Source organism: Hevea brasiliensis, chromosome 16, assembly GCF_030052815.1.
Source record: "Hevea brasiliensis isolate MT/VB/25A 57/8 chromosome 16, ASM3005281v1, whole genome shotgun sequence".
In the NCBI taxonomy this organism is placed as follows: Eukaryota; Viridiplantae; Streptophyta; class Magnoliopsida; order Malpighiales; family Euphorbiaceae; genus Hevea; species Hevea brasiliensis.
Window position 1 is genome coordinate 2,758,777 of NC_079508.1, and position 72,089 is coordinate 2,830,865.

Below are 72,089 nucleotides of genomic sequence, written 5' to 3' on the forward strand. Positions count from 1 at the left end.
ATTCATCATTTTCACACATAAACTTTGGAAATGTTCCCCTTAAGGGACCTCTTTTTCTTAGTCAAAGCATTTTGACTTTAACTATATCCTATTAATCACACCATCTTTTTTTCTTTGTGAACATTTGGTCTACCCCTTGTGAAATACTCAAGAGGATCATTAATTACCCCAGTAGACTTTCATTAAGTTTCTCAAATTAGTGTGATTAATTGTGTGACTTCACACTTTTTCCATTACATAATTTATGCAACATAAGTTAATTAATTGTAGAGACGATCTAACTTTTGGTCTTATTCTTCCAACATTTTTCATTTTCATATTTACAACTATTTCTTTTAGGGGACTCCACATTCCCTTCATATAATTATTCAGTTACATCTTATGCATCCAAAATTTATCATGCCCTTCCATATCATTATAAAGGGAACAACTCACTACAGAAGCATCTAAACAACCTATTGGCAAGCACATTTTTATGATTTCATCATACGTTAGACATATATTTATAACTACATTCATCAAAAGCCAAACTTTACCAAATTAAAAACTTCTCAAATTTTCATAAATTAAAATTATCCAACCTAAATCTTACAATCATGCTCGCAACCCCCCTAAAAGATGGAAAAGAAAAAAAGAATTATCTCTTTTCCCTTGAACTTGAATGTCAGAGAAAAGATAAACAAAAACTTCAATTTCACTCTTGATCTTAATAAGAACCCTTTCTCGCCTTTGCATATACAGAAAACTAAAGAGAAAGAGAGAAATTGACTTGGTCTTTGTGAAAAACAAACAAAGCAAGCTATATAAGTCAAAGGGACTTTTGGCTGTTAGAATCCATTCTGTCCAAAAAGACATTTGAATAGTTAAAAGGGATTCAGCCGTCGAAAGTCCAACCTTCAACTACTAAAGTTCCTTTTGCTCACGAGGATACCTTGACTTGTTTTCTTAACAAAACACACATATAACCTGGACTCTTAATACATTAAATTCATAACACACACACACACACACACATATATAGTTCATTATCACCACTTCCTTGTCCGTGAAAATCTTGATTTCACAAGGATTTCCCATCAACGATAGGAATTCCAACATCGAAAAATGGTAGGTGTTATACTGATAGTGATGGATTGTTGGCCAGAGAAAAAACGATGAGGAATAGTTGACGAGATAGGGAAATAAAGATTGTGGTGGGGAGCGAGGTTTTGTGCATGTTTTGGATTTTTTGCCTAATCTCTGCACACACATATACACACCGCCAAAGTTACCTTTTCCTTCATCATCATTTTATCATATATATATATATATATATATATATATATATATATATATATTGGCAGATGCATTCTAGAAAATGGGGGGTCATTTGACCTCTAATTTTCTTGAGAATTCTTTTGTGTAAATAAATATTTATAGATGTTAACCCCTCATAAATTTAGTTGTTAAGCCCTCTTTTTTAGAAAATTTAAAATAAGCAAAAAAAAAAAAAGCATGTTATGTATTTAAAAGTTTATATATTTGTAAAATTTCACAATAATTTTTTTAATAATAAACTTTAACAAAATAAATGTACATGTAATAAATTGATAAATGATTTTAACTTAAAATATCTCTATTAAATTTTTATAAAATAATATACTTCATGGCAATTTATTCTTTTAACAGATGATGATGATGATAACTTAATTAGGAGAAGACGATGATTAAATAAACTTCTAAAATAATATACAAATAAAAATATTGTAAAATTATAAATTAATTAGATAATATTAAAATTTATCAAAATCTATATTTTTAAATTTTAAAAATTTAGGTTATTATAATCTTCTCCCCTTAAAAAAATTTGTCCTCGAGTTTTTACACAAACAAAGAATATTGAAAAGTATGTGATTAGAACAAATGTGAGCACTTGTTCCTCAAATTATACTTGACCCCAACTTTAGTGCCTACTCCTCTTTCATTATGCACTGATGTGTGTTCTTGTGACTCCCATCCTCATTCATCTATCTTATAAATTTCTACTCTCCAAAGACATGAATACTTGACCCCAACTTTAGTGCCTACTCCTCTTTCATTATGCACTGATGTGTGTTCTTGTGACTCCCATCCTCATTCATCTATCTTATAAATTTCTACTCTCCAAAGACATGACTTACCTTTCTTGCCGTGTAGTGTCTTATGAGATGCTTTCCTAAAGCATCTGTTATAGGCATTTCATTGAAAGATCATTATTTATCTTGTGGCCATAGAAGCCTTAGTAAGACTCTCTCCTTGCTCAATACCTCCACATTTTTAATTCCATTATACTGTAAGCTCCAAACTACTTGATGTCACTATTGAGGTCCCTATACCAACACCTATCCATAATAGGTAATCAGTTGTGTAAAGCTCCATCCAAGTGCCAAATGTCCCACATACCATCTATCAACATAGGAAAAGTAAACTAGGTCTCCTTTTTAACATGATAAGGATTTTATATTCCCCAACAACCTAGTTAACATGAATGATTCATTTGTCACTCCTTATCTAGAATTGGGGTTTCTTAACTTCTATTTGAAGCATCTTGCTATCCAACATACCTTTCTGACACATTGGCACTTAGATTGAGACTCCACTATGCCTTGTGTTTTACGATATCACCATAACTTGTCTTAAACATTCTCTGGTGTGCCCTTAGCATACTCATTCTTTCGCTTTCTCATTCTTATAACCAACTCTTCTCGAGCTTCTCCTTTGTCCTTTACGTCTTATTTGCTCCCTCTTTCATGTTTCTACTACTGTTGACACATTCCTTGGCCTTGTGCTTCCATTTTAACCTTATCTCAAGTTTAGAGCTTATCTTACCAATAGTGCTTAGCTATTCATCTTGTCTGTCCTCAACCTTGTCCTTTCTCACCCTTATTCCTTCTCCTACGAAGATATCCATCCCATTATCATCAACTTTAACCTTTTTTTTGTTTCTTATTCCTAGTTTGATTGCTCACTCTGTTACTTGTGGAATTCCAACTCCAACTCTATGATTAGCTTCTACTAGCACATTCTTCATATTATATAATACTATGGCACTAATCTACTTTCATATTATGCAACACCTGCAATTCACCATGAAAGATTCTTCCTGTACCTCCTTTACTAACTTGACCATTAGAATATTATCATTCCCTACTACCCTTTGTAGGAAATTACTCATCATGGTTAAATAGGTGCCCTTGAACCTATAAGTTCCACTTGAACTATCATGGCAGTAGTAAATGTGTGTTGTGCCACAATCCCAGACAAGATACTTCACGTGTTCATTCTCCTTGATATAGCCACGTCTACTGCTCATTACTTTCCAAACTTTAGCCTTAAATTTACCATCTCTTGATCTTTCTCTTCAAATTTCATGTTCTCTTTGCCACTATTGTGCTTTTTCTATAAGATATTAGCTGTGCCAACCCTCTGTTGTACCACTATCCCGCTTGACATATCATTTTATAATTTATTACCTCTACTTACACTTCATTTATCTTCCATACCTGCAGCATTACTCTGATCCTTGTACTTTTTAGTGCTTTATGATTACCATTTATGCCTACCTTTTTTGGTTTTGTTCCATACAGTCATTCTATCCGCACTAGTGACTTTGTTGGTCACGCTCATGATATCCACCTGATTCTCATAACAGACCCCAGGCTTTCATATCACTATTTCAGTAGTCTAACCTAAAGCCTTTGTACCATTATCCATCATTCTTTTCTTTCATCATGCTTATTTGAACCATTACATTAACCTCAAACAAATTACTATTTACTAGTTCCATTCCTCAGCTTGATAATTTAGGACAATATTGTGCATCCTCTAATTACTGCTCACTCTGGTTGCATTCCTCGCCTAACTTTTCTTATATTATCAATAAGTTAAAGGGATCTTGTCCCATTGCTACCTACACCACCTTGGGAATGGGGAATTAACAAAGTCTAATTCCAATCATGTAACTCTGAGTTCCACATTTTGGCTCCTAACACTGCCTGAATAATAACTAGCTTTAACTTGCTCTAATTATTGCACTTTTAGTTTCTATATTTTGACAATTGTTCTCACTAAGGTGGTCTTATTCTAGGCCTATTAAACTTGCTTTTTAATTTATCTTGTTTACTTTGCCCAGAGCAAAACCTTGCCTACTTCATATCTCGACTTTGTTCTTCTTTTTTAACTTGACAACTACTTTAGAAATTTGTACCTCTTCTTGCTATCTCTGCTACATCATTTATGCTTCTGTGTTACTTAGAATTGGTCCTCTGACTACTCTAACTAGCACTTCCATTGGCACTTGGGCTATCTCTTCTGTTGCATCTGAACTCCTAACTATCTTACCCTCATTTCTGCACTTCTTCTATTTACTTATATCCCTTATCTTCTGCCCTCGCTGCCAACTATAGATTACCCTTTATTACCTCGAAGAGGGGATTTACAAGATTTTATTTTTCCACTACACTTAGTCAAAACTTAAGGTACTAGGTACCAGATTCGCATCACTAAACCCAATGGCTCAGCATCCATCATGATCTGATCATTTATGATTCTTATAGCAAAAATTGTGACCTCCCTAGGGTACTTGCACTCTTTATCACACTATTGTCCCGTTTGGGATCCATTCCGTAGGTCACTACACTAGTAGTAACCTTTTGTCCTATTTAAATAACAGAGTTATGTTCTGCACTTTACTACCACTAAAAAGCAGTATTATCTTTAATAAACTTTAGGCAAAATGAACATCATAATGCCAGACTATCCAAGATCCTAGACTGAAGATCAAATGGTCTCAATTAGTAGATGCCATCATTACACTACAACCATACTAAAACTCTAATCCCATGACTACTCATGCTATATTTCTAGCTCATGTTAAGGTAACCAAGTTATTGTCTCTAATTACCGCCCAATTGTAACCTCTTATACATAATCTCAAGGGTTTTAAACTTTAACTAGGAGTTTTCAACCCCTTTACAGAAATAGAATCCTATTCTGGCACAACTACACTAAAATAAAAGTTGTCTACAAGCATTTTCACGAAACACCATGGGATGCATGTAGCTGTACCTAATAATTCCATGTCAGTATTGTAATATGCAATTTACAATACAAATAACAAAAATATTGCATAGGTTACTATAGTACATCTCAACAAACTATATTTCTTAACCTCTTTTCTCTCTAAACCACTGATACCATTATCTTTCCTTGACAGGCAATCCACTGGCAATCTACTAATGATGGTACTCTTCCCCTTACTAGGGTAGCTATATAGCCATAATTTATCTCAATGTACTCATGCCTTGTACTAACTAGACACACCACACGACCCCACACTGGTTGATCACATCATATCTTGGGGTACATATTCTTAGGACAAACCTTAACGCGTCTACAAACTCAAATCTATATCAATTTGTACCTACAAGACCAAAACACTAGACAAACACCAAAACATGCTACCTAAGGAATAACGCTAATACTAGAAGCAAGGAATTACAGAATAGATGAAACAGGATCCTACACTCTGCATGTGACCAACCCAAGACCACATTTCCCATCAATCTAGAGCCTAAGCTCTGATACCAACTTTGTCATAACCCAACTCCATGGGTCAAACTGGTACTAGAACTTGGGTCAACATAAAGCCCCCGAAGCTTGTAGTAAGTCTTATGGTACACTAAACCGATAAACAAGCCCAAAAATAAGGTCGAAACACAAGCAATAAATAAAATAAAATAATTTAATTTATTTAAATTATATGGAGTCTAACTAAGTCCAAAAGCCAGCATATATACACAACTAGGGGAGCCCAAAACCCTAATATCTAACATGAATAATCCATATAAAAACCATTAATTTTAATTAATTAATACAATATACTTATAAAATAGTATCACAACAGAGTTCTAAAAATAAAATAAATAATTAAATAACTAATAAATTAATAAAAATTTCCAATTAACAATATTGTATCCTGCAGGAAAAAGTGCAAGTTAGACTCTAAAAAAAAAATATTCCTCCTACAACCTAGGAAAAAATTATTGAACAGGAGTGAGCATTTGACTTAGTGAGTTTACATGTTGATTACAAATACAATTTTTACAACTACGTAAAACTAATGCAATTCTACCATGAAATATACATCCAATAAATATAACAAACAATTCACCCAATATTTGTATGAGCAGATAATTTGAAACTACTCACACACCCAGTGTATCACATCAATACATAAATATAAGAGTTGATCCCCTATATAGCTCTCTCAAGCTAAATCCCGCTAGTGAGATACCTCTTAAGCCGGACTTTCGCTTAAAGTCCAAGTGCAGGGGCTAGTGAGATGCCTCTCAAAGTCATGCCTCATCCTGACTTTACCATATCCACAAGGACTGGGTTCTAGAGAGACTAGCTCAAGCTACATCTTCCCATCCAATCCATATCCATCATATATCATATATATATATATATATATATATATATATATATATATATATATATATATATATATATATATATATATATATATATATATAATGCATGAGCATGCTAAGAATATAAATAATATTAAAATTACAAAAGTAATCAGCATCTAACTTACAGACTAGTTGACTCGACTGTAGCTGGTACAACTGGAAGGAGAAGATAGACAACCCAATCACCTATACAGACACACTAACCCTATTAATTAACTGATAGAATTAACCAATTAATTTAATATACAGAAACAAGAATAAATCCTAAGGTCTTATCAAATTTTTGACAGAGTTTCCCTTATAACTAAACCTAACCCCTGTAAGCAAACTTAAAAAAAATGCGCAACAAATATCATATGTCCATCTTGGGCCTACAAGAACCTATCTAAGTCCAAATCTCCAATCTTTAACTTGGGTCCTTAACTCTTCTACAATCTAAATAATTATCTTAAGTGCTCCAAAAATTATGAAAATATTCCTAGAGGTCCTCTATATCATCCTTGTATTAATTAAATTAATTTTACTTAATTCCACTCAGCCAGGATATATTACAGATTATTTAGTTAGCTTAAAACTAGGTAAAAACCACACGAATTGATTTTAAGTTTACCATTGCCAATACTGCTACTTGAAATGCATCTGAAACATCTAAAAACTTTGGGATTGACTGTAAACACGACCACTTTTTGGGACAATCCATCAGGCATTCAAACCAGGCCGAAAACTCAGTCCCAAGTGTCATGAGCTATCATCGATCCAAACGCACCTAAAGGAAGCTCATAAATTGTTCATAATTATCATATAATTATCTTTAATTTACGGGAATCAAAGAGGTTTGAAAATCTTACTCATCGATCTAGGCCATTCGATGATTGTCTTTTTCAAATGGTGTCCGATCAGAGTAGAGTTGGTCCCATCTCGAAGCTTTCAACGGGTTGAGCTAAATGTTGGTCTTGGATCCTTGATCTGAAGGTTGGATTGCCTTAAATCTCATGAAAAAGTGGCAAAAAAACCCAATTTCTCTCTCTTGCTAGTGCCCAAAACGGCCACCATGGTCTTAAAACCATCAGCTACCACTATGAAAGCCACCATTGTCCACCTTCTGCATGTCGCCGAAGCTGCTTGGTGGTCACTGGCAGTGATGGGCTGTTGGCTTGAGCAAAAACAGAAGGGAGGGAGAGTTGACAAGAGAGAGAAAGAGAGATTTTGGGGGGGAAGGGGGAGGTCTATGCATGTTTTGGATTTCAAAATTCTTTTTTTTTTAATTATTTGCCTAATCTCTACACACTATCCAAAGTTACCTTTTTCATTCATCATCATTTTATCATACATATATATATATATATATATATATATATATATATATATATATATATATAATAACTTAATTAGGAGAAGGCAATGATTAAATAAACATTTGAAATAATATACAAATAAAAATATTGTGAAATTGTAAATTAATTAAACAGTATCAAAATACTATTAAAATTTATCAAAATCTATATTTTAAAAATTTAGGTTAATACACAATGTTATAGATGACTTTATGTTTGGAAAAGATGAAGTTAGTATTATTTTAGCTATATAATTCTTACCAAATGTAGCTAAATAGCTAAGTGATCTGCTACCATTTTATTTTATTTTATTTTTTTGTAATTGTTGTATCACTAGCATAGTCATCTTTTGCTACAGTGAAGTTTGATTTTAAAGTTGTATTACATGACTTCAAAAGTTCTTATAGTAAGAGCTACTTATTATTTTTGAAGAATGCTCAAACAAGAGCATGGATGAGAGCGAATTTGGGAGAATTGAGGTGAAATTATGTGCCACTATGTGCCACAACATGACACTCACTTAGGCTGTTTTCGTAAAAACCATCAACTAGGTCAAGAATTGGGCATGGGGCATGCTAGGTGCATAGAAGAGAGTAAAGTGGGCTGGAATTATGATAAAAATTTAAGCCTATTTAGAGTTAGGAGAATAAGGCCTAAAAAGGGTCCAAGTTGGAGGCATGTGTTGGGTTAGCTTTGAGGACCCAAAAGGAAGACAAATAGGCCCAAAGAAGCTTCTTGGATGATTTGGAAGATTCCTAGAAGAGATTAGAGTTATTTTTATCCTTTGCTAAAAATTAGGCTTAATTTAGGAAAATACCTAAATTTTAGGCTTAATTGGTGGAAGGCCTATTTTTATCCACCTTAAACCTATTTAATTACACCTAAATCCTACCCAAACAATGAAGAAGATTCCAAGCATTCTACCCTAATCCAAAGTGACGTCTTTGCATTCTTAAAGAGAGTTATTTAGCTGTTTTGGTTAGTTTTCCTACTTTTTAGGCACAAGTCAAAGAGATACCTAACCACTCTCTCAAAAATCCTATTCTAGATGGATGAAGGAGTACAACTCTATCCTTATCCATATGTGGGATCTACAATATTATTAGCTACCAAGAAAACGCTTTCCTACTTCTACTTAGTTTCCTAGTTACTTTATGTTCCTAGTTTACTTATGTTTCTAGTTTTCCTAGTTTAATTTGGTTTATGTATTGACTTTTCCTAGTAGCATTGGGTTTTATTGTAAAGGCTATAAATAAGCTAAACTGTTTCATTATTTCAGTTTTGTGATTTATTATTCTAAGATTATTAAAGCATTCAGCTTTGTTGTTTTACAGTTATCTCTTCCTAAGAGTGGCATGTGCATAGTCTTATCAACATTGTTGGTGTGGCGACAACCTTTGTGTGTTCCTCTTTGTAGTGCTTTGCTTATTAAAGATTAGCATACAAGATCCTTATTGATTCCTGGGTGGTGTGCAACTTATCCAAGAGATCTACAAGTTATTTTTTCTATTCTTCATTCCACCTTTCTTTAAACATCAATTGCAACCTTTAACTTGGAGATTTGATTTGCTGGAGTTTCAATCAAGTTTATTCAAGTTGTTCAAGCATTAAATTGGTGTGCAAATTGAAGGAGAATTTAGGTATGGATTTATGCATCTTGGTGCAACAAAGTTCTTAGTTTGGCATGAACTTTATTCAAGTTGTTTTTAGTTCTGATTGTTTTATTGTTTTTAAGTTGTTTAATCCTATTTTAAGTATTTAATTATTCATAGTTCATTTAAACTTTGTTGTTTGTTTACTACCAAAATGATCTGTCATCTTTAGTGTCTTTTAGGCACATAATGAAATCTCTATCTTATTTAACTATTTTTTAAGAGTAATTATTCCCTTACAAAAAGTAGAATTTGATAAAACAAAAAAAAATTAAATCTTACAAGAACTTTAATACTCTTTCTATTTTAACAATTTTTGTCCCTCCCCGACCTCCCTTTCCCTGCCATTAAATTCTCTTTCCCTCCCCTCCTTATTTTATATCCATACATGTAGTATAAGTAGGGGCAAAACTACTAAGGAGTCGAGGGGCTGTAGCCTCCCAAAACTTTTTGAAATTAAATTTTCACCTATAAACTCTTATGCATTTTTGACAAAAAATTACTCTTTGCCTCCCCAAAATTTTTAATATTAAAATTTTATCTATAAATTTTAGTTTTTTTTTTTAAATTACATTCATCCCTTAAATATTGTCATATTTTTTCCAATCTTTACACTTTTATGAAATTTTATTTATAATTTTTATATTATTTAATTTTAATCTCTTAATATTTTATACTTTTACTTTAGCCTCTATTGATTTAACTTCTTTTCAATATTTATTCCCCCCCCCCCCCCCCAAAACATAAATTTATAGTTCTGCCTCTAAATATAAGTAGGAATGTTTAAAAGTGTGAGGCAACACAATAAGTGAATTGGTTGGTACTTATTATAGAAATTAGGCAGAAGATGTATGATCTTGGTTAGGGAGGACTCTAGATGGCATGATGACTTGGACATACATGTGTGGGAAACAAGTACTTCAGACAATTTTTGTGTGGTTTAGCTATTAATGATATTGACGAAACATTAGTTAAGCTTTACTACTCTCCGGTCAATTTTAGGGGCGGACCCACGTTGTGGGTGAGGGAGCCTTGGCCCCCAAAAAAAAAATTTGTCCTTTTCTTTTTCTTTTTTTAAGGCCAATTGGATAAAAAAATGTCAAATGTTTATGTCAATTCACATTTATATCTATAACTTTTAATTTTATGCGAAATAGCCGCACCTTTAAGATATGTCACACTTGTATCCAATGGAGTGAAATTGAATTTGAAAAGTTAATGGTAAATTACAATATAGTACATAAAGTTTTATTTAATTAACAAATAAAAGTTTAGAATATAATCTTGATTTAATATAAATGTTTGGCATTTTTTGTCCATTGATTAAACTTTATGTTTAAATATAATTGTATTTTATATTTATTTTTAATTGAAACTTTATACTAAAAAATATTTTATTAATTTCAATTAACCTAATTATCTTTTGAATCAAGTCAGACAAATCTATATATCCGAATATAAAATGTAGATTCTTACTTTTTTACAAAACAATTTTGAAAAGAATATATAATTGAAAAGAATATATCCCACATAAATTGTAGTATCTATTAAATAAAATGTGTATTTTATATATAGTTTACTTTAGTTTGTATGTGTATTTAATATAATGGATGCTACAATTTATGGTAAATCAGTTTTAAACATAAATTTTTTGCATTTTTTTCTTTTTCATTCTTTTTCCTTGTGATAAGAAGTATAGAATTATGAATATTATTGCATTGAGTTTTTTCCCTTTAAATTAGAGTTCGAATTCGCTGGTGAGTTTTTCAAAGAATTAGTGAGTAATAATTCAATATATATATATATATAGAAAATTTATCATATGGATCAAAAAATATGATATAGAATATTAATTTCATATAATTTATATAAGTTCTTCACATTATGGTATAGAATATTCGGATACATAGATTTATTTGACTTGATTTAAAAAATAATTATGTTAATTAAAATTAATAAAAATATTTTTTAGTATAAAGTTTCACTTAAAAATAAATATAAAATAAATTTTATTTTTAAATATAAAGTTTAATCAATTGACTAAAAATGACAAACGTTTATGTTAAATAATGATTATATCTAAAACTTTTATTTGTTAATTAAATAAAACTTTAGGTACTATATTATAATTTACTATTAACTTTTAAATTCAATTTAACTCCATTGGATATAATTAAGACAAATTTTAAAGGTGTAGCTATTTCATATAAAATTAAAAATTATAGATATAAATGTAAATTAACGTAAACGTTTGACATTTTTTTATCCAATTGCCCTTTTTTTTAAATATTAGATATACAATTTTAGTAATTTTTTTTATATATTTAAGTTTTAAAAAATTTTAATTTTAATGAATAATTTTATTAATTTACCTCTAAAATTTTTTTTTCAAATTTAAAAATAATAACTTATCAAATTTAATATTTAGAATTATTAACTATACCACCAATTATGAAAATAAATTAAACATTAAAGAAAAAAAAATCTTTTTTTAGCATAAAAATTTATATTGTGAAAATTTTTATTAGTTACTATTTTATTATAATAATTATAAAATATTATTTTAAACATTAATTACCTTAAATATATTTTTACACACACCTGAACTCTTAAAATTTAATTTAGTTTTTCCACGATACTTTAATTTTTCACATCAAACTCTGAAGAAAAGTCTTTAAAAATTAATCTTCTAATTGCCGAGTAAAAAAGAAAATACTACAATAAATGTTGACATGATTTATGAGTTTTTTTATTAAATTTTCATAATTATTTAAATTTAATAAAATATATAATTTATAAAAAAAATAATGAATGTTGATTATTATTTGATAAAAGTGTAATTTGTAAATTTTTATTAATTATAATAATTAGATGACTATTTACATTTTAGCCCCTTGATTTTTTATCCTGCGTCTGCCCTGGTCAGTTTCAAGCGTCTGTTCATGAACAAACATTGTATCCCTATACATAAATGTCAGGAACAAAATCATCTCTTACTTCTCACTTTAATATATTACAATTGAGCGCATAAAAATTATTTATGAAAAAAAGACTAAGAGAGAATAAAAAAAAATAAATTTATTAACATTTCCTTATTGAAGAAATTAAATAAAATAAAAAAGAAAAAGATGAAGGAGAAGGAAAGGAATAAAAGAAAGAAGCAAAAGATAATATGAAGTCGTAACAAATGTTGGAAAACCAGAAACAGGCACCCAGTCCCCAAAAGACTGTGAAAAACTTGATTTACCATTTTGCTTGACAATAAACACTTGTCAAAACTTAGAAGCATGCAACACAATCTTCAAAATTTCAATATGATCACCATAAGATTCAACAATTTGCAGCAATTGTCACAACATACCAGTTATTACAAATTCAGGTGCAGCATATCCATAAGTACCCATCACCCATGTTGACACGTGTCTGGTCTCCCATTGGTCCATCTTTTGCAAGTCCAGAATCTGAAAGCTTTGCATTGAAATCCTGCATATTGTTACCATTATTCAGCAAAGAAACAAAAGGAACCAACAAAAACTTCAATACTTCATGAAGGGAAGGCACTAACTTCAAGAGAACTTAAATTTGTTAACCAAATATAATCAAATTATATTACTTGTTGCTGGAAAAAACTTCAACAAGTTCACAATGTATAGGATTTTTCCATTTCTTTTCACTGGGCATTGATTCAACAGTTTGACGCTTCAAGTGGACAGTAGAATAAAAAGAACTATGGAATTCTAATTAGGAAATCCCATGGTCAAATCTGATAGGTATGCATATGGGGGAAAGGACTAAAAGGATGAGGTAAGGCAACTCTCTATCGTGTAACCTAAGGTCTAGTGGGCCTTCAATGCACTACCAAACAAAAAACCCAAGCAAAAGGACAAAGAAATTGTTGTTATAAGTGAAATAAGTTTTCAACAAGCTCATGGTAATTTCATAAGATATTTCACAAACTGGACACAGCCCCTACAGATGTATTTTTACTTGATGAATAAACTAGAAAGACAATGACAACTAACCTGATAACCATATGCAAGATAGCTAACTGCAGGTCACGAACAACAAAGCAAGGGCAACTAACCCAATCCAGTAGGATGTTGGATGTCTTGAAATCACGGTATATGAGAGATCTTTCTGCACCATGAAGAAAAGCAAGTCCTCTTGCTGCATGTGAAGCAATCTTCATTCTTTTTTACCAAGTCAAAGTGCAACCCACTCCTAACATCCACAGACAAATTAAAATAATAAAAACTCGTTTTCTTCCTTAAGGCTTAATTTTATAAGACATCTATGCATTCCACAAAATACTTTTCTTCAGGAAAATATGCTCCAAGTTCACCAAACACTAAAATACCAAGGAGATGACAACCCTAAATTGGTCACAGCAATCGATCAGAGCCACTGGGAGGTTTAGCTAAATTATTAAATTACAGTTACAGCTACATAGATGGTATTGCATGTAAATAGGCAACAGAACTTGAAAGGGAAATAATTATAAAAGTATATTGACAAACTATAGCTTAAAATGGGAAAGCCAATAAAACTTGAGGAAATCAGTTGCATGTAAAAATGGACTCCTTTGTGAATTAGCTAAGCCCGAGGACATCAAGTTGATGAAATTGGGTGGAGGATTTTGAAAATTAAGAAGGGTGTTCCTCTTTATCAATTTAGATGCAGAGCATAGTTAAAATCTGTCAAAGTGTCTTTCTTTCAGAGTTGATCTTTTAAAGTTGGACTTCCAGAGTCTTCACTATGAGCAAAATGGGAGCTATTTATTTGCTGTAAGATACACCAAAAAGGAGGTGGATGTAAGAAACTGAGGCATAGTTAAAATATGTGACCCTTGCATATGAAGGAATATCTAGTAACATACGTAACTACTATATCTGCAATAGTCACTCTTTAAATGTGAGTCAGACAGAACAAAATTGGAACAGAAATATTTCAATGTTATGGTATTCTGGCTGCTAATATAGTTTCCTCTGTTCTGTTTGGCATGGTGAATCAATGTCATACTTGAAACCAGAGATGAGTAACTGGTGGAACTTTAATGGGCTAATTCAGATCAAATAGAGTGACCTTTGGATAACACTTAATGGGGAAAGTTCATGAGATTGACCAATAGACATAGATAGTTCATGAGGCACAAGAGCTAAGAGTCCAAATACCAAACCCTGAGAGTCGCCTATCTTGATCAAATTTAGTGAGATAACATTGAGAAAATAGTCCAGTGGTTTTGGTGCAGAGGGGTCTGGTCAATTAAGATATAAGAGATTGCCATGCCCATCTCGCCCAAATAACTGTAAAAAAAAAATAGGATTATATTGGACTAAAAATTTTAGAAATCCATGATGGATCAGAAAGAGTTTAAAGGACCTTGCTGGCTTTTGAGATTAAGGCAGCATATGATCAAACCCAAGAGACACTTTGGGACCAAGACAATTAAAATAGCCTCCTAGATGTTTTTCAAGTGAAAAGGGCACAATTATAAGCTGGGTGAAAAATAAATGGTCCACCACAGCCAATAATGCTTTGGAATCAATACAATACATTAAGCGAATACCTTGCAATTTGTCACAACAGCAAAATTACAACAAATAAGGGTCCTATTTATAGGAATTTTTCCATAATAATAATACGTTAAATTCGCACATCCCTTGGTAAAATAATCCAGCCAGAAAAGTTGAAATAGATTATTAAAAGGGTGTTTGGTTTTGCTTCTTACTCTTAACTTTGACTTAAATGTAATTATAAGTAGTTGAGTATTTGGTAAAATTACTTAAAAGTTACTATAATTTAAGTGTATGATTAATATGTACTCAAAAGTAATTTAATCTGTCAAAATGACAAAAAAAGGTATGTGATTTTTTTTAAGTAGTTGAGAGTTTATTAAAATGAGGCTAGTATTGGTATTTTAAAAAATTATCAGGACAACAGTCTTTTACTTGCTCAATGAGTAATTTTAAAATAGATAAATAATCAGAATTAAAAGGCAGTTTACTTATGACTTATAACTTATAACTTATTTTAGATAGTTTAAACTAATCCAAATATTATTCTACTTATAACAATCTACTTATAAGTAAGTTTGACTAACTTATAAACCTTACCAAACACTCCCTAAACTACATAACTATAATAGGACCTCACCTTTGCATAATACTATGGAAAATATTACACTTCGTCTTCTTAATAGTAAATAGATAATTCTTTTCTTAGTTATATCAAAGTTGCACTAGCCACTTACTACGAAAAAGATGTTTCTCAAAACTCCCACTCGCCATGTATTCATAAACCAATGGCCTGTGCTCATCTTCACAGCAATAACCAATAAGCTTCACAAGATTTGGGTGACTAAGTTTACCTAAATAGTTGACTTCAGCCTACCAAGAAGATAGTGAATCATAAATGCAGGCAACCCTTCTATAAGCAAATAGTTTAAAAGAGAAAACAAGCTCCTTTGGTAAGTGGCCAACAATTATGTTCATACACCTATCGAGAATCGAAATTTTCATTTTGTGAATTGAGGATCAATCAAATCATAAGATTCGATAAAAATTCTTAAAATTACTTAAAAATTATATATGTTCTAAAAAATGAATAAATAATATCACAATAATAAATTTCGATAAATATAGAATTATTATTTAACTAATTAGAAGTATGTTTTATAATAAAACAAGATATTCTTATTATGTTTTGTAGTTTTATGTTACAAATTATGAATTTTTGAATTGTAGACTATGATTATCATTGTGCATTTGTTGAAAGATCATTTAAATTTGATCGAATAATTGAATTATAAAAAGGGATTATAGGTTAAATTAAAAGGTTAAGATATATTAATATAAAATGTCATAATTTGACAACGATAATTAGAAGAGTAAATTAACAAAAAAAAGGAAAAAAAAAAAAGAAAGGGAAAGGAAAAAAGAATGGCTGGTGGAAAAAAAAATAATTAGGGGAAGGTTTTATGTGGACTTCTCATAATAAAAATGAAGTGAAATCTTAAATTTTTAAGTTATTAGGTCTAACAACCCTTTAGAAAAAGAATCAACCAACATATAGATTCACTCGATTCACTATCGAATCATAAGATTCAGTCACGATTCAAGTATATTTGTGATTCAGCCCTTAGATTCAAATTGCTGGGATGGAAAATCAAATTAAATTGAACGGATCAAATTAAGAATAGTAAGATTCTAACAACAGTGCTCATACATAAAATGGAAAGAAAAACCATCCCTTCATTGTTAGATGCTATATTTCTTTCCAATCTAATGGCAAATGAGTTTTCATCTGTAACTTGTTAAATACATTTCCAAATGAGAATGAGACACCAACATTCATTTTGACATTTTCTTTATAATAGACTCCCACCATAAGGATGTTAAAGTGGTCTTTATTTAAATCTTAATTATTAGTCATAAGCTTCCTTTAGTAAAGATATCATTACTCTGGTTCAGCAAATATGGTAAATTCTTATGTTTCAAACTGCAAAAACTAAAAGGAGTATATCCACTGCAACTTTAGCAATTGATGCAGTGCGTATATACGTGGTTCGTCCAAGAGTTTGTAAATCTCATATGAGGTCAAGTGGAGGACTATTGACAACTCGTGGAAGTCTAGCAAACTTTTAAAAGTTGATTTCCAATTCTATTTTAATTAAAACTCTTTTTTTATTTTAGCATTTTAAGTTCTTTTAATTTAGAATCTATCCCATATTAACTTAGAACTCTAGAATTTATTTTTTATTAAAATTGGTTTTGTAAGTTCTACTTAGATTAGGACTTTTAAATATATTCCTACTTAGTTTAGGATTTATAGCTCTATAAATACCCATATACTCTTGTATTTTATAGATTTTTAACAGACTTTGATAATTTTCTCTTCAATAAAGCTATGTTTGCTTCACTTATCCTTAAATTTTGGATTGAATTTTATTTATTTTAAGGTCTTGGATTAGATCGTGTTTATTTTTCAAGGGTTTGATTGTGTATTAATCCTTTTTTGAATTATAAGTTGCGTCGGATGGTCTCAAAGCAGAGATTTCACCCTCATGAAGATGGCCAATACTGGTGGTAATTGTGGCAATTAACGTCATGACGGTGATCAGAGGTTGCACACTATTTGTCTAGCAATCGAAGAGTAGATGAACACTATAAAGCAATTAAGAATGGATATAAGGCATCAACTTCAAGGGATTAGCCTCTTATTAGGAGTTCGTGGTGTTGAGAAGAGAAACCATAAATTAAATCAAATCAGAGGAGTTAACCTCAGTAAAGTCAATTATGATTTTGTTCTCTTTAATTCTAGAAGAACACTTGTTACTAATGATGAATATAAAAGAAATAGTATTCAAGAATTGTGTACTTCAATAGCAACAATGAATATAAAGGTGGAAGTAAAGTTTGTTAAGACATCAAAGGGCATTAAAAATTTGGAGCAAAAACAAAGAGATAAACTTAAAGAAAAGAAATTTGAGTTTGAAGAGTTTATAATGCCTTTTGCTATAATTGATGATGATGATGATAATGATGATGAACTTGAATTGGAATTTCTTGATCATACTATTATAAAGGAGGAAGTTAAAATTCACGAGAAAGAGCAAAGAGAGTTGAATATGTCAATGGAACTTAAAGAATAATCAACCATGGATGAATCAATGGAGATTAAAAATTTATCTGACCATTTAACTCCTATTATCTTGGTTGATTTTACATGTCTAGGTGTTCCTATGGATTCAAAGAACAATATGAAGTTTCTCAATACAATCTTGCTCCATTCAAAGCTAATGTTGATGTCCTCAGTCAAGAAGGAAATATGGTGTTCTATGCTCATCCTAATTCATTTCTTGATTTATTACACTTTAAAATTCGTGGTCAAATTTTTTCAAAAATTTGGGTGGTGCGTATATATGTGCTTCGTCCAAGATTTGTCAATTTCATATGAGGTCAAGTGGAGGACTATAGGCAACTCGTGGAAATCTAGCAAACTTTCAAAAATTGATTTTCCAACTCTATTTTAATTAGAACTCTTATTTTTATTTTAGTATTTTAATTTCTTTTAATTTAGAATCTATCCCATATTAACTTAAAACTCTAGAATTTATTTTATATTAAAATTTGTTTTGCAAGTTCTACTTAGATTAGGACTTTTAAATTAATTCCTACTTAGTTTAGGATTTATAGCTCTATAAATACCCATATACTCTTGTATTTTATAAAATTTTAATAGACTTTGATAATTTTCTCTTCAATAAAGCTATGTTTGCTCATTTATCCTTAGATTTTGGATTGAATCTTATTTATTTAAGATCTTGAATTAAATCTTGTTTATTTTTCAAGGGTTTGATTATATTTCAATCCTTTTTTCATGCTAACGCTACCTCCACAATGCACAAGAAAAACTACATCAAGAAGAACCGAATTGCCTAAAGATGTGCCAAACAGATCATTTTTGTAATATGGTGTCCATATTAAAATAAGGGACTATTGACGAATGGATAATAGGCATATAACTGTTATAAAAAGTCAATCAAACTTTGTATATCCTATATATGGTAGGATTCCCATTTAGGATGGATTCCTAAATTGTAGAAATGTAGTTATAGGGATTGTTAAAGTTCTCTTTGAAATTAACGAGAATAGATTAACTCTCTCTACAATAACCAAAAGTAACATGGTTAGAAAGGAGAAAGCAGAATTCAAGTGTCAAGCGAATACAAATTCCCTATTAAGCAAAAGGATATTCCACAATATCTGGCGCAGCATATAGTGTGGAAAAAGATTGACACACGATCAAACCCTTGAAATAAACAAAATTTAAACCAAATTTTCTAGAAAATAACAAAATTTAATCCAAAATCCAAGAGATAAATAAAGCAAACATAGCTTTATTGAAAGAAAATACCTAATAAAGTTTAACAAAAATTAGTAAAATATATATAAAGATATATGGCTATTTATAGAGTTTGTAACTCCTAATCCAAGTAGGAAATAGTTTAAAAGACCTAAACTAAATAGAAATAAACTTTAAATACCTAAATTTAGGAAATTAAAAATAAAACTGTTTTGGAAAATAAAGAAGTGTACTAAAACTAGAAATCCTTCACAAAATAGGAAAAATGAGTGTGCAGGTCTTGGTCCATTGGTCACACGGCCAAGACATGTGATTTGGCCGAGTCACATGGCGAGGCCATGTGGTTCTCTAAACTATGCAATCCTCAGTGCCTTGCAAAAATTGATGCTTTGGATCTTTGGAAAAAAAAAATCCCAATGCCCTCATCAATATCAAAATTAGATCACCTATGCCTATGGAAATGAAATCTAAGTAGCTCTAGAAAGCATATTCGTAATTAAGCATCACTAAGATGAGAATTCTAAGATGGATGTGTGGAAATCCATTTATGGACTAAAAAGGAAATGACTAAATTTTGTACAAGGTGCAAGGCTAGAGGCAACACCAATCAATGATAAATTAAGGAAATGACAATGATGTTAACATGCCTCAACAACATCAACAACAACCTTAGCAAGTCTGCCAATTTTTCACTCATGGTTGAAAGAAAAGGGTACTGATTGACCAAGTTCAAGAATGATCTGTCAGTTGATCCTTAGTAAAGCCAATTGGTGCTTAGTGGATTTTATTCGTAGTGCTTAGTAGATTTCATTTATTAACATGTTACATATTATAGAAGAAAGTCTAAGAAGAAGGTAAGGGATAATGTGTAAACAGTAGTGAGAAAATTCAAATCAAATAGTTAGTGAATAGAGGGAAACTCGGTTAGAATTTATTAGGGATTTGTTTCTAAAAGCAGTTACCTATTAGCGAGAACTACAGTATATAAGAGATGAGATAGCTCCTGTACCATTCATTCAAGAATCTAAATCAATAATACAATTTGTTCTCTTCTTCTCTCTTCCTAAGTTTCTCTTTCTTCTCTTCTCTGTTCTATTATTCTTATCAATCTCTGTTAGGGTTTCTACCGTAACACTTGGTATCAAATCCTTGTTTTGTGTGGGCAATACCTCTTAAGTGTTTCTTTAGGGTGGCAAGGATAACAAGATCTGCTATTGTGAGTCATGAAGGTATAAAGCTGACAAAATTAGAGGAGTAGTTGAGATCTATTCAACTGGATTCTCAAGATATAAGGGAAGAAATAGAAGTATTAAAGACTAATTTCAAGAGCTTGCACACTAGGCTCAAATCTAAGATGGAGATGGTGAAAACTTCAGTTAATTTGGTGGAAGATTTGAAAACCCTAACTCAGGGACTAAGGAAGGATCTTGGAAAGAAAAGTTGTTTTGGTTCTTAAGAAAACACTAAGGCAGTTATTAAAGGGATTTTGTCAAATCCTCTAATGACAAATCTGCCTAATTTGGGTAAGGACCAAGCCAGCTCAAAATCTTTTCGGCATTCAGGTAATCTTGACAAGATTTCACCTAAAATTGAACTTAGTACTTTTGATGGTGTTAATCTGAGGGTGTGGATTAGGAAATGTCTCAAATATTTTGAGGTGTATGGGATGCCTATGGAAAAAATGGTAGGAATTGCAAGCCTTTATATGTATGGGATGGTAGATTTTGGGTTTAATAATTAGGTTAAGAGTAATAAGGATAGTTCTTAGGAGGTTATTGAGAAAGAACTGTGTAAGAGATTTGGGGATCATGTATTGGAGGATATTATAGAGGAATTCATGAAATTGCAGTAGGAGGGTTGTGTAGATGAATATCAAGACAAATTTGAAGATCTTAAAGTAAGGATGGAAAGGGTTTTACCTACTTTGGGGGAATCCAATTTTCTATCAGGATTTATTGGTGGATTGAGGGATGAGATTAGACCTATGGTAAGAATATTGAGGCCTACCAACCTTATTCATGCATTTGAAGTAGCTAAACTTTAAGAACTACTCATCTTAAACATTGGGAAATCTAATTACCACTTCAAAAATGCTTCAAGTCAATTCAAATATATCACTTCAACCTATGGCACTTCCATAACCTGTTAAACATCACCATCGCATCAAAATTTCCCTTATGTGACCAAACCCCCAAATGACTCAACCCAAAGTACTAAACTAGTCATTGCAGCCAGTAAAACTCCTGCAACCACCACTACTACCCAAAATTGATTTGTTAATTGAAACCCATCCCAGTCTAAGCCTATGCAACAAACCAATTTCAATAGAACTCCAAAACCTATTTCAAATGTGGTGAGAGATATTTTCCAGGCCATCAGTGCAAGCAAAAATTTGTGATGAGCATGCATACTGATGAGGCAGAGAATGAAGAGCTAGGGCAGGACTTGTATGTTCCTGAGGAAGGGGAGATTGCACCATCAGTTCATGCCATACAAGGAAGGCGGGGCATTGATACCATAAGAATAATTGGCAGTAACAAGGATATGCAATTGATGATTTTGGTAAACAGTGGGAGTATTGATAGTTTTATTAATGAGAAAGTGACTAAAGGCTTAAATTACCATTGGTTCATATTCCAATGTCAATAATTACAGTCGCAAATAGAAGGAAGATACCATGCTCTACTATATGTTCCAAATTCCAATGGAAATGGAGAAGCATGTAACACCCCTATATGCATAGCCTGGTATATTTCATTGTTCAGGTGATCAGTGTCGGTCCGGACAATTAAGAGGATTAGAACCATGTTAAGACACCTAGAAAAGCCTTGAACGAAAATAAATAGTGCTGACTAGAAGGTTAAGTATAAAGAAGAAAAACAAAGCATAAAAAGTTAAATGAGCCGGGAGTCACAGCGATGGGTGACCTTCCCTGAAAATGACTGCGAGGTCAATCGTAACCCGAATTCTGAACCAGAAAATATGACACCGCGGCCCTTAGGACTATTGCGAACACAGTGGAAAAGAGAAAATCACGAACAAGAATTTTTAAGTAGGTCAAATAATTAGGTCAGTGATCCGGAAGAAATATCGAATTATTTGCAAACCGGATCGGACTGGCAAGGGGCAAATTGGTCAATTCACCCCTAGAGGTGACTCACGACCTAACTGTCCAATAAAATTGGAAAAATGAAAAGTTTGGAATATAGAATTAAATTAAAGGAGAATAGAAAAATAAAGAAAAAAGAAAAGAAAAGAGAATAAAGGATTAATGACATCATCATGATGACACCAAAATGAGGTCATAATTGATTATACTTTAATTAATTAAATTGACTAAGTCAATATTGGGATAAATATATACAAAAATAACAAATTAAAAGAAAAAAATTAATTTTTGCCTTCTCCTCCAATATGTGCTGCCTCTCTCTCTCTTCTCTCTCTCATCTCTTCCATTTTTCCACCATGAAAGCTTATTTTAAAGCTTTCTAAACCAAAAATTCAGCCATAGATTTTAATGTTTCCTTAGTTAAAACTTATCCTTGGGTCTTGATTTGAAGATTAAAAGTGAAAAAGAAAGGAAAATTGGAGAGTTTGAGAAGATAGAACAAGCTTCATTTGAGGTAAGTAAACCAAAGTTTTATTATTGAATAATTGAGTGATTTGAGGTTGAAGTGAATGAAATTATATGAAGAACTTAAAAACAATTTCATGATTAGGAAGAAGGGAATTTTGGCAGCCATTGAGGTTTATGGAATTGTTATGTTTTAATCTAATTAAATGTGTAATTATGCTTAAGGGACTAAGGATAAGTGATTGGTATGTTTAGATTTCATGAAATGTGGTAAATGCAAAATTAGGGTTCTTGACTTAGGGTTTAGGAGAAAATTTGTAGAAAATGGTCAATGGATGCAAATGATCTTAATGAGAGTTAGAAATGGTCAATTGAGACCATTTGTGGTGTGTGTGAATTGATAGAACCAAGTTTCAATTCGGATTGGTTAGGGTTAGTATACTGATAGCTTGACCTAGGTCCCTTTCAGGGATCAAAACTGAAAATTTACCAACCCAATTGGTGTGAGGCTAATTGGGAATGAAACTAGACACAAAATGGACCATTTTTCATAGGGGAACCATGCCCAGAAAATGACATTAGGATAGTGAACAATTAGGCCAAATCCGGATTTGGGCACACTGCCCTGTACAAAATTATCAAATGAACAGTAGTTACTTAAATGACCATAACTTGATCTAGGAAGGTCCAAATGACCTGAATCTTATACCGATGGAGAGATGAGACATAGCCCTACAACTTTCATGAGAAAATAAACCCAAATTCTGACCATAACCTATCAAAAAAGTCACTTGCATTCAGCACACCAAAACTATCAATATCTATAAAATGCCTAGAATTTTGAGTAACACCAAATCCTACCAGCCTTAGAAAAATAAGCATAACTTGGGGTAAAAAAACTCCAAATGGAGTGATTCAAAAAGGGAATTAAAGCTAAGACAATAAGGAACAACTTTGATGAAGGACACTTAGCCAAATTCTCACAGCAACCATACCAATGAAATAGTAGAACACAGGGGACCAAAACTGAAAAAATTGTAATTTCTCTTAGGAGACTTAGAAATTGAATTGGCAATCAATGCCAACAAAATTAACACCCAAAATGTGGTATATGAGTTCAATTAGAACTAATAAACCTATTAAGTATAGAAAAGTTAATTTTTGACTTGAATAGTGTCATGAATAGTACCACCATACACAAAAATGTGAAAGACCCGAAATTTATAAACCGTAATAGGTGGGATAAGTCTGCAAAGAAATTGTTGGAATTTAAGTATTAGAAATGGATATTGAAGTACTTTAAATTTATGTGTTTCAGTTGGAAATGGATCTTCGAAGAAGAAATGAAAATTTGAGTAAATCGAGTCAACAAAAGAGGTTTGTGCACAACTAGTTTTAAATTGCTAATGTTTTGCATATCTAATTAGAGTAAATGATTTTATGTTATTTATTTATTATATTTACCAATTATTAAATTTATTTCAATGATTATTGAAATGTGTTATAGTATAAATGAGTTTAGTTGTGGAAAAATGATTAAGTTATGATTTTATTTTAGATATGAATTGAATGAGTTCGGTTTTGGAAATTTATTAATGAAATGGGATTTGCATGCAAAAATACAAATTTATGTTTTGAATTGTGATGAGCATAAAAATTATTGGATATTGGAATTGACTTTGAATTGAATTGTGTTGTGATTTATGCTCCCAAAAAAGACAAAGAAATTCATGATATTATTTTATATCTCACTATAGATGCTTGACTAGGTTATTACCTGTCTCTCTCATTTGTTGAGGAGACAATGAAGTTAGCTTTGTTTTGTTTTGAATACCATGGTATGTGCACAGGCTTATATTCTCCTCTTATTAAAGGTTAGATCTAAGTTTTTCGTTGGCCCTTTCGGAAGTTTCATTATTGTGTTGTGTACTGTGCACGATGATTCGATCTCCCCGACCATAGGGAGTTAGAATCGCCCCAAAGATGGTCCTTTCGGATTAGTCTTGTAGAGTTAGTGAGATAAAGAATGAGTTTTGAATAGTAAAAATTGTGATTTCAAATGGGATTTATGCATAATTGATTTTATTGAAATTAATATTTATTTCTACAAATTACTGGAATTACTTTAAATGTTCAGTTATGATTTGATAAATTGAAATTCTTGAGCAGAGTCATTTTAATAAATGATTTATTTTATTGGCAAAGAATATTTTGATTTTTGGAATTTTGATTGAATTTCAAGATTTCCAAATTCTTTGCTAAAATTTTGGTAAGGTATTGTATATCACGTTTTAAATATGATTGTGCACCACTGAGTTCACCACTCAACGATAGCTTTGTATGCTGTCGCAGATGAAAGTAAAGATAGAGCAGCTGAGTGAGATTGCAGGTAGCTGCGCCTTGAAGACTCATTGAGATTAACTTCGGGTATATTAGAGTATACCCTTGTACATTAGATGTTGATGTATGCATATAATTATATGTATGTAAATTGTTTGAGCAGTTGTACAAAAACTTTTGTATTATTATTTTGGTATGTAATGAAATACAAATTATTGTAATGTTCAAACTTATTTTTGAGTTTTGTAATGAATGTAAATTAATTTTTCTTTAGTGAAATATGAATGAAGCTATTTAATATTATTTTTAAAGTCAATTGAATTGAGAATTGTTTTGAATTATGGAGTTAGGAGAAATGATGTTTATTTGTGTTGTGGTAGTGGTTGATTTTGATGAAATGAATTATTGGAAGTGTTTTTATAAGTGTTTGAAAAACTGTTTCTCCCAAATATAAACGGCACTCTGCCGAAAATTTTCCAAAATTTGGATAAAAATAAAAATGTATAAAAATTTTAACTAGTCTTTAAACTTTAAGTAAATGTTTTTAATACCTGCTATAAAAGCTCACCGCTTTTAAAAAGTAAGAAAAATTATTTTAAAATCCCTTGTAGTGTATTTAATGGGTTATTGGTAGATGGAGTCAGTAATTTATTAGGTATACTACGGGATCATGTTATGCCTTACAGAGGGGTAAGGTGTGACCAAGCCCAAATTATCTTTTCCAATGAAGTTGTTGGATTTAGGGAGTTTTTTATGTGATATTGCATATTAGGAGTGGATTAGATGAAAAGTTTCAATCCAATCCAATTTGATTTCCAAAGCCTACAGGTTACTTTGTTGAAGGATGGGAACCCAATCATTCTACAAGTCATCAATGAAGGAAGTGGGATTAATAAGATGAAAATTTGTGAGGAATTGCAACAGTATACAGAAAAAAGGGATTGATTTTCATTCTTAGCTCTTTTGCATTGATTTCAGTACTATGCAAGGGCAATAGCATGGTGTGAATTCAGAGGGTTCTAGTTAGTTGGCAAGTATTTCAAGAGGTAATGTTGCTCCTGAGATTGAGAAACTTTTAAGCAACTATCCTATGGTGTTTGAAAACCCTAAAACACTTCCACACTTTCTAGTATTCCTTTGCTTCCAAACTCCAAACCTATCAATGTTAAACCCTGTCACACCTTACTCCTCTGTAAGGCATAACATGATCCCGTAGAATACCTAATGAACTACCGAACTTCACCTACCGATAACTCATTAAGTACCCTACAAGGGATTTTAAAATCATTTTCTTACTTTTTAGAAGTAGTGAGCATTTTCTAATGGGTATTAAAACATTTAATTAAAGTTTATTAACTAGTTAAAATTTTTGTCCCTTTTTATTTTTCCGCAAATTTTAGAAAAATTTCGGTAGAGTGCCGTCTATATTTTGATAAAATAGTTCTTCAAATACCTAAAAAAAAACACTTCAAATAATTTATCTCATCAACTCAACAACTTCAAAATCCACCACAACAAATTTCAACATCATTTCTCAAATTTCAAAATTCAAATCTATAATTTTCAATTCAAATATCATCCAAAATAATACTAAGTAATTTTATTCAAATTAAAACTAAATACTTTCATTCATTTTTCATTAAAGTTAAAAAAAATTACATTCATCCAATCAAAATTTACATTAGAAAAATCCAAACTAATATTATTACAAACTTTATACAACTGCTCATGACCAGTTCTACATGTACATACATTTACATACATCAAAATAATTATTACAATTAGGGTATAAAATATACCCGATAGAACTTCAGGGAAGGTGGCTCCACAATCCTCAGCAGCTCACTCTGCTGCTCCTCTAGTCTCTATATCTGCGACAGCAATAACAGTCATCGCTGAGTATTATGACTCAGTGGTGCACAACATACTAAAATAACATTTATGCAGAATTTAAAACCTATTTATTCAAAAACTGAACTGAATATGAGAAATAAATACAAAACATGATTTATAAGCTTTTAATCCAAACAATTTCATTTTGAAAGTCTCAAACCAAATTTCATAAAAACACACAGTTATATCATGCTATTCGAAACAATAATCATCTCAATAGCCAGAGGCTTATGAGAAGTCACATCACAAGGCTAGCTAGCTCAAATATATGGATATCCATTCAATTTCTTCTTCTACTGGCACACACCTCAACACTTCAACTAGAGAAGGAATCAAAATTCGAAACTGATTTTCTCTACTAGTCATGCTAGTGACGCATTCAAATATATGGTTATGACACTGTGGTTTCAAAATTATCTTAACAATTTACTAAACATTTAATGTCATTTCAAATATATACAAGTAACCTTTCAACAATTTAAGTCAAAAGCATAATACACATTTCATGCACTTTGTAAATGAATTTTTAAAGAATATTGATGTTGTGCACAAACCTTATATGAGTCGCCTCTTGGCCTTGACTCGATGTATCGGGTTCTTTTCCGGTATTCTTTTCCACTGAAACACACAGTTTCACAGTGTTTCAGTATCACAACTTATCATAAATCCAAAAATGAATTCAAATCTACTTATACCAAGCTTAAATATGCTAAACTTGATGTTTTTTAAAATTTGTATTTCGGGGTTACTATTCATGACGCTATTCAAGTCAATTTTTTGACTTTCTAAGGCTTAATAGGTATGAGAATTCTAATTTCACCCACATCCCATATTTTGGTTACCTAATTTGTTGGTTTTGGTTCTTTTCTCAAATTTTAAGTCTTTTAGGCAAAATTTCAAATTTTCAGTTTTGGTATCCTGTTTTGTACTGTTCCATTGGTCATGTTGCTGTTAGAATTTGGCTAAGTTTTCTTCATAGAAGTTGTTCTATTTTTCTTTTTGAATCACTCCATTTGGAGTTTTGTAGCCCAAGTTATAGCCATTTGAACATGGCTAGCCGGATTGGTCTAACCTAGATTTTCTGGGCACTAATTTGGTTCTGGCAGTTTTAGGTCACTAATTTTGGGTGGCTCAATAACTTGGTTAAGGGCATAATTTGAACCTGTGTTCTTCATGAAAGTTGTAGGGCTATATCTCAGCTTTCTACTGGTAAAATTTCAAGTAATTTGGACCTGCCTAGCCCAAGTTATGGCTAAATGAACAAACACTATTTATTTAGTCATTTTTGTATAGGTCAGTGTGCCCAATTCCGGATTTAACCTAATTGTTCACTAAGTTATGGTCACTTTCTGGGCATGATTCCTAAATGAAAAATGTGTTATTTTGTGTCTAGTTTTATTCCCAATTTGCCTCACACCAATTGGGTTGGTAAATTTTTAGTTTTGGTCCCTGAAAGTGACCTTGGTCATGCTGCCTACAAAATGACCATATCCAATCCGAATTTCAATTTGGTTCTAACACTTCCTACACATCACAATTGGTCATACATGACCATTTTTCAACTCAAATAAGGTCAATAACATCATTTGGCCAATTCTCAAAATTTTCTTCAATTTTTCACATGTTCAAAACCCTAGCTACACACAAAGTTCAATCTAATGCAATTTAAAGTGTGTATTCATGTTCTACACACCTAATTCACCTCAAATAACCATTCAAAATTATCAAACTCATTCATATCAAACCCTAACCCTAGCTGGACGAATTTCTATTTAGTTCCTCAATAATTGTTTTTGTTTGGATTTAAGTTAAAATCTAAGTTAACTTAACTAAGAACATAGAAATTTAATAAAAGAATTCAAATTTACATACTAACCTTTGTTTGATTTTCCAATCACTAATTTTCTTCCTTTTTTCTTCCTTCTTGCTTCTTCAATCTCCTCTTCTAGTTGGTCTAACAAGTTCTTATAGTTTATTTTGGGGTCAAAGTGGGTTGAAGTGGTTGAATCAAGCTTGGATGCAAGCTTTCAATGGAGTGACTATGGTGGTTTAAGAGAGTGGGGCGGCAACTAGGGAAGAAGAAGACTAAAAATGATTTTTTTTTCTTTTTTTTTTTTTTTGTTATTTTATGCCTCATTTAATAAGAATTGACTTGGTCAATTATGTAGGGAAATTAAAATGGATTTTGACATCATGATGATGTCATCCAATGATGTAATAAATTTTTTCTTTTTTTTTTTTGCATTTATTTTTCTTTAGTTCTTTAATTTAATTCTTGATCCCGAAATTTTCTTTTCTCTGATTTTATTGGACAGTTAGGTCAGGAGTCAGCTCTAGGGGTAAATTGACTAAATTGCCCCTCGCCGATTCGATCCGTTTGCAAGTAATTCAATATTTCTTCAGGATCCCTTACCTAATTATTTGACCTACTTAACAATTCTTTTTCATGATTTTCTCTTTTCCACTGTGTTCACAATAGTCCTAAGGACCGCGGCGTCACATTTTACAGTTTGAAATTTGAGTTTAAATCGACCTCGCTGTCCTTCCTGAGAAGGTCACCCATCGTTGTGACTCTCGACTCATTTAACTTCTTGTGTTCTGTTTTTCTTATTTATACTTAACTATTTGACAATTACTAATTATTTGTTTTCAAGGCTTATCTAGTTGTCTTAGATGTGGTTCTAATCCTCTTAATTATCCGGACTGACACCGGTCACCGGAACAGTGAAATACACCAGGCTATACAAATAGGGGTGTTACAGACCCTATAGGTATCCCCATTATCAAAAGATAGAAATTGAGAAGCTTGTTGCTAAAATGTTACATTCCAAAGTGATACAACCCAGCTCTAGTCCCTTTTCTTCGCCAATCCTTTTAATTAAAAAGAAGGATGGGTCATAGAGGTTTTGTATTAATTATAGAAAGTTGAATGACAGTACTATGAAGAATTAATTTCCTATCCCAATGATAGATGACCTCTTAGATGAGCTTCATAGGGCATCTTGGTTTTCTAAAATTGATTTAAGAGCTAGATACCATCAAATAAGGATGGACCCACCTGATATACCTAAAACAGACTTTAGAATTCTCCATGGTCACTATGAATTCACAGTTATGCCCTTTGACCTTACTAATGCACCAATAACTTTCCAAGCCTTAATAAATCATGTTTTTCAACCTTTTCTTAGAAAATTTGTTTTATAATGGGGACACTAAAGCCTCTACCTGAATTTCTCATTTATCCATTGATGATGCTACAGTACCAAGGTTTTAATATAAGAAAGGGTTGCTTTATTTCAATAATAAGCTATATGTGGGCAGCATTAGTACCTTGAGGCAGCAACTATTAAGCTTGCATCATGATAGTCCAATGGGGGGTCACTCTAGCATTCATAATACCTATAATAAGCTGCAAAGACACTTTAGCTGACCTAATATGAATTTTGATGTTTTGAAATGGGTCTAGCAATGTTCAGATTATGCTAGATGTAAGGGAGAACATGTTGCTCACCCTGATTTGCTCCAAATTTTGCCTTTGCCATCTCAAGTTTGGCAACATATCTCTCTTGATTTTATTGAACAGTAGCCATCTCAAGTTTGGCAACATATCTCTCTTGATTTTATTGACCAGTAGCCCAAATCAAATGGCAAGAACACTATTTTAGTGGTGGTCTGCAGGTTCACTAAACATGGCCATTTTTTGCCATTAGCTCACCCCTTCACTGTTGTTACAATAAATAAATTATTTGTGGACAACATCTATAAATTGCATGGAGCACCAATTTCTAAATAAGGATAAGATTTTTTTCAAGCCTCCTTTGGAAGTATTTCTTTAAGCAAATAGTTACTACTCTTTCCTTCTATAATGCCTATCATCCCCAAACAAATGGTCAAATAGAACATTTGAACATGTTTAGAGGCATACTTAAGATGCATGGTGCGCCAACAACAGCCTTCTTAGAGTAAATGGCTGTCACTTATAAAATAGTGGTATAATTCTTGTTATCATAGTGCCATTCAGATATCTCCATTTTAGCCCTTGTATGGCTATTCTCCTCTAACTCTTTCGAGTGTCAGTTTTGAAGATTCTATAATTGGACATGTAGCAGAGTTCTTTTAGCAGAGGCAGTATGTTATTGTTTACCTAAGGAAAATTTGGAGCCAGCCAAATGTAGAATGAAACAATAAGCTAATAAAAATAGGAATAAAAGGGAATTTCAAGAAAGGGATTGGGTATCTGAAGCTCCAGCCATATAAATAGACTTTCATTGCTATGAGAAAGAATTTGAAGTTAGTTGCCAAGTATTATGGCCCTTTTCAAGTTCTATAAAAAATTGGAAAGGTAGCCTACAAACTATAGTTGCCCCCCTACAGTGGTAATTCACCCTGCTTTCCATGTCTCCTTATTAAAGAAGAAGTTAGGAGATTAAGTGGTTCCTCAGTTATAACTGCCAACTATTTAGGATGAGGAAGTTATAATGGCTCCTAAAAAAATCCTTCAGTCTCGGACCATTACCAGAAATAACTAGTCTATGGTTCAGGACCTCATTAAGTGGACTAATTTGCCATTGCAGGATGCTACTTAGGAAGACAGAGCTTTTATTCAAGGCCATTTTCTTGACATCAACCATTCTTGGGGGTAAGAATGCTCTCAAGGGGGAGATATTATTACATATTATAGAAGAAAGTATAAGAAGAAGGTGGGGGATAATGTGTAAACAATAGTGAGAAAAGTCAAATCAAATGGTGAACAGTAGGAAAAATCAGTTAGAGGTTATTAAGGGTTTGTTTCTAGAAGCAATTATCTGTTGGCGAGAACTGCAGTATATAAGAGATGAGATAGCTCCTATACTATTTATTCAAGAATCTGAATCAATAATACAATCTCTTCTCTTGTTCTCTCCGAAATTCTCTTTTCCTAATTCTCTCTTTCTTCTCTTCTCTGTTCTATTCTTCTTATCAATCTCTATTAGGGTTTCTACCCTAACATAACATTTTTCATGTTCATTAGTTATATGTGTTCCCTCAAGTTGTTTTGAATTCCAGTTTAGTCGGAGATGGTTATATCTCTAATTGTATTTAAATTCTAGTAAGTTAATAAAGATCGTATGAAAAATTTCCCAAAAGTTATGGAGTACTTAACTCTAAAGATTTACAAGTTTTCTCTTATGAGCTTGTATTGTTACATTCATAGGTCACAAACCCATAACAAGATCCAATGCCAGGGACCATACTAGAAGGCTATCGCAAAATTTTTTAAAAATTAGTAACTCTATCCTCTAATTGCACTAATGCAAAAAAGTGAGCAGTTGAAGCAGTAGAAAAGAACAAGTGGAAAGGTCAGCCTAAAATGATGAGGACAAAACCAATATACATGCAATTTTAGTGCCTCAATAGATGATGGAAAACATGGCTTAAAATTAATTGAATGGAGAAGAATCATCCAAGATAAAAACCTCATCTAAATTAATTTATGACTTACATGAGTTGAGTTATTATCCCTTTGGCATAATTAATAAACATATACATAGTTGCATCTACACAAATTCAAAATTTTGCCCACTTAATCCAAAGATGCATTAAGTGCTTTTATCCAAATTTCAAACTCCAATTTAAGGATTTTAACTTATTAACCTAGCAATCTATGTGGCATGCCATTTAAGCTTTTTTGAATTAATTAAATCCACCTCTTCACTTAACCTAATCATGAATAATAACCCTAACCCACTAAATTTACTAAATACCAAACGTACCCATGTTTACTCACAATTACAGTAGCTAATGACACTTTCAATTAAACCAATCCTATATAAAACCCATGACCTCCCTTTTGTCATAGTAGCTTGCAAATTTAAGACGTCTGGTTCTCTTTGAGCTGCATAGCCACTTGTTCTTCATCCTCCTGCAAAGTGTTTAAAGGCTTCCAACCAAAGTTCATCATCTATAGCCATCAATGGAAATAAAGTGTATGTCCCAATGCACCATCAAAATGCCCAACTTCTAGCAACATACAAGAGGAAAAATCCTGGAAGAGGATAAATCCTGGAAGAGGATTTTATTGTTGTCCTTTAAGGAAGGTATTTTGTTGTGCGTTGTTGTTTTTCTTTGATAGATTTGAGTTAAAATTTGTTGTACATGTGTTTGGTTGGGGTAATTTAAAATAGGTAAGTTGTGTTTATGATTTAAAATTATTAATTATTTGAAATTGTCTTAGAGGTGAATAATTGCAAAATGTAAGAGATGCATTTGATAGGAAATTTAGATTTATTTGTATTGTTGCATTATGCCTATTTATTTTTGTTATGATTAGTTATGTGAAGGGAAAGAACAAGAATTTTATGTATTTAAACTAGTTTATTTAATGAATGAAAGTTATGATTTTAGACCAATTTTATTCTTTTGTTTAAATTTGCTTTGTAATATATCAGATAGCAATTTGTCTAGGGTAAACACCCTTAACTTAAACATGGTGTTTGAAAAATCCATGAGCAAAATGTTCAAATGTGTAACGAGGCATAGTGCAACAATACTAGAAATATAAAGCATAAATTTACAAATAGAGCAAATTTATAATGTTGCAAATATACCAAAACAATTTTGGTAATCATTTTCATTGCCAATAGTATCTGCGTTTAGACACCCCAACCACAAATCGGGATACAAAAACATGTCTCAAAAAAAATTAAGTTCTACTACTTCACAAATCCAAAAGTATTCTTAACATGCAAAAGACACCCTGCCATGAGCCTTTACAATCTAAAGTGGTTAATGGTTGTGGAATTCAAAAAGAGTCTCTAGCTACTCCTGGGTTCAAAGTTTTTTTGCCATTGGTTGATCTCATAACTAGTATCTTGCTACCAAAATCATTTCTCGATCTCAGCAAAATCTTGTAAATGTGTAACCCTTACTCCTTTATCTATGATTCTTTCTATACACTAATAACTTAGGGCTTAATTGATTTGTACATTGAAATTAAAATTAGTATTAGAATCGGAATCGAACAAAATCAGAAATGAAATAATTAATTTTTATTTATATTTAGTTCATTACAAAATCAAAATCAAATTCTTTTTCCAGATGTTTGATTCGCATATATAAGCTGCGGAAGAATAATTGAAGTTATTTTTTGTTTGTTTGAAAATCAACTTAAAATTACTTTTTTATATTTTTTCTTTTTAATTTTATTTCATTATATGAAAATATGAATATACTATTTTTATATTTTTAATTGCCATAACTAATTTTCATTTTAATTTTAATTTTAGTTTTCAATTAACTATATAAATTTAAAATATTATTTTTTATATTTTTATTATAATCATTTTAATTTTAATTTTTAATTAATTAGATGAAAATATAAAAATAATATTTTTATTATTATAATTATATTTCAATTTTTAATTTTAATTAATTATATGAAAATATAAAATATTATTTTTAAAATTTTTATTTTAATTAATAATATGGTAATATAAATATTTAAACATTCCAACTACATTGATGAATTTGAGCATTTAACTTTAAACAAGATAGCCATTTCCATTTCTATGTTTTGATTCATTAGTTGAGAAAGAAAATAATAATTCTCTTAGTTGTGAAAATTAAATTCTCTAATTTATGGAAATAAAAATAATAAAAAATAATAATTTTCATATACCCTGCAAAAAGAATAAAACCCATTCATTTTCATTCCTAAGCTTTTTTTTAATAACCAAACTGGCCTTATTCTTCAGCTCAAAAGGATTGGAAGCCAATTAAGTGTGTAACCGTCTTCTTGAAAATTTCTTACATGGGAATTGAAGAGAAGATCGATGTGTGTGTGTGTGTGTGTATATATATATATATCAAACGCTGCTGATTAAAGGCACTACCATTACAGCCTTAAGAAACAATCAAACCTATTGCCAGCTTCCTTGAAGAAAACATCAAAATGTCCTATTTGCCCATTATTTTAATAATCAATCCACTCCATCTACAAGGTTAGCTAATTGTATCAAGGTGTTTGTATTTAACACCATTGAGTAGTTGTTTGATAACCTTAACTCGTAGCTATATTTATAATGGTACTTGGAGATGGTCCTAATCACAGGCTAATTTTGCTCCAATTTGGAATCAGAAGCAGCTATTTCTAATTGAAATGTCTTGAATCAGACTGCATAGATTTAATTTGGTTCAAAGACAGTTTCCGTTTCAAGTTTGATGTAATTCAACGGTCAATTTTTTTTATTGCTTTGATGAGGGCCAATTTGCTTGTTTCAATTTGGTCAGATTCAAAAGTCTAGGAAGGGAGGGACCAAGCCCGCCTACCAATGTCCCAATTCTGATCCTATTAAGCTCTTAAACCTTTGATCGATTTTGGTTCCGAGTTTAACCAAGCCAATTCTAGTCATATTTCAGATTCAACCCGAATTGTGGAGGCAAGAAATTATTAAATGACCCAAATGCAACACAAAACAATCAGCCCCAGATTCATAATAAAATCCTTTCTTCTCGAAACACATCTAGGAAAATAAAATTTTCAAAGGCCCGGATTCAACATCAGTTGCATGAACAATACACCTATTTGAAAGAAGTCTTCTGATTATTGGCAGCTATTGCCTGCAAGAGTAAATGTATCCTACTTAGTACTAGTAGTTTGTAACTGTACAATAATAAAACGACAAATAAATGAAACACTAGTGTTAAAATATTGACATTTTGGTAATTATAATGCGGAATTGGAATGAGAATAAGACATTCAATTTCTAGTCATTGCAAGAAGTTCACTATTTAAGTATCCTAATTAATTTTATTCTATAAAGTTTTATTCTTATTGAAATAGGAATTCTTTAACCTTTAAGAATTGTGGGCCCTTAAACTATTATGAATGTAGCCCTATAATTTTCTATGTGAAGAGAAATGCCTTTGAAGGACAATGCGTGTAATCATTCAATGTAAAATAAAAATGAAAAATGCTAGTTTGGTTAATAATTATATGAAATGAAGATTCACCATAAATTTGTCTTACCCCACAGGTGGCACAATCTCATTGCAAGTTGAGTGACGGATCTTCTCTGTGCAGGATTAGAAAATTCCATGTTAAAAGCCTCCTGAATTGCAGACAAGAATTCTCTTCTTGCTTTAGCAGAGAGGACAAAGTAATCCGGTCCATGAATTGTGCTCAACTCCACTACCTAAAAGGAGAGAAATTTATAGGTTTCTTTTGAAAATTGTACATAATTAATGGTTTTAAAAAGTTGAAAGAAATAACAGATCTTATAATTCGATTCAAACATATTAGGTCAGTTCAAACTGCTGCAAATGATTGAAAGACAAACAGAAGAGTACTACCTACGGAAATATTGTAACTACAGATTCATTCTTGTCTTTCCATAAAAAATGTATTGCATGTAATTGATAGCACACAAGGGTTCAAGAATTTGCTCAGCTACTAATCCATAATCACTAAAAAGAAACATTGAAAATAAGGATCCAGGATTCCTTGTATTAGGGAATGTGAAGAAAACATTATTAATGTTGTGTTATATTATATGATATGCATTGCCTTGTGCAAAAAAGGAATCAGGTGTGTCTTAAGATCATTAGGTATGCCTTAAGATCATTGTGCAATTGAAAATTATTTGTGTTCCTACATCAGGTCAACCACTACGAATGCGCTCAAGTAAGAACATGCCACAACTGTATGGTCTAATTACAAATTAAGGACTTGACAAATAGGATCTAACATCCAGTCTTTCCATTGAATTTTACATTACTCAAGCATAATTTCTTTTTAATAGAAGTTTTTGAGATTAAGGCTTAGTTGTTGTTGTTGTTGCTTCTCATCAACTTTGAGTTTAATTGAACTTTCATTTAATATAATTATAAATACATGTATCAAATCATAGATGGAATACTTGCTATAATTTAATTAACTTACAATTTGACATGCAAAATACACATGAATAGAGCATTAAATCCAAAGGTTAGTTTTATTAAAAAAAAATAACATTAACATTTTAAAATCATAGAAAAAGTAGTGGAGTTAATTTATGAATTTGCAACTTACACGAGCAAGTAGAAATGTTACACTCTCATGGGAGTGGGACTGAAACTATCTCTTTTTATCTTTTAGGTTTCTTGGAGGAACAATGAAAGGGAAGGGTTGGGAGAAAGAGTAAACAAAAACATGATATCATAAATTATACATTTTTTTTTAAATACTAAATTAGTAACACATCATCTAGGGGTAGAAATATGATAAATTAGTTGTGGAAGAAGTGAGAAAGGAAAGAGAGAGAGACCTAAAATAACGAGGAGAAAAAGTAGTATCAAAAAATTTACAATTTCTGAATATTGATGCAAAATTGGTCTCAAATAGAGTTAAATGGCAAATAAAAAAAAAAACTATATAGCCGACGCCAACTAATTTGGAATTAAAAACTACCTGTAGTAACACATCATCTTGCATCCAGAATTCCAGATACTAAAAGTTAAAGGGGTTAACAAAAAAATAAATAAAACAACACAAGATGAAAATCAAAGATACTGCTGTCCAATTGAAATTAGATTAGCAAGTTATTCACAAGCATTTATGCAACTCTCCATAAAAAGTTTATCAACAAATCAATAAAATGTCAGTTTCCAAAGACACATATAACTAATAATGTTTGTTGAAACCATTTCTAGATATTCTTGCCAACTAAAAGACCGAATACCCAAGATGTTCCAAACACTATCAAACTAATATGTCAATTTCCAAATTTAAGGCTAGTATCTGTAAAATCCAGTTAATTATAGGAAAAAAAATAACCAAAAAATATTAGATTGAGCAACACATGATAGAAAGAGATAATGAAGATACTACAATTAAGTGGCAAAAAATATAAACAAAAATATAGAGTGAAGTACTTGCCTGCTGCAACCAAGGGATTATAGAGTTTGTAAATCTTCGTTCTAAGAAGTAAGATGCCAGAGTGCTAAGAATGTCACTGACAGTTTTGTGGGACAAACTTTCCAATACAGGACCAGTTCTATCCAGAAGTTCAATGAGAACAAGTTCATCAACAGAACAAAGAGCTTCTGCATATGCAGAGTCAAGGTCCCCTTTGCATAGGAATCCTTTAACACGTTGCCATAGGCAATTGTTGTTCTCTGGACCATTTTCTCTTGCATTGGCACCTGAAATTGAAGCAAGGACAGCATCAACTTTTCCTGTGCAATTCAATGCTCCATGTCCAGAGCTTTTCTGCATGTCCTTCATCACGGCATTCCTACTAGTCATTACAGTAGGATTTGTCCTCATCTCTGTCGCCCTTTTCAAATTCTTTGATCTGCTTCTACCAGATGTATTTTCCTCCCAAATGTCAGAATTCTTTGCAGAAAACAATGAAGGCTGTTTGTTGCGAATATCAACAGACAGCCTTGGTGTGGATGTTGAAAGTCTGGGAGAAGAAACACTTTGGTTCTGCTTCATGAGCTTAGAGATTGCTGAATCAGAATGTCTTCCCCCTTGCAGAAGTGCATGAGATATTCTATCAACTTCTTGCTCTAAAACTGACACCTTAGACCTTAACATGGATAAGCTATCCATTATGCCAGTTGAAAACGCCTGCAAATTAAATTATTTCCATTAATAATAGGTCAAAAAGTTGTCAGAACTTGAAGTGAAAGAGAATGGACAAATATTTAATCTCCATATTGCTGCAAAGCAAGTAAGCAATCCCTTAACAGAATGATCATTCAAGATATTAATCGCAATAAAAACTTCAAAAGTAGACTGTCCGATAGCAATTCCTCTAGACATTGACTCTTCATTCAAATGGAATCTACGACAATAGCCAAGCCAAATAGGCTAGATGAAAGAAATTTTCTTTTCAAGAAGCAAATTTGAAATAAGATTTGAAATATGCTTTATAGGATAATAAACATTGAAAGTAATTGACACATTTTCAAGGATTAAAAATCTTCAGAATTTGAACATATTAGTTCTTCAAATTAATTGCTATCTTACTACTAGCATCCCGCCAACTAGCGATCACATAATCATAGAGAAAGGAAACAAAGATAACATTTGTTATGTTGTGCCTTGAGCAGATAACAGAATACTAAAGATCCCCCACAGCAGAAAGTCCATATGAATTGAATTAATGTAAAACCCTAAACCAATACTACAAAATCCAAACTCCTAGATATACTTACCTGTAGCATTTCCATTAAGCTTGAATGTTTGTTTTCAATCTCCAAAAGTTGTTTCTGAATGCAAGCCATTTCATTGGCTACCTGGGAACAGCATCCATGCAAAGGTTGAAAGCTAGTCTCCGTGACTGTAGAATCAAGGCTTCTACAATCTCTCATCTTTGCAGAGTGTGTTTGTTCCTCATTATTAATCACTTCAGCTGCAAACCTTCTGTTTCTTCCTGTAGACCTTAACAAACCATCAACCTCAAGTGAGTCGTGAGAAACAGCCACAAACTTGGTCTCAAAGTTGTCAGAAACTAGGTTGGACACTGATGAACAATCTTGCTTGTCATCAAGTGGTACATATTCACACCCATTATCCAGGGTACTAATATTGTAAGAACTGATTCTTTCCAATGTCTTGGTAACAGAACTATCCTCAGATTCCTCATTACAAAGATCTGCTAAAGAAACATTATGGGATTTTGGGACTGAAATTTCAATTTGCCATTCATCTGCTTTGGAATGCCGAGAGTCCATGTAATTTTCATATGATTTCTTAACAGATAAAGGAATCCTTCTTTTGGCTGAGTTTGTAACTCTATTTGGTGTGCCATCCCTCCTCACAGAGTCACTGATACTGGTGATATCACTGTACTCGCCTCTACAGTAATTTTCTGTATGGAGTATCATGATAAGCCCATAGAATAATTATAAGAACAAAAAACATGCTAATGAAGGAAGCATCGAAAGGATAAATGTAAAAATATGGCCATATCATACTACAATGCTTTTACTTGAAATTACTGCTGTATTAAATAATAAATTAGGCAAAAGAGTCAATCACAATCACAACTCACAATGAAGTTCACACAAGTATAGCATGTCACTAGCTAAGATAGCAATTGGATATTATTTTTTCTGTTCAATTACATGATGAAATAAAAATGCTTAGGTTTTTTTAATTGTATCACATTCATGAATGTACATTAGAGTCATTAAAGGGTATGAAAATTGATTTGGTTGATTTTTTTTCCCCTTCTCCTTTGTAAGTTCAAATCTTTATCCATAGAAGTTACACTGAATTCCTTGAAAATTTAGGAAGTAAATACTTCCAAACAGCAGAAAAGTTTCTCCAACCAAACATATATAGGAAAATATCTAAATTCATGTCAAATTAGGGATTCATAACCCAACATAACTTATTGCAAATCCCAGATTAATGGAGCTAATCAAAGTGCATATCAAGATTTAAGCAATGAAAAAATGTTTTGCAGAAGTTCAAAAATAACCAGGAGCTTTAATCTTCTCATGTACCTAAAGAGTAATACTTATCTCAAAGACAATGCAAAAGAACAGAGGGATTCTACATGGTTAAGATCAGTGGTAGCGTACCACTACATAGTGACAAATTTCACAATCAGAGAGTTGGTTGCAATGGTGATATATATATTTCACAATATATATATATATATTTACTGTGTGGTAAAACATTTAAGCTGTGAACTCTCCAATTGATTATCAAATTATTTATCTTTATAAAAAAGTATAAAGCAGTTAATACATTTTTCTGCAATGCTCAATAGCCGAAATGCTCCCTAAACAGGAGAGGAGAAGAGACATGATTTATTGTCCTCAAGTCCATGAAATAACTTTGATGCTTCCTATTATTTTTATCTTGGTTCCTAACCATTATATTCCACTTCAATTGGTGCAAATAATCCCTCAGTAAGCTTTTAAATTCATAGCACTATTCTTGCATCCTAAAATGTCAAGAACACTATTTTAATTTATGGATTCTTTCCGGTGGATTTGCCTGTCTTGAAAAGCAACTTCAATTCATATTACTAGCAAGTAGCAACTAGTTGTGCTCTTTGGAAACCATTTGAATGACCAAATTATATTCACTATATCAAAAACAACAATATACAATTCTAAAGCAAAGACAAATAGTGAACACATTTCATAAAATCCAATTTAACAGATGACTATATCGTCATGGGCCAGCAAACCTTTTATTGAAGATCCAGTTTCCGAAGATTCAGGAGTATCAGGCCCTGGAAGACTTTTCCAGTACTGTAGAGCATGAAGTACTGTGTCCCTGACTGGTTTTACCTAAAAAAAATAATAATAATAATTGAAGGCAAAACAATTACTCAAGGAATTTAAATTCTCCAAAAACAAGTATTAAATTAATCTCAACCTTGTCAAAACGGCAGGACTCAAGAGAACTGATGCTGGAACACTTGAAAGAACCCAACCAAGATTGACCACTTGAAGCAATTTCTGCTAATGCTATAGAAGCTGCTTTGCGAGTTGTCCAGTCACTATTTCTGAGTGCTTCATGGATGCTAGTCATTGCTGCAGATAGAACATTTTGTGATGAAGCACCCCCTGCCTGAAATAAAGAATGAAACAATGTGATTATGCAAAGAAGTTGAACTTATGAGAACAACAAACCCAATTCTTAATTAGTTATAATAGACAATGAAGTAAAACTGATATACAGATAATTGAATACTTATAACAAGTAATTGGAACTTATCCATCTAGAATCTCAAATACTAATCACAGTCCATTATCAACTAAAAGAAACACCAATCCGTTTTCTTACATTTCCACAAGACATCATGTAACTAGGGCAATAGTATGGCGAGCTGTAACTTATCCTCAAATTTGGATATGCAACTGATGATGTATAGTCATCAGCAATGATTAATATATTAAAAGATGGAATAGAAGTATCAATTATATTCTGCAGATATGCATATTTATTTAGTTGAAATACAGAGGTTAATAAAATCATAATTATGGTGACCTGTTCTTAATCTAATTCAAAAATTATGTTACAGAACACAAAATAGATAAAAACAACAAAGTCATGGTACAAATTTCAACCTACATTGACAGAAATATGAAATAAAGAGCTTGTATCTGAGGTAGTCCACCTTAACCATCAAAAGAGACTACATCACCTTAAATGCCAAGATCAAAGATACTTGGAATAATTGTATACAAAATCTACAGGTCACCTAATTATTCCTAGTTAAAAGCCACATAAATTCAAACTAAACATGCCTTGAACATTCAGCTATTAATGCAAGGCAATTGCACAACAAAATGAGGCTGAGCAATGGCCAATAACACACAAGTTAAAAATGAATTTGAGCCATAGTTTCAAAATGACCTGAATAATAATTCTATTCAACTCGATTACTGCTGGTTTTGCCATGAAGTGTGGATTCTTAAGCAATTTTATGGTCCGAGTCAACATCCGTTGCAAAACAGAAACTGGAGGATCATGGGTATTATCAATGACCCTAGCCAAGCACAATGCTGAGCCTGACTGCATCTGCTTATTCTGTTCACCCAGAGCTTCAAAAAGTGGTCTCACCAACAAAACAAAGACTCCACTTTTCTCACCTCCATGATTGCTCAACTTAGAAGCCAAAACCCCCATTGTTTCCACACAAGCATTCCTCACAACGGAGTCTGGATCCCTAAGCCTCTTGACAATGGTAGCAACCATCTTACCTACATGTGGTCCCAGAAGACTCGTGTGAAAGTTCACCAGAACACCCATCAATCTAATGCATTCCTTTCGAACTGTGCTCTTTTGCTCCTTGTCTGTGTCCAATATGCAAGATAGAAATGGAGTAATCTCCTCTGGGGTCAAGGATTGAGCTATTTTCTCAAGATCATCAACACCTATTTGACATGTATCTCGATCTGCAAGCTTGCTTAGTGCAAGAACCACTTTGTTTCTCAGCTCAAATATCGATTGTTGAGCATTAACCCTAGAAGGTACCTTGGCTTTCATTTGTGCAAGTGTCTTCATGTTGATATATATCTTGTGCAAAAACTCCAAACTCCAAAATTCCCAATTATGCAGAAAATTGAAAAAATATGGTCTTCAAAGTTGATATCATGTTGGTGAATGTGTTAAAAAGAGAAGAGAAAAACTATTCAAGTATGAAAGCCAGCAAAACTCAACCCTTCCCAAAACATGAACAAATCGAAGAACTCAGCCCTTCACAATTCCAAAACCCTAGAAAACATTAGAGGAAAAAAAAATCAAACCAGAGCTCCCAAATTCACATATGAACAAAGAAACTCTTGTCTTAAGTTGAGACACAAAGCCGCATTGAATTCAAAAGTCCCAGTAACTTACTCAAAATGAAAGGGACGTGAACAATCTTGTAGTACACTAAGCAGAATCCTCAAAATTACCTTAAGAAGCAGAAAAACCTAACTATTAGACACATATTATATTCTGAAATAGACAGATAAAAGAAAAATGTTCATAAAAGACTGAGGAACCAAACAAATGTGGGAGTTCTTGTTTTGTTACATCGTACATTTGCTTCCATGCATTTTCCTCCATTTTCCCAGCAACCAAACAAAAGCTAAGCATCAACTTGAAAACTAAAACCAGAAAGAAACAAGAAAGGAATTCAAAACCATAGAAAGAAGGAGAAGGCAACATTCAATTTAATTTTTTTGAATAATAAATATTTGAAATAAATTAATAAACAAAAACGATTAGGAACGAATCTCACAGTGTTTCGATAGAATCAATTTCTTGTCTTCTAAGAGAGAAATTTGCTTTGTCTTCAAATTTCGCGCTTAGGAGAGGGTTTCGAATTTGGGAGAGCGTTGGCTGTGGTGGGGCCTAGTGTCATGTATTGTTCAACCATTGGATTTGTGCCACATCGATCAATCGCATTCCTTCCCAACTTTTCAAATTTATTCCTATGTTCTTTTTTTCTTTTTTTTCTTTCCACAAATTATTCATTATATTTTTTTAAAAAATTATTTTTTAATATTTTTTTATTTTAATATTATATTACAAAAATTAAATATATTAAATATAATTTAATTTTATATCAAATTTTCAAAAAATAATATATCTATCAAAATTAAATTAAATTTTTATTTTTATATTAATTATTAATTATTTTTCTATAAATATTTTTTCATAAGAATATAAGAATATAATGGAGAAAATGCTTTAAAAAAATTTTAACTTCGTTTTTCTTATAATTATACTCAAAATTATTTTTTAATAATTATATCTTAAATTTTAAATTTTTTTATAATTGAACGCCATCGTTAACAAGTGAACTCGGAAGAACCAAAAGCTACTCTTTCTTCTCCTACTGCAACGCAATCCTCCCCAAAAAATTGTAGAATCTAAGCTAGTAATGCCTCAAGCATATCCAGTAAAATATGTCCCTAACATTCTACCTTCTAAAGAATGCTTTAATCCCCGTCAATCTCTAGATTAAACAATAGATACAACCACGCTTGAGGTGAGAAGAGTTTCAATTAGATATCTTATTGTAAATGGGTTTTAATTAGTTTTAGTTTGGGTATAAGGCTAACATGGCATCTCTATTAAGATTTAACAATGTAATTAAAGGTATGATTCAATTATAGTAAAGTTGCCAGCTTGACTTTGGTCTAATAGCAAGGGCACAATGAATCTAGGGTCACATCCCCTGTTCGTTCCCCTCCCATGTACGTATTGATAAAAAGAAAAAAAAATTATAGTAAAGTTTAAACTTTAAGGTATAATTGTAAAAAAATAAAAATAAATTAAAGTACAATTATTAAAACATAAAAAGTAAAGTTTCATATTTTTTTTACATTTACCTAATATAATAATATAATATCTTTATAATATAATTGTAATTAAAAAAATCATGTATGATTAAGAATAATATGTTCATGATAACATATATAATAATTACTATGCTCAAAGATATTAACTTAAATATTAAACTAATAGTAAAAAAATAATAATTAAAAATATAAAAAGTCGTAATCTATATATACATATTAAAATTAAGCCTCCAAAATGACTTCATAAAAGTGTATCATTTAACCTAATAAGAAGGTTTAAAAAATCATCACATGGTATAGTCTTTATTTTATCTTTAGTTTTATATTTTTATATAATTTAATTAACTTATCATATTAAAATTTAACTTTTTAAAAAAAATTTTAAATTTCAACTTCTAAAATCTTATCTTACATTAAAAAAAATAATATATATATATATATATATATATATATATATATATATATATTACTAGAAAATTATTTATGAAATTTAAATACTTATGACAAACCTTTTTAAACCCTTGACAATTCTTTTAAGCATCTAATAATTACTCTCAAAAGACAAATAAACCCTTGTTAATTTATGTTTATCCTTTTAAGCACTTGACATTTACTCTTACACTATGTTTGAGAACATTTTAAGGGGGGAAGGAAAATAAAAGTGGAAAAGTAAGGAATGAAAATAAAAATTATTTTCTTTTCCCTTGTTTGGATTGGGAGAGAAAAATATTGGAGGAAATGTAACACCCTCATACTAAGTAGTATATACATTCTACTGTTTTAGTAACTAGTGTCTGTCTGGATAGTCAGGATGTCTAGAACTATATCTATGCCATCTAAAAAAGCCACAAATAAAAATTAATAGAAATCACATGAGGGTGAAATGGAAATAAGAAAAATAAAGCATAATCAGTGAAATGGAAATAAGACTATGGCTAGTTTAAGGGTTTCTCTTTTGTCTATGGTACATGAGTTGAGGGCACTGCATGCTAATCTCGAGATAGATAATGAGGGCCAGATGATAGCTACTTGGCAAGTGAAGCCATTGCTAACCGATCAGATTAAAATAGCAGCACAAAATGATGAAAAGTATCAGAAATTAATGGAAGAAGCTCGGGATGGCAAGAAACCTGGATTTTCAATGAATGATGATGGCTTATTGTTACACTAGGGCAGAGTGTGCGTTCCAAATGAGGTGGAATTGCGGCAAATTATTACGAAGGAAGCACATGACTCTTCTTTTGCTATGCACCCTGGTGGGACTAAAATGCATAGAACGATAAAAGAGCACTATTGGTGGATGGGTATGAAGAAGGATATAGCTGATTAGGTGTCACACCTTACCCCTCTGTAAGGCATAACATGATCCCGTAAAATACTTGATGAACTACCGAACTTCACCTACCGATAATTCATTAAGCACACTACAAGGGATTTTGAAACCATTTTCTTACATTTTGGAAGTGATGAGCATTTTGGTAAGAATTAAAAATCATTTATTCAAGATTTAAATACTAATAAAAATTTTGTCCATTTAAATTTTGCCGCAAATTTTATAAAAATTTTGACAGAGTTCCGTTTGAAATTGGAGAAAACAGTTCTTCAAATATCTAAAAAAAACACTTCCAAAAGTTTTTCACAACTCCCAACCTTCAATAAATCTCAATCAACTCAATTCAACGTACTTCAAAATAATTTCACAATACAAATCAAGATTTATCATCTCAAAATATTTAATATCTCCAATCACAAAGCATAAAGTAAGAAATTCATAAGTACAAATATTAATTTACAGAAGGAAATCCAAAAAATAATATTATTACAATTTATTTACAACTGCTCAACTTACATTGATACATACAACATTTCTATATTTACATCAAAATTATCTATAAGGGTATAAAATAATACCCGTACAAAATGATCGATGTGGTCCATAATTCGATAGCAGCTCACTCTGCTGCTTTCTCCTTGCTCTTATCTGCGACAGCAAAATAAGCTATCGCTGAGTATAAAAATACTCAGTGGTACACAATAAAAATTTAAAATGCAATACATAAATCATTCATTGGTGAAACACAATTTAAATATTTCTCAAATTAACAATGCTCATAATAACACAATTTAGTCAAACAATTTCATAAACACAGTGTTGCCAAAGTCATACACAACTTAAGCCATGACACAAAATTTCTGATCAATGCCGTGTTGTATACCACGATAAAGCAATCTCAACCCCATTAATCGAAATCAATGAGGGAGGTGGCTAGCTAGCTAATGAGTACTCATCCGATCTCAACCTTAACTGGCAAGCCAGAGAGGGAGGAAAATAAACGATCTCAACCCCATAAATGGAGGAGGAATAATGTGGTACTGTCATGCTAAGTGTGAACATAAAATCAATTCAAAACAATTTATGCAAATAATTTATTGGAAATCTAGTAAATTTTCAAAGTCATATTCACAATCATAAATGGCAACACAATTCGTAATTAACTCAAGAAAAATTAAAATTTCAAGAATCATATATTTAAACAACAATTATTGTGCACAGACCTGACGTGAGTCGCCTTTAGGCCTTGACTCAGTCTCTTCGAGTTTCCAAGTCTTTGTCAGCTGAAATACACAATTTCACAGTGTTTCAGTACCATAACTAAGCATAAATCCAAAAATAAATTTCACTTCATTTTTACCTAGCTTTAATGTACTAATTTCGACGTTCTCGAAGTTTTTGTATTTCGAGTTACTATTCACTACACTATTCAAGTCAAATTGTTGACTTTTTAAGGCTTAATAGGTATGGGAACTCCAACTTCACCCACATACCACATTTTGGTCATTAAATTTGTTGGTTTTGGTTATTTTCTCAAAGCTTAAGTCCTTTTGGCCAAATTGTCAAATTTTCAGTTTTGGTGCTCTAAGTTGTACTGTTCCATTGGTCAATCTACTGTTGAAATTTGGCAAACCTTTCTTCATAGAAAATGTTCCTTATTGTCTTAAGTTTATTCTCATTTTTGGATCACCTCAATTGGAGTTTTTTAGCTCAAGTTATGGCCATTTGAACTAGGGCTGCCGGATTGGAAACAACCCAGATTTTCTGGGCAATTTAGGTGCTGGCAGATTTGAGTCACCAACTTGGGGTGGCCAAATGGCTTAGTTGCTGGCAGAATTTGGACTTGTGTTCTTCATGAAAGTTTTAGGTCTATATCTCATCTAACCACTGGTAAAATTTCAGGTCAGTTTGACCTGCTTAGCTCGAGTTATGATCACACTGTTCATTTGGTCAGTTTGTACAGTGGCAGCCTGCTCTTATGCAACTTTGGTCAATTGGTTCACTAAGTTTTGGTCACTTTTTGGGCATGGTTCCTAAATGAAAATTGTGTCATTTTATGTCTATTTTCATCCCTAATTGGTACCATATCAATTGAACTTGTAAAATTTCAGTTTTGGTCCTTCAAAGTTGACTTGGTCATGCTGCCAGCAGCATGACCATTCAACCTCCGAATTTGGCTTCACTTCCAACAATTCAAACACAACTCATTTGGTCACAATTGACCATTTTTCACTTCACAATAGGTCAAACATGCCATTTACTCATTTCTTGTATTTTTGTTCACAAACCCTAAGTCCCAAAACCCTAACTCACTTAATTGTTGCAATTAACTAAATTCAAAGCTCTCAACCATAATCAATCAACTAAATAAGGTTTTTAAACTCATTCAAACCCATTAAATTCATGCAAATCATGGTCCCCTTCAAGCTGGCCGAAAATTCAATAGTGGTACTTCCCCCATATTTTCATTTCATTTAATTAATTCTAAGCTCATTTCAACAACTAATGATGCATTTAAAGAAATAAATTGTAAGTTAGCACACTAACCTTTCTTAGATCTTCAAAACCCTATCATTAACTCTTCTTTCTTCTTGTAATCTTCTTCTCAAGTTGCAATAACAAGCTCTAGTAAAGTTTTTAGGGGATTTATTAAGGTTGAGTAGAGGAATTAAAGCTTAAGTGCAAGCTTTAATGGAGGATTAGCAATGGTGAAATGAAGGAGAGAGTGAGGCAGCACCAAGGAGAAGAAGAAGAGATTTTTCTATTTTTTTTCTTTTGTTTTCTTTTATCAATTTTGCTTATGGAAGACCACAAAATCTAATTTAATAAATATTTAATTAATTTAGTTATGGCACCATGCATGAGGTCATGCATGATGTCATCACCTTTTTACTTTTTGATTTTCCTCTCTCTTTTTTTTTCTTCTATTAGTTCTTTAATTTAATTATCGATTCCGAAATTTTCTTTTCTCCGATTTTATTTGACAGTTAGGTCAGGAGTCAGCTCTCGGGGTCAATTGACCAAATTGCCCCTCGCCGGTTCATCCCGGTTTGCAAATAATTCCATATTTCTTAGGCTCTCGACCTAATTATTTGGTAGCTTAACAAGACTTTTTCGTGATTTTCTCTTTTCTCTGTGTTCATAAGGGTCCTAAGGACATGGCGTCACATTTTACGGTTCAAATTTGAATTTAAAATGACTTCGATGATCGTTCAGGAGGTCACCATCATTTGTGACTCTCGGCTCGTTTAACTTCTTATGTTCTGTTTTTCCTATTTATACTTGACTAATTGAATATTACTAATTTTTTGTGTTTATGGTTTCTCTAGCTGTCTTAAGTATGGTTCTAATCCCCTTAATTGTCCGGACCGACACCGATCACCAGAACAGTGAAATATACCAGGCTATACAAATAGGGGTGTTACAATTCTCCCCCCCTTAAAATAAATTTCGTCTCAAAATTTTAACTGGTATCAATCTCTGAACAGCTGTGGGTGTTGTTTCCTCATGTCCTTCTCTCGTTCCCAAGTAGCTTCTTGGCCCGAATGATGGTTCCACAGTACTTTTACCAATGGTATCTGCTTGTTCCGTAGCTGTTTCACCTCATAAGCCATAATCTTTATGGGTTCTTCTTCATATGTGAGGTCTGGATTTACTTCAACTTCTTCTACTGGTAGTACATGAGATGGGTCTGATCGATACCTCCTCAACATAGACACATGGAAGACATTATGTATCTTCTCCAACTCTGGAGGTAGTGCCAAACGATATGCCAAAGGACCCACTCTTTCCAATACCTCATATGGCCCGATAAAATGAGGACTTAGTTTCCCCTTCCTGCCGAATCTCATAATCCTCTTCCAAGGAGAAACCTTGAGGAAAACTTTCTGACCCACTGCATACTCAATATCCCTTCTTTTCAAATCAATATAGGACTTCTGACGGATTCGATGCGACTTTAAGTCGATCTCTGATCACCCTGATTTTCTCTTCAGTCTGTTGAACAATTTCGGGTCCAATCATTTTTCTTTCACCCACGTCATCCCAACACAACGGGGTTCTACATTTCCTGCCATACAAAGCTTCATATGGAGGCATCCCAATGCTTGATTTGTAGCTGTTGTTGTAAGCAAACTCAATCAAAGGCAAGTGTGTATCCCAACTACCCTCAAACTCAATCACACAAACCCGTAGCATGTCCTCCAAGATCTGAATTACCCTCTCGGGTGGCCATGCATGCGTGGGTGGAATGCAAGATCTTGAAGTTCAATCTAGTTCCTAGGGCTCTCTGAAGACTACCCCAGAATCTAGAAGTGAACCTAGGATCTCTGTCTGATACAATGGATACTGGCACTCCATGAAGTCTCACAATCTCATCAATGTACAACCTGGCCAATCTGTCTAGACTGTAGTCCATTTGGACTGGCAGAAAATGAGCAGACTTAGTTAGTCTGTCGACAATGACCCATACTGCATCATGACTCTTCTGTGTCCTCAGAAGTCCCATTACAAAATCCATAGTTATTCTTTCCCATTTCCATTACAGCGCGGCGGTGGATGTAATAACCCAGTTGGTACTTGATGCTCTGCCTTTACTTGCTGACAAGTTAGGCATTTGGATACAAACTCTGCCACATCTCTTTTTAAACCTATCCACCAGTAATGCTCCTTTAGCCCTCTGTACATTTTTGTACCACTAGGGTGCATAGCAAAAGGAGACTCATGTGCTTCCTTCAAAATGATCTGCCTCAAATCAACATTATTAGGAACACATATTCTACCCTGGTGTAGCAATAGACCATCATCTCTGATTGAGAACTCTGGTTTCTTGCCCTGCCGAACTTCTTCCAACAGCTTTTGATACTTTTCATCATTCTGAGCAGCCATTCTGATCTGATCAATTAACACTAGCTGCACATGCCATGCAACTGCTGTCTGCCCCTCATCATTAATTTCTAAGCTGGCATGCAGTGACCTTAACTCATGCACCAAAGATAAGGGAGTAACTTGTAGACTTGCCATAGTCTTGCGACTTAGGGCATCAGCCACAACATTAGCTTTCCCTAGCTGATAGTCTATCAGACAATCATAGTCTTTTATCAATTCTAACCATCTCCTCTGTCTCAAATTCAACTCTTTCTGGGTGCCCAAATACTTCAAACTCTTATGATCTGTGTAGATATAGCACTTCTCCCCATACAAATAATGTCTCCAGATCTTAAGAGCAAACACAATAGCTGCAAGCTCCAAATCATGTGTTGGATAATTCCTCTCATGCGGTTTTAGCTGGCGTGATACATAGGCAATGACATTTCAATCTTGCATCAAAACACAACCTAACCCATTGTGAGAAGCATCGCTGTGAACTGTATATTCTTTACCCGGTGTAGGTAAAGTCAGGACTGGAGCCTTTGTCAAACATCTTTTCAATTCATCAAAACTTTGCTGGCATTTGTCTGTCCACTGAAATTTCACATCCTTTCTAAGTAGCTTGGTCAATGGAGATGCCAACATAGAAAATCCCTCCACAAATCGATGGTAGTATCCAGCTAACCCCAGAAAACTATGAATCTCTGTGACATTTCTGGGTGGCTTTCAATTAAGAACAGCTTCAATCTTGCTAGGATCTACCTTAATACCCTCTACTGATACTATGTGCCCCAAAAAGGATATCTCCTTCAACCAAAATTCACATTTCGACAATTTGGCATATAGCTGTTTCTCCCTCAAAGTCTGCAGTACAATCCGCAGATGTCTATCATGCTCTTCTGCATTCCTCGAATAGACCAATATATCGTCAATAAATACCACAACAAACTGATCGAGGTATGGTCTGAAGATAGTGTTCATCAGATCCATAAAAGCAGCCGGAGCATTAGTTAACCCGAATGGCATGACCAAGAACTCATAATGGCCATAGTGGGTTCTGAAGCGCTTTAGGAATACTCGCTCTTGTACTTTCGGTGATAATAACTCGATCTCAGTCAATTTTGGAGAACACTTTGCACCTCAACTGATCAAATAAGTCATCAATGTGGGGCAATGGGTATCTGTTCTTTATTGTCACCTTATTCAACTGCCGATAGTCAATGCATAACCGGAGAGTACCATCATTCTTCTTTACAAACAACACCGGCGCTCCCCAAGGTGACACACTAGGGCGAATGAAGCCCTTGTCAAGCAACTCTTGCAACTGTACTTTCAATTCTTTTAGTTCTGCTGGTGCCATTCTGTATGGCGTTATGGAGATTGGGTCCACACTAGGCATAACATCAATTTCAAACTGCACTTCTCTTTCTGGAGGTAACCTGGCAATTCATCAGGAAATACATCCGGAAAGTAACATACAGTAGGAATGTTCCTCAGTGCTGGACTCCCCACTTGGGTGTCTATCACATGTGCCAAGTACGCCTCACACCCTTTCCTAATCATTTTTCTGGCCAGTGTAGCTGAAATGATGTTTGAAGGCAATAACTGCCTCTCCCCATGTATTACTACATCACCATACTGAGGAAGACCAAAAGTGACTGTCTTCAGTCTACAGTCAATCATGGCGTGATGCCTGGCTAACCAATCCATGCCCAAGATAATGTCATAATCTCTGAAGGGCATTTCAATTAAATCAGACAGAAAAGTATGTCCTTGGATCACCAAAGGACAGTCTCTATATAGCTTATTTACTCTGACCTCCTGGCCTAATGGACTAGTTACTAGCACATCATAATCCATTGGTACACACTGAATAGCAGTAGAACACATCACACTAGCACTAACATATGAATGTGTGGAGCCAGGATCAAATAACACATACACATCTTGGTCAAGGATGGAGAAAATACCAGCTACTGCATCTGATGTTTCAGCTTCCTCCCTCTGACGCATGGTATACACTCACGGCAGTGCGCCATCGGATATTGGCCGCTAATGTTGCTTTGACTTCTAGGAGTGCTATCAGGACCCCTACCTCTGCCTCTACCTCTAATAGCTGATGGTGACCCTCTAGGTGCAGAGACTTGGGCTGATCCTTCCGATGTAGCAAAAGATCCAGACCGGCGCGGACTAGTACAATCTTTAGCGAAATGTCCGCTTCCTCCACAGTTAAAACATGCTCCAGTGGCCTTGAAGCAAACCCCACTATGAGTTTTACCACAAGTTTCACACTGCCGGACTAATAGAGATCCTCGAGAAGCTTGTTGGGTCGGCTGACCAGACCGGGGTGGTCTTTGGCCAGAAAATCTACCTCTGCCGGATCTACGGGAGCTGGATCCCCCAAACTGTTTCCTCTTGCCAAAACCACTTTCAGATGCTTGTCCAGTAGTCTTTTCAGCCTTCTCTTTCTCTTGTGAACCCTTTTTCACTGCCCCTTCAGATTCTATCATTTCTAGTTCCAAGGCCTGTGAGATCAATTCAGCAAAATTCTGATGTCAAAAACCCACGACTTGCATTCTCAAATTCGGCCTTAATCCGGACTCAAACCTCTTGCATCTGTCTCTAGGGTGGAGACTAAGCTTCCAGCATAGTGGCTTAGCCTTGAGAAGTCTCTCTCATATTCTGCTATGGTTCTGTCCCCTTGTTTCAAACTCAAGAATTCTTGCAATTTCTTATCTACATATGCATCAGGAACCCATTTCTGCCTGAATTCCCTCAGGAAGTCTGTCCATGTCAGCACAGGTGGCTCAACCAGGCTGTGAGGGATGGTCTTCCACCATCCATATGCATCCCCTTGTAACAAGGAAACAGAATACTCGAACTTCATCTCTTCCGTACAATGCAGTTTTCTGTAAACTCGTTCCATTCTTTCCAACCACTGTTCTGCCTCCAGTGGATCCACAGTGCCTTTAAACTAGGTGGCCCCAAATTTCATCAACTTTTCATATTGCCGAAATTTGTGGTTGTGCTACAGTGCGGCATCCGAGCTTGGGGTGGCACATTACCCGCCATTTCTTTGGAAAAACGCGACCATCTGCTATACAAATTGAGCAGAAGCTGCGGTCTTTGAGCAGAGCCGGAGTGGCTAACCCACTCACGTTCTGGAGTGCTGGGGCTTCCCCTTGAACCTCAGCCTCAACAGATTGTTCTTCGGAATGATCTCCTCCTTCCATTCCGTTTTCCCAAATTTTTACTTCCTGAGATCAAACACAAGGAGGTTCACCTCCGTTAGTGCATATTCATGATGTAAATATGTCATATGTATCAATTAAAGACACTTGAGCAGTTGTACTTATCAAAGAAATATTCATATGCATAGTCAAAATTTATTGAAAAACCATGCTCTGATACCACTAAAACATGTCACACCTTACCCCTCTGTAAGACATAACATGATCCCGTAGAATACTTGATGAACTACCGAACTTCACCTACCGATAATTCATTAAGCACACTACAAGGGATTTTGAAACCATTTTCTTACATTTTGGAAGTGATGAGCATTTTGGTAAGAATTAAAAATCATTTATTCAAGATTTAAATACTAATAAAAATTTTGTCCATTTAAATTTTGCCGCAAATTTTATAAAAATTTTGACAGAGTTCCGTTTGAAATTGGAGAAAACAGTTCTTCAAATACCTAAAAAAAACACTTCCAAAAGTTTTTCACAACTCCCAACCTTCAATAAATCTCAATCAACTCAATTCAACGCACTTCAAAATAATTTCACAATACAAATCAAGATTTATCATCTCAAAATATTTAATATCTCCAATCACAAAGCATAAAGTAAGAAATTCATAAGTACAAATATTAATTTACAGAAGGAAATCCAAAAAATAATATTATTACAATTTATTTACAACTGCTCAACTTACATTGATACATACAACATTTCTATATTTACATCAAAATTATCTACAAGGGTATAAAATAATACCCGTACAAAATGATCGATGTGGTCCACAATTCGATAGCAGCTCACTCTGCTGCTTTCTCCTTGCTCATATCTACGACAGCAAAATAAGCTATCGCTGAGTATAAAAATACTCAGTGGTGCGCAATAAAAATTTAAAATACAATACATAAATCATTCATTGGTGAAACATAATTTAAATATTTCTCAAATTAACAATGCTCATAATAACACAATTTAGTCAAACAATTTCATAAACACAGTGTTGCCAAAGTCATACACAACTTAAGCCATGACACAAAATTTCCGATCAATGCCGTGTTGTACACCACGACAATCTCAACCCCATTAATCGAAATCAATGAGGGAGGTGGCTAGCTAGCTAATGAGTACTCATCCGATCTCAACCTGAACTGGCAAGCCAGAGAGGGAGGAAAATAAATGATCTCAACCCCATAAATGGAGGAGGAATAATATGGTACTGTCATGCTAAGTGTGAACATAAAATCAATTCAAAACAATTTATGCAAATAATTTATTAGAAATCTAGTAAATTTTCAAAGTCATATTCACAATCATAAATGGCAACACAATTCGTAATTAACTCAAGAAAAATCAAATTTTCAAGAATCATGTATTTAAACAACAATTACTGTGCACAGACCTGACGTGAGTCGCCTTTAGGCCTTGACTCAGTCTCTTCGACTTTCCAAGTCTTTTTCAGCTGAAACACACAATTTCACAGTGTTTCAGTACCATAACTTAGCATAAATCCAAAAATAAATTTCACTTCATTTTTACCTAGCTTTAATGTACTAATTTCGACGTTCTCGAAGTTTTTGTGTTTCAGGTTATTATTCACTACACTATTCAAGTCAAATTGTTGACTTTTTAAAGCTTAATAGGTATGGGAACTCCAACTTCACCCACATACCACATTTTGGTCATTAAATTTGTTGGTTTTGGTTATTTTCTCAAAGCTTAAGTCCTTTTGGCCAAATTGTCAAATTTTCAGTTTTGGTGCTCTAAGTTGCACTATTCTATTGGTCAATCTACTGTTGAAATTTGGCAAACCTTTCTTCATATAAAATGTTCCTTATTGTCTTAAGTTTATTCTCATTTTTGGATCACCTCAATTGGAGTTTTGTAGCTCAAGTTATGGCCATTTGAACTAGGGCTGCCAGATTGGAAACAACCCAGATTTTCTGGGCAATTTAGGTGCTGGCAGATTTTAGTCACCAACTTGGGGTGGCCAAATGGCTTAGTTGCTGGCAGAATTTGGACTTGTATTCTTCATGAAAGTTTTAGGTCTATATCTCATCTAACCACTGGTAAAATTTCAGGTCAATTTGACCTGCCTAGCTCGAGTTATGACCAAATGAACAAACACTATTTATTTGGTCAGTTTGTACAGTGGCAGCCTGCTCTTATGCAACTTTGGTCAATTGGTTCACTAAGTTTTGGTCACTTTTTGGGCATGGTTCCCAAATGAAAATTGTGTCATTTTATGTCTATTTTCATCCCCAATTGGTACCATATCAATTGGACTTGTAAAATTTCAGTTTTGGTCCTTCAAAGTTGACTTGGTCATGCTGCCAGCAGCATGACCATTCAACCTCCGAATTTGGCTTCACTTCCAACAATTCAAACACAACTCATTTGGTCACAATTGACCATTTTTCACTTCACAATAGGTCAAACATGCCATTTACTCATTTCTTGCATTTTTGGTTCACAAACCCTAATTCCCAAAACCCTAACTCACTTAATTGTTGCAATTAACTAAATTCAAAGCTCTCAACCATAATCAATCAACTAAATAAGGTTTTTAAACTCATTCAAACCCATTAAATTCATGCAAATAATGGTCCCCTTCAAGCTAGCTGAAAATTCAATAGTGGTCCTTCCCCCATATCTTCATTTCATTTAATTAATTCTAAGCTCATTTCAACAACTAATGATGCATTTAAAGAAATAAATTATAAGTTAGCACACTAACCTTTCTTAGATCTTCAAAACCCTATCTTTAACTCTTCTTTCTTCTTGTAATCTTCTTCTCAAGTTGCAATAACAAGCTCTAGTGAAGTTTTTAGGGGATTTATTAAGGTTGAGTGGAGGAATTAAAGCTTAAGTGCAAGCTTTAATGGAGGATTAGCAATGGTGAAATGAAGGAGAGAGTGAGGCGGCACCAAGGAGAAGAAGAAGAGATTTTTCTATTTTTTTTTCTTTTGTTTTCTTTTATCAATTTTGCTTATGGAAGACCACAAAATCTAATTTAATAAATATTTAATTAATTTAGTTATGGCATCATGCATGAGGTCATGCATGATATCATCACCTTTTTACTTTTTGATTTTCCTCTCTTTTTTTTATTTTTTTTCTATTAGTTCTTTAATTTAATTCTCGATTCCGAAATTTTCTTTTCTCCGATTTTATTTGTCAGTTAGGTCAGGAGTCAGCTCTCGGGGTCAATTGACCAAATTGCCCCTCCCCGGTTCATCCCGGTTTGCAAATAATTCTATATTTCTTCCGGCTCCCTGACCTAATTATTTGACTGGCTTAACAGTACTTTTTTGTGATTTTCTCTTTTCCACTGTATTCATAAGGGTCTTAAGGACCGCAGCGTCGCATTTTACGGTTCGAAATTTGAGTTTAAAATGACTTCGCAGTCATTCCCGAGGAGGTCACCCATCGCTGTGACTCTCGGCTCGTTTAACTTCTTATGTTCTGTTTTTCCTATTTATACTTAACTAATTGAATATTACTAATTTTTTGTGTTTATGGTTTCTCTAGTTGTCTTAAGTATGGTTCTAATCCCCTTAATTGTCCGGATCGACACCGGTCACCGGAACAGTGAAATATACCAGGCTATACAAATAGGGGTGTTACATTATGTATCTAAATGCTTAACTTATCAATAAGTAAAGGCCGAACACCAAGTGCCAACTCGTTTGCTACAGCCACTGCTAATTCCCAAGTGGAAATGGGAGAGAATTATAATGGATTTTGTATTGGGACTTCCTATAACACAGAAGAATCATGATGCAGTATGGGTCATTATTGATAGATTGACCAAGTCTGCTCACTTTCTGTCAGTGAAGATGGACTATAGTCTGGACATATTGGCTAAACTGTACATTGATGAGATAGTGAGACTACATGGAGTGCCGGTATCTATTGTATCAGACAGAGATCCAAGGTTCACTTCTAGATTCTGGGGTAGTTTGCAAAAAGCCCTAAGAACTAGATTGAACTTTAGTACTGCATTCCATCCACAGATAGATAGCCAGTTTGAGAGGGTAATTCAGATCTTGGAGGATATGCTATGGGCTTATGTGATTGAGTTTGAAGGTAGTTGGGATACACACTTACCTTTGATTGAATTTGCCTACAATAATAGCTATCAATCAAGCATTGGGATGCCTCCATATGAAGCCTTGTATGGCAGGAAGTGCAGAACTCTTTTATGTTGAGATGAAGTAGGTGAAAGGAAACTGATTAGCTCAAAAATTGTTCAACAGATAGAGGAGAAGATTAAGCTCATTAGAGATAGACTCAAGCCTGCATCAGATAGTCAGAAGTCCTACATTGATCTAAAAAGAAGAGACATTGAGTATGCTATGGGTGATAATGTATTCCTCAATGTTTTTCCTTGGAAGAAAATTATGAGATTTGGCAAAAAGGGGAAACTGAGTCCTCGCTTTATCGGGCCGTATGAGGTTTTGAAAAAAGTGGGTCCTTTAGCATATAGATTGGCATTACCTCTTGAGCTAGAAAGGATTCATAACGTCTTCCATGTGTCTATGTTGAGGAGGTACAGATCAGACCCCTCTCATATTCTACCAGCAGAAGAAATTGAAGTCAATTCAGGCCTCACTTATGAGGAAGAATCCAGAGAGATCTTAGCATATGAGGTGAAGCAGCTGAGGAACAAGTAGATACCTCTAGTGAAAGTGTTGTGGAGCCATCATTCAAGCTAGGAGGCTACTTGGGAGCGCAAGGAGGACATAAGGAGATAGCACCCATAGCTATTCAGAGGTTTATTATGACACCCCTTACCCGTCTACAGTGTATCCGAGTAAGATATGCCACATAATGTACCGGAGCAACAAATTTTATTTTATTACAATTTACCCTTTTCTTAATTTATTTATTTATCACAAAGTGAAATTTATGTCATTTAATTTATTTATTGAAATTTTGAATTAATTTAAGGTTCTGAAAATTTTACAGAAAATTTGATAGAGTACCGGCTAAAAATGGAGAAAACAGTTCTTCAGAACCTGTAGAAAACACTTCCAACAATTGTTCAAATCCACAACTCCAAATATTATATCAATTCTCAACAAATTCTCATCAATTTCTCAAAATTTCCAATCATTCAATTCACATCATATTTATACTCAAATCATAAATAAATACTCAACTTTTATTTATGAACACAATTTACAGATAATTTCATTAATACATAATCACATAAGTTCCAAATATACATAATAAAATAAAAGTTTAATTACAAAATATACAAAAATACAAACACAAAATATAAAATGTAGCCTAGCATCCTACCAATGCACTGTAGCTGAGAGGTGATACAGGACACTAGCAGATCTGACTCTCACCCTGACTGGGGTCTACTGGGATCGTGCTCCGTATCTCCAGTACCTACGCATGGCAAAAGCAACGCGCTAAGCAATACTGCTTAGTGGTGCCAATAATAAAATAAAAGGAGCTAAAATAAATTAAACATGCATAGTATATGCTGATTTTTCATACAGATAAGTTTCTGGTAATTATTTATAGCGTTATTAATTTGGTACTTTTTATATCAATTATTTGATTGAAATTCATCAATATTTATTTTTTTTGTTGCCCAAGTAACCAATACCAGTTGACGGCACTGGATAAACGGGTAAACTAGCACTGGGTACCAAGCACCTCGGGCCGTCACACCATCGGTCACATAGTGTCTCCCGGTATGCAACAGAACAGCTAACGAGCTATAATAAATATTAGGCACAAGGCCAAGTATCACAATAGTGTCAGAATGGCTAAAAGCCATAAAATTACAAAATGGCCATTTAAGCCATGAATTACAAAATGGCATTATGCCATGTGCAGTACTGCTATCAGAACTTTATTGGCATGCCAACCTATCCAAATCAATCTTACTAGGTCTACTAAGGCATATTACAAAGCTCTTAATTGAATGTTTGTGTTTAACATGTAAGGTTACTATTCATTTACTATTCAAGTCAAATAATTTACTTTCTCATACATAATAGTTACATGAGTTCTAATCACATGAAATTACCACATTTTGGTTGACAAAAGTGTTGGCCTTGGTGGCCAATCAATACTTAAAACAAATAGGAAGTAAATCAAAATTTTCAGTTTTAGGTGCTAAAGTTCACTATTTCATTAGGCAATTCTACAGTGTGAATTTTGTCAAATGTTCTTAATCAAAGTTGTTCGTTTATGTGTCTTCTTTAATTCACTTTTTGAATCACTCCATTTGCAGTTTTGTAGCTCAAGTTATGACCATTCTACCATAACTGGCCGGATTACCTTTTACCCAGAATTTTTGGGCAATCCTAGTTTTGCCAGATTTGGTAGCTCAACTTTGGCTAGCAATTTCATTTAGTTAAGCCTAGAATTTGAGTTTGTGTTCTGCAAGAAAGTTGTTCTAAATTGTCTAAGCTTTTCATTGATATAAATTTCAGGTCAATTGGACCTTTTTACACTGAGTTTTGACTAAATGAATGAATACTGTTTATTTGGTCATTTTGCCCAGGCAGAATGTGTGTTACCCGGATTTGATCAATTTTTAGGTCAGTCTATTGTGGTTTTCTAGGCAAGGTTTCTCCATAAAAGTTGTGCAATTATGTATCTAATTTCATTTCCAATTATCCTTGCACCAATTAAACTTACACAACTCAAGTTACAGCTGCCCAAACCTGCTGGACTCACATCTAGCCTTGCAGGTCACCAAAGGCAGCATATCTAACCTCAATTCCAATGGCACAAATCACTTTAATTCCTCATCAAATATAGACAAATGGTCACTAATTGACCATTACAACATTAATTTATGTTCACTTGCATCAACCCCCAAATTTTGAGTTTCAAAACCCTAAACCTAGTTGACTAAAGTCTTCAATTTATGCATTTCACTCCTACTTATTATACTAATCATATAATTCATATTAGGGGCAGTTAATATGTTACTTTAAATCAAGAAATTCACCTAAACCTAACTCATGTCAAGGCTGCCAAAATTTGGGGGAAAGCATGTAAGGGGTTCTCATGCATTTCACTTACAATTTCTTACTTAAATTAAACACCTAAATATAAATTAAGAGAGAAGATGGAAAATTGGTCACAAACCTCTTTGAGCAGAATTTTTCCCAAGCTTAAACTTCACTTTTTCTTCTTCTAATTACTGCCTAAGTCTTGCTCTAGTGGTAAGAGTAATTTTTAGTGAGGAGAGGGTGAGATTTTATGGTGAAATCAAGTGGGAATTGAAGCTTAGGTGAGGCTTCAATGGTGGAAAGGGCAAGAGGAGTGAATCGGCTGACTTTGGGAGGAAGAAGGAGCAGTTTTTTCTTTCCAATTTTTTGCCCATTTACTCTTTTAATTGGGTTTATGAATAGATGTCACAATGTGATTGGGTGGAGAATTATTAATGACCTCATAATGAGGTCATAAATCCCATTTAACTCATTTTCTTTCCTTTTTCTTTTCTACTCAATTTCAATTAAATTTTTAGCAATTTTTATTCATATTTTATGTCATATAAATTATTTATTTAACTAGACAAGTTGGCCAAAAATCATCTCTGAAGACGAAATGACCAAAATGTCCTTCGTTTTACTTAACATACTAAAATTGTCTTTATCGATCTAAAAATTTTTTTAGGCATTTTCTTAGTATTCTAATGTCATCAAAACCTCATTGACTCTTCTCTGGAGTCCTAAAAATTATTTCACGAATTTTCCCCTGGGTCTAGGGCTTCTAGCTATGAAGATAGTAATTTCCCATTAGGTTACCCATCGCTAGGGCACCGGCTTATTTAACTTGGTTTTATTTTATTTCTAAAATTTTTTCTAAATTTTTCTTACTATTATTTGAGTTATTATGACTCCTCACTCTAGTCTAGATATAGTTCTAGATATTCTAGCTGTCCGGACCGGCACCGATCATCGAAACAGTAGAATGTACGGTTAGGCTAAAGTGAGGGTGTTACAACTATTCCCGTCTAATTTAAATTTCGTCCTCAAAATTTACCTGATACAAATAGTTGAGGGAACTGTTGCCTCATCGTCTCTTTGCTTTCCCAAGTTGCCTCCTCGGTGTTGTGGTGCCTCCAAAGCACTTTCACTAGTGGAATCTATTTATTTCGCAATTCTTTCACTTTCCAAGCCAGGATCTGTATGGGTTCTTCTTCATATGTCAAGTCTGATTGAATTTCAATCTCTTCCTGAAGATGACATGTGAAGGATCTGATTTGTAACTTCTCAGCATAAATACATGAAACACATTGTGGATCTTATCCAGCTCTGGCAGTAAAGCTAGCCTATAGGCCACTGGACCCACAACCTCAATGACTTCATATGGGCCAATGAACCTAGGGCTTAACTTACCCTTTCTTCCAAACCTCAATACCTTCTTCCACGGTGACACCTTGAGGAACACTTTATCCCCAACTGCATATTCTATTTCTTTTCTCTTCAAGTCGACATATGATTTCTGTCTGTCCGAGGCAGCCTTCAAATTAGCCTTTATCAATTTAACCTTCGCCTCAGTCTATTTCACCATGTCCAGTCCTACCAGCTTATCTTCACTCAATTTAGTCCAACACACTGGAGTTCTACACTTCTTCCTATACGGTGCTTCATACGGGGCCATTTGAATGCTAGCTTGATAGCTATTGTTATATGCGAATTCTGCCAGTGGGAGGTATCTATCCCAACTTTCCTCAAACTCGATAACATAACTCCTCAGCATATCCTCAAGGACCTAACATATATCAAATGTTATTATTATAACTTCAGTTCAATATTTATATTAATTCAATTGGTTTCAATATTTACCTGGATTACTCTTTCTGACTGGCCATCCGTCTGAGGATGAAAAGCTGTGCTAAAGTGGAGTTGTGTGCCCAAGGATTCTTGTAACTTCTTTCAAAATCTCAATGTAAACCTTGGGTCTCGATAAGATATGATGAAAAGTGGAATTCTATGCTTCTAACTATCTCACTGATATATAATTCTGCTAGCTTCTCTAGTGAGTAGTCAGTCCTAACTGGCAGAAAGTGCGTTGACTTTGTCAATCTATCCACTATCATCCATACTGCATCATGCTTCTTCTATGTGAGAGGTAGACCACTTACAAAATCCATAGTAACCCAGTGCCATTTCCATTCAGGTATGCTTATAGGCTGTAGCAATCCTGATGGAACTTGATGTTCTGCCTTGACTTGCTGACATGTCAAGCTTCTGGTTACATAGTCAGCTATGTCCTTCTTCATGCCACGCCACCAATAGCGAAGCTTCAAATCATGGTACATTTTTGTGCTTCCCGAGTGCATAGCATAAGCACTAGTTTGTGCCTCTTTTAGAATACTGGTTTTTAATTCCCTATCATCTAGTACACACACTTTTCCTTTATAGTACAGACACCCATCTGCTTTCACCTCATAGTCGGTTTCCTTTCCTTCTGAGATTTTACCCACAATAGCCATTAATTTATTATCTGCCTTTTGCCCATCTTGTATCTACTATAATGGGTTTGGCTTCACTTGCAACTCAGCTAAAATAGATCCATCTCAAGCCAAGGATAGACGGGCATTCAATAATCTCAAAGTTGTGATGGACTTTCTGCTCAAGGCATCAGCAACTACATTTGCCTTCCTAGGATAATAATCTATTACACAGTCATAATCCTTTAGGAAATCAATCCATCACCTCTGTCTAAGGTTGAGCTCCTTCTGGGTTGGCAAGTATTTCAGACTTTTGTGTTCTGTGTAAATATAGCACTTTTCCCCATACAGGTAGTGCCTCCATATCTTCAGTGAGAAGATAATTGTTGCAAGTTCTAAATCATGGGTAGGGTAGTTTTGTTCATGTGGCCTTAACTGCCTAGAAGTACAAGCGACCACTTTCCCCTCTTGCATCAATACATATCCTTACCCATTATGTGAGGCATCACTATAGACCACAAAGTCTTTTCCCGACACTAGCTGTGTTAACACTGGTGCCTCCATCAACATAGCCTTCAGCCTCTAAAAACTGGCTTGACACTTGTCGTTCCAGTCAAATTTAACATTCTTGTGTAACAACTTGGTTATTGGAGCAGCTATGAGAGAAAATCCCTTCACAAATCTTCTGTAGTAATTGGCTAGCTCCAAGAAGCTTCTGACCTCAATTGTATTTTTAGAAGGCTTCCACTCCATTACTACTTTTATCTTCTTGGGATCCACTCTAATCCCATCAGCTGATACTATGTGTCCAATGAATGCAATTTCACCCAACCAGAAGTTACACTTGGACAGCTTAGCATATAACTTCTTTTCTCTCAGGGTTTGCAAAACAATCCTCAAATGTTCATCATGTTCTTTCTTGGTCTTGGAATACACTAGAATGTCATCAATGAAGACCACTACGAATTGATCTAGGTATGGATGGAAGATACGGTTCATAAGGTCTATGAATGCTGCTAGTGCATTTATTAGGCCAAAGGGCATCACCAGGAACTCATAATGCCCATACCGGGTCCTAAATGCAGTCTTTGGCATATCTGCATCCTTTACCCTCAGCTGATGATACCCTTATTTGAGATCAATTTTGGAAAATACTCCTGCTTCCTTCAACTGATCAAGCAGATCATCAATTCTAGGCAACGGATACTTGTTCTTCACAGTCACTTTATTAACTGCCGATAATCAATGCATAGCCTCAAAGTCCCATCCTTTTTCTTCACAAACAGCACTGGAGCTCTCCATGGTGACACACTGGGGCATATAAACCCCTTGTCCAGTAACTTCTGTAACTGGATTTTCAGCTCCTTCAATTTCATAGGTGCCATCCTATACGGAGTAATGGAAATTGGTGCTGTACCCGGCAGTATCTCAATAGCAAATTCGACTTCCCTTTCTAGTGGTAACCCAGGCAATTCTTTGAGAAACACATCTGGAAAGTCTCTTACTGTAGGTATATCACACAGATTTGGCTTAGCCTGCCTAGTATCAACCACATATGCTAGGTAGGCTTCACAGCCCTTTTTCATCAGTTTTCTTACAATAGTAGCTGAGATGACATTGGACAAGAAATATGTCCTTTCTCCCACAACTGTAATCTCATTTCCCTCAGGAGTTCTCAAAGAAATCCTCTTCAGTTTATAGTCAACCATTGCCTGATGATGTAACAACCAGTCCATTCCCAAAATCATGTCAAACTCGTGGAAAGGCAATTCAATCAGGTCTGCCGAGAATTCATACCCCTAAATCCTTAACGGGCAACCTTTGTACACCTTATTCACCACCACATTGTGGCCTAATGGATTAGTGACTAAAATGTCTTAGTCACTCTCCTCTACTAATATCCCCCTTTCTACAGGTAGCTTGATGCAGATATATGAATAGGTAGATTCTGGATCCACCAATGTATGTACAAAGATGTTGTAGAGGGAAAACATACCCCTGATGACATCTAGGGCATCTTGCTCCTCCTGAGCCCTCATGGCATAAGCTTGGCAGGTACTCTGGCCTCTAGCCTCTCGGCTGTCTCAGATGAAGGTCTCTGTGATGGACCAGCTGCCTCAGATTTACTAGGCCTTCTACCCCTTTGAGGTGCAGTGGCAGGCCTATCTGCTTGGGCTGGGCCAACTGTAGTAGTTCTGCGTGGACAATTCCTGAGCTAGTGTTCTGTAGACCCACAACGTAGACAAGCACCCGTCACTCTCCAACACTCCCCCTTATGCCACTTCAGGTAGTGTGGACAGGCAGAAGATGCTGGGGCTGGTCCCCTGAACACCGTCCCCGGAGAGCTGCCCACTGATGGTGTGGACTGGCCTCTCCTAGGTGTGAATTGTGGTCTGGGCCCCTGGGACTGATCCTGACCTTGAGGCTGACCCGAACTCTAAGTAAGTGAACCTCTGAACTAAAGGAACGGAAGCGTGAAAAAACACAAGGGTCACATGCATCATGCAAGATTTATTTTATCTATTTGATTTCAATGATAAACAACATATTAAAACTCTTTTAATATGTTTTTGGATCTATATTTGCCATTTAAGATTTTAAAATTAATCAGATTAATTTTTAGAACCCTAGATTAAATCAAGAACGATTACACTAACCTCTTGATGCACTGCAGCGTATTTGCGCCTTTGAGATTCGTCTTCAGGACACCAAATGTTGTCCCTCTAGCTTGTCCACACCAAGAACACCTATGACAGCCCTTGAACAGCTTCTAAAGCTTTTTCTATTAATTAGAAATTCAAGTTCTGCCTTTTAAGAGATTAAAGATGTAAACAGGACACTAGAAATGATTTCTAGTATTTTTTAATTCAAGAGATTGATGGCTAATCTCTTTGAATTGATGAGAGATGAAGAAGAAGAGATGGAGAGCCTCAAAATGGTGTGACAAAGAAGTGTGGCTGCTGGTTGTCATATTTTTAATTCATAACAACACTTATATAGCTAGGTTAATACATTAAACCCTTGCCACATGTCACCCTTTGATTAGCTCTATGTTTAAGTAACCCAATCACATTGTGCCAAGTGTCAAACCTATATTTAATCTTAATTTTAATCATCTTACATGATTAAAAGACATTTGGCAAGCTTATGTGTAATGCCATGTGTCACCATCTCATGGTGCCACGTGTCACACTGCGAAATGACCAAAATGCCCCTGTGCCTTAATTTTGAGTTCTTAACCCAAAATAATTATTTCTCTTCTTCTAATTAATTTATATCAAATATAAATTAATTAATTAATCTCTATTAATTAATTTCTTATTAATTAAATTCATATTTAAACACTTTAAATATAAATTTAACTTATACTATACATCCAATAATCTAGATTTGGTTTCAAGTCATGCTAGGGACTTTGCAATCTAATTGCAAACCAAACCTATTTAATTAATCAATTACACTCTTTAATTAATTAATTAAATTATATTTAATTAGGTAATAACTTGTCTATGTGTGTGACTTACTAGGCTCATCACTAATTGGCAATGAGATATGATATCAACTCTTAATATCATCAGAACTCTTTCTTACCATAAATGATTTCTCTAAATCATTTTATGCACCTCATAGACCATGGTTAACACCTAGCATAGCATGCCATGGCCACCCAATTAGTAATAAGGTTTACCTTAAATAAACCTATAATCATATGTTACCATGCACTAAAATCTCTCTGTTACAAAATCCCAACTCAAGCTGGAGTCATGGTTTATGTCAAACCCCATTTGCTATGAATATTATGTTCTCTTTTAATTCCAGTTCTTGATTAAAAAGATTTTCTCATCAGAAACTCTTTTCTGAATAAATCTATCTGTCCTGGCTAGGAACTTGAAACATCAAGAACAATTAAATGAACATAGGATTTTATCTCTATTTACTTAGAGGAACAGATTCCATCTTGATCAACACCTACCTCCATATATAACTAGTAGGAGCCAACACATGCCCATATACCCATACACAGTACAAGTATGAAAGCAGTATCAAACTCAAACTACCTATATACAAGATAACTGTGCTATCTCAAGTCTAAAGATTATATGCACTGATATGATTTATGACAAAACATTGACAAGAGTAAACTCCATGTGCTTGTCATAAGTGTCATTGGTTCGACCTACTTATCATTTATAAGTGCCCATCATGTTTGCTATATGGCATGAGACTCACCATTCCATCTTATTTATATCTCATATAAATAACTTGGTAACAAATATGAATAAAATCTTTCTGGATAAGTCATGTCCTTATTATGAAGTATCCTCGATTGTGAACCTATTTATGATACTTTGTACTAGAAATACTGTCACTCATATTTTTAACAACTTAAGAATAGAATTTCTAACAAAATATCATTGGACCTTTTCTATTACACATAAATATATTATGTAAACGGAAAAGTGGAAATGCCTTTAATTAATAAAAACATGTACAAGATATATACTAAATGATATGCTCTAGGGCATACTACTAACATGAACTTCTTTCCAGGTGCAGAGGATGAACTGGTCTGACTTGGACCCCTCTTCTGTTGTCTCTCCCTTCTGTTCTGCTCGTTTATTCTGACTTTCTTGACTTTTAAAGCAGCTTCAACTAATTTTGTGAAGTTCATAATTCCCAAAGCAGTGATCATTATCTTGATGTTGTCATTTAGTCCTTCTTCAAACCTCTTACACCTCTCGGCCTCATTGGGAACTATTTCCCTTCCATAATGGCTTAGTCTGACAAACTCCCTCTCATACTCCGCTACTGATAGCTGCTTCTGCTTCAGACTGATAAACTCTATTCTTCTTTCCTCTAAGTACACACTGCCCACATATTTTTTTCTAAACTCGACGAGGAAGAATTCCCAAGTTATCTGCTCTAGCCGGACCTCACTGGATACTGTGTCCCACCACTGATAGGCATTGTCTTAGAGCAGGGATACAACACCCTCCAGATTCTGCTCTGGGGTGTAATGGAGTTGCTTCAATACCCTTATGGTGCGGTCTAGGCAATTTTCAGCTGCCACTGGGTCATCTTCCTTCTTACCCAAGAAGTCCACAGCTCCATACTTTCTAAGTTTTTCTAGGTGAGATTTCTGCTGTGGAGGTGGTGGTGGTGGCATAACCCTAGCCATTTGTCTGAAGAAATCCGCCATTTGCTGAAACATAGTCGACAAAGGCTGTGCAGGCACCTCTGGTGCTGGTGGAGCAAGTTCCCTCCTGCCTCTAACTTCAACCACTGGTGGAGCATGACTCTCCACCTCCTCATCAACTGCTCTCTGTGATGTGGGGTCCATATCCTAACCAAAATAAGAAAAACAAACAGATCTGTATTAGTGTCACCTCAACTCTTACAAATGCAATACATGGTATGGACTCTATCTAGTCCCAGAAATGCCTAAACCATGCTCTGATACCACTAAATGTGACACCCCTTACCCGTCTACAGTGTAGCCAAGTAAGATATGCCACATAGTGTGTCGGAGCAACAAATCTAATTTTATTACAATTTAACCTTTTCTTAATTTATTTATTTATCACAAAGTGAAATTTATGTCATTTAATTTATTTATTAAAATTTTGAATTAATTTAAGGTTTTGAAAATTTTATAGATAATTCAACAGAGTACCGGCTAAAAATGGAGAAAACAGTTCTTCGGAACCTGTAGAAAACACTTCCAACAATTGTTCAAATCCACAACTCCAAATATGTCATCAATTCTCAAACTTTCCAATCATTCAATTCACATCATATTTATACTCAAATCATAAATAAATACTCAACTTTTATTTATGAACACAATTTACAGATAATTTCATTAATACATAATCACATAAGTTCCAAATATACATGATAAAATAAAAGTTCAATTACAAAATGTACAAAAATACAAACACAAAATACAAAATGAAGCCTGGCATCCTACCAATGCACTGTAGCTGAGAGGTGACATAGGACACTAGCAGATCTGACTCTCATCTTGACTGGGGTCTACTGGGATCGCGCTCCGTATCTCCAGTACCTAAGCATGGCAAAAGCAACGCGCTAAGTAATACTGCTTAGTGGTGCCAATAATAAAATAAAAAGAGCTAAAATAAATAAAACATGCATAGTGTATGCTAATTTTTCATATGGACAAGTTTCTGATAATTATTGGTAGTGTTATTAATTTGGTACTGTTTATATCAATTATTTGATTAAAATTCATTAATATTTATTTTTTTTTGTTGCCCAAGTAACCTATACCAATTGACTGGACTGGATAAATGGGTAAACTAGTATTGGATACCAAGTACCTCGGGCCATCAGACCATCGATCACATAGTATCTCCCGGTGTGTAACAGAATAGCTAATAAGCATTGAAAACTTATTAAACAGCTAATGGCACAAGGCCAAGTATCACAATTGTATTAGAATGGCTAAAAGCCATAAAATCACAAAATGGCCATTTAAGCCATGAATCACAGAATGGCATAATGCCATGTGCAGTACTGCTATCAGAACCCTGTTGGCATGCCAACCTATCTAAACCAATCTTACTAGGTCTATTAGGGCATATTACAAAGCTCTTAGTTGAATGTTTGTGTTTAACATATAAGGTTACTATTCACTTTACAATTCAAGTCAAAATATTGACTTTCTCATACATAAAAGTTACATGAGTTATAATCATATGAAATTACCACATTTTGGTTCACAAAAGTGTTGGCCTTGGTGGCCAATCAATACTTAAAACAAATAGGAAGTAAATAAAAAATTTCAGTTTTAGGTGCTAGAGTTCACTATTCCATTAGGCAATTCTACAGTGTGAATTTTGTCAAATGCTCTCAATCAAAGTTGTTTCTTTATGTGTCTTCTTTAATTTCCTTTTTGAATAACTCCATTTGGAGTTTTGTAGCTCAAGTTATGGTCATTTTACCATAACTAGCCTGATTACCTTTTACCCAGAATTTCTGGGCAGTCTTAGTTCTGCCAGATTTGGTGGTTCAAATTTGGCTAGCAATTTCATTTGGTTAAGTCTAGAATTTGAGTTTGTGTTCTACATGAAAGTTGTTCTAAATTGTCTAAGCTTTTCATTGATATAAATTTCAGGTCACTTGGACCTTTGTACACTGAGTTATGACTAAATGAATGAATACTGTTTATTTGGTCATTTTGCCCAGGCAGAATGTGTGTTACCCAGATTTGGTCAATTTTTAGGTCAGTCTATTGTGGTTTTCTAGGTAAGGTTTCTTCATCAAAGTTGTGCCATTATGTATCTAATTTCTTGTCCAATTGGCCTTGCACCAATTGAATTTATACAACTCAAGTTACAACTATCCAAACCTGCTGGACTCACATTTAGCCCTGCAGTTTACCTAAGGCAGCATATCTAACCTCAATTCCAATGGCAAAAATCACTTCAATTCCTCATCAAATATAGCCAAATGGTCACTAATTGACCATTACAACATTAATTTATGTTCACTTGCATCAACCCCCAAATTTTAAGTTTCAAAACCCTAAACCTAATTTACCAAAGTCTTCAATTCATGCATTTCACTCCTACTTATTATACTAATCATATAATTCATACTAGGGGCAGCTAATATGTCACTTTAAATCAAGAAATTCACCTAACCCTAACTCATGTCAAGGTTGCTGAAATTTAGGGGAAAGCATGTAAGGGGTTCTCTTGCATTTCACTTACAATTTCTTACTTAAATTAAACACCTAAACATAAATTAAGAGAGAGGAGGGAAAATTGGTCACAAACCTCTTTGAGCAGAATTTTTCCCAAGCTTAAACTTTACTTTTTCTTCTTCTAATTACTACTTAAGTCTTACTCTAGTGGTAAGAGTAATTTTTAGTGAAGAGAGGGTGAGATTTTATGGTGAAATCAAGTGGGAATTGAAGCTTAGGTGAGGCTTCAATGGTGGAAGCACAAGAGCAGTGAATCGGCTGGCTTTGGGAGGAAGAAGGAGCAGTTTTTTCTTTCCAATTTTCTGCCCATTTACTCTTTTAATTGGGTTTATGAATAGTTGTCACAATGTGATTGGGTAGAGAGTTATTAATGACCTCATAATGAGGTCATAAATCCCATTTAACTCTTTTTCTTTCCTTTTTCTTTTCTACTCAATTTCAATTAAATTTTTAGCAATTTTTATTCATATTTTATGTCATATAAATTATTTATTTAACTAGACAAGTTGGCCAAATATCATCTCTGAAGACGAAATGACCAAAAT

General features: G+C 33.6%; 1 protein-coding gene across 3 annotated transcripts; it reads right to left on the bottom strand.

Annotated features, from left to right (window-relative positions):
* Nucleotides 1-35,560: 35,560 nt before the first annotated feature.
* LOC110639720 (TORTIFOLIA1-like protein 2) lies at nucleotides 35,561-43,959 on the bottom strand. 3 transcript variants are annotated; one of them, XM_058138182.1, is made up of 10 exons: nucleotides 43,870-43,959; nucleotides 43,669-43,735; nucleotides 43,482-43,540; nucleotides 42,498-43,358; nucleotides 41,514-41,708; nucleotides 41,323-41,425; nucleotides 39,332-39,987; nucleotides 38,042-38,741; nucleotides 36,159-36,320; nucleotides 35,561-35,749 (listed from the first exon to the last, which is right to left on the bottom strand). In XM_058138182.1, the coding sequence occupies exons 4-10, from the start codon at nucleotides 43,146-43,148 to the stop codon at nucleotides 35,733-35,735; spliced, it is 2,484 nt and encodes an 827-aa protein (XP_057994165.1). In that variant the 5' UTR covers nucleotides 43,149-43,358; nucleotides 43,482-43,540; nucleotides 43,669-43,735; nucleotides 43,870-43,959; the 3' UTR covers nucleotides 35,561-35,732. The 3 variants fall into 3 exon arrangements, with proteins under 3 accessions (XP_057994165.1, XP_057994167.1, XP_057994166.1); XM_058138184.1 differs by having other exon boundaries at nucleotides 43,662-43,735; XM_058138183.1 differs by lacking the exon at nucleotides 43,870-43,959 and having other exon boundaries at nucleotides 43,662-43,827.
* Between the last annotated feature and the right edge of the window lie 28,130 nt (nucleotides 43,960-72,089).

What these genes read in the sequence shown, in the direction of transcription:
- LOC110639720 (XM_058138182.1), bottom strand. Translation starts at nt 43,148, where the DNA reads ATGAAGACACTTGCACAAATGAAAGCCAAGGTACCTTCTAGGGTTAAT. An exon ending in GCTTAATGGAAATGCTACAG is followed by an intron (nt 38,742 to 39,331) that starts GTAAGTATATCT and finishes TTTAATTTGCAG; the next exon opens with GCGTTTTCAACTGGCATAAT. An exon ending in CCCTTGGTTGCAGCAGGCAA is followed by an intron (nt 36,321 to 38,041) that starts GTACTTCACTCT and finishes CCTTTTAGGTAG; the next exon opens with TGGAGTTGAGCACAATTCAT.